The sequence below is a fragment of the Carya illinoinensis genome, chromosome 3, assembly GCF_018687715.1.
Source record: "Carya illinoinensis cultivar Pawnee chromosome 3, C.illinoinensisPawnee_v1, whole genome shotgun sequence".
In the NCBI taxonomy this organism is placed as follows: Eukaryota; Viridiplantae; Streptophyta; class Magnoliopsida; order Fagales; family Juglandaceae; genus Carya; species Carya illinoinensis.
Window position 1 is genome coordinate 42,887,719 of NC_056754.1, and position 72,089 is coordinate 42,959,807.

Genomic DNA, 72,089 nt, shown 5'->3' on the forward strand with positions numbered 1-72,089 from the left:
CCGTACACCCCTCGAAGCCTGGAAAAAACCTTTCGAACATCCATTCAACATGATAGAATAAAAAGGAGAAGAAATAGTGTTGAAGACTATATTCCTCCACTTTTTCGAGAAACCCAGTCTACGTAAAACCTCAAGAAGGAATTTCCAATTCACACGATCATACGCCTTTGCCATATCCAGCTTTAACATCACATTACCTCCTCTCACCTTCCTACTCAACCCTTGAACTAATTCTTGAGCCAAGGCCATATTATCAAAAATGTGACGCCCCCAAATCCCCACACACAGACACGGAGAAATTGAGACATCCGGATGATGACATCACGGGTCACCACTCTATCGACGTGTGCCAAGTGTGTGTAAGCAACGAATGTGCACGAGAAACACGCAGCGGATAGCAAAGTCAATAACTAAGTACCAGAATTTTTCTTGTTTAATACAAAGCTGTTCAAAAACATATAGAATAGAATATTACAAACACAAATATAATTTTAATTCAAATACAAAACATAAACTTCAACACCCCGGAGGAGCCGCATCCTCGGGCTCAGCCTCCTCCTCCTCATCCTCGATCTCTGCACCAAAATCTACGGTACCAAAAATGGTACCGCAGGTAAGTAAAATTCAAACACCATTAGATAAAAACATATAAAACTCAAACAATATGCATGAAAGGATGCCAATGCACAAAACCCATAAAATCATATTTTTCCACGCACGCCAAAAATCCCATTTGGCCCAAAAACATAACCTTTCCAAATATCACGCCAAAAGTCACATTTGGCCCATATCAAACTCAAACTATTAACCAATTATTCCGTATGCACCATGACCTCCCCTAGGGGTCATCCGCACACCCTGGCTCCAGTGCCACACCGCAGGTAACGACCACGCATGTGACACTAAACGAGCGATGCCTAGTTCCGCACCCCGCGCATTCGTAGCCAAGCATCCTCTAGCCCTTGCCAGCGAAGGGCCACGGAGTTGGTGCATAGAGCGATGCCCGGTTCCGCACCCGGCGTGTTCGTAGCCAAGCATCCCCTAGCCCCCGCTCCCGTCATTGTCCAGCGACAACTCATGGGACATCACTCAGTATATTACGCTCCCGAGTGACCAGAGGAGCTCCACCGTGATAATAACCCATCCCGGCTTGGGCTCATGAGACACACGCACTTGAAAATCCACTTACGCCAATAAAACAGGATTTTCTCAAATTAAATAAAATGCACGTGCATGCACCATGTAAATGCGATTTCAATGCACAAAACAATCAACCAACCATAAATCAATAAATCAAGCAACTCCGTCCTCCATCCATCCGACCCCCAAACTCCTCGGACTCAGTCCGGAATCAACCAACCAACAGATAATAATTATTGAATGAGCAAAATATATTTAAATCTAAAAGTAGAGTTTGGAAAATACTTATGGTGCTATATGGTATTTTTAGAAAGCTCGCGGCGTTGTAAATGACGGAAGGAAAGCAACGTAACAGTGAAATTTCACTGTGGCTGTGGGTTGTAAAATACCCACTTTTGAACGGGGACAAACCAAGGCTCGGGATTGATAGGGAATAGCCTAAGGATGTTTATGAAACTAGAGGAAGTGCAGTGGGTGAAGGAGGAAACGGCGGAGGAAGGGCCAAAATGCCCAAAACGGAAACTAGCTCGTGGGAACTGTTCCGGTGACTGTTAGAGGCCGGAAATGGGTGGGTTAGGACGGCAAGGAGTCGGTGATGAAGTGGTGAAAAGGTGGTGGCCGGAGGTAGAGCGACGGCGGCAGATCGGAGCAAAAACCGCTCGGCTTGAAGGTGGATTTCCGGCTAAACGGCGACTCCGTTGGTGGTGAAATTTTGTGGGGTGGTTCACCGGAGGGAGGGGAAAATTTTGGTGGGGGTGGTGTGCCACACGGTGGCCGGCGGCGGTGGTTCTGGGCAGATGAAGCTTCCAGCGTGAAGGGAGGAGAGAGAGAGAGACGAACGGGGGGGGTATCGCGCGAGAGGGGAGGGAAAAAGGAAGAGAAAAAAAAAGAAAAAAGAAAAAAGAAAGAAAACAGAAAAAAGAGAAAAAGAGAAAAGGGAAAAGAAAAGATGGAGGGAAAAAATGAGGTTCAATCCTCACTCCAGAAAACAAAACAGATCTGCCGAAAACAAGATTAAAACCCGTAAAATGACTAAATAAATTAAACATCGCATCAAATAAATTAAAAACCAATTTAAAACGTAATAATTTAAAATAAATAAATAAATATATTAATTAAATTAAAAACTACCCTTCAGTGAAAATACACGTAAAAGCAGGTCATCACATCCTCCCCCCTTAAAACAAATTTCGTCCTCGAAATTTGCAAGATCAACTAACCAACTTAAAACAAGCCACATAAAATCACATAAACCATCTGTGACCAAGATTAAGAAACGTACCGTCTTTACTCAAACAAGTATGGGTATTGTTCCCTCATGTCCGCTACTCGCTCCCAAGAGAAGTCTTGAGCTAACGGATCTCCTCATGCCACCTTAACCAAAGGTATATTCTTGGACCTCAACCGTTGCTCCTTCCAATCCATAATTTGCGACGGAACAACCTCATATGTGAGATCCAGTTGCAACTGAATACTCTCTGGATCGACAAAGCGTGGGTCTTGTTGTCCAAAGCTCTTCTTTAAGGACGATATGTGGAAGACATCATGAATATCTCCAAAATATTCTGGCAAGGCAACTCTATAGGCAACGGACCCTACCTTCTCTAGAATCTGAAAAGGGCCGACATACCTCTGATCCAGTTTCCTCTTCTTAACAAAACGCTTAACTCCTCTCATGAGAGAGACTTTGAGATAAACCCAATTACCTTCTTCAAAAGATAACTCTCTCCTCCTGGTATCAGCGTAGCTTTTCTGGCGACTCTGAGCTACCGCCATTTTATCCCTGATGATCCGAACTTGGCTTTGCATCTCTTGAATTATTTCGGGTCCAATTATCCTACTCTCCCCGACTTCATCCCAGCACAAGGGCAATCTGCACTTCCTCCCATAAAGAGCTTCATAGGGAGCCATCTAAATGGTCGCATGGAAGCTGTTATTATATGCAAACTCTATGAGCGGCAAATGGTTTTCCCAACTTCGTTGAAATTCCATGACACATGCTCGCAACATGTCTTAAAGGGTCTGAATGGTGCGCTCTGATTGGCTGTCTGTCTGTGAGTGGTAAGCAGTACTGATCTTCAACTTAGTACCCAAAGCTGCCTACAAACTCTTCCAGAACTGCAACGTGAACCTTGGGTCTCGATCCGACACTATACTCTTTGGTATGCCGTGCAGCCGCACTATTTCTTTCACGTACAAGCGTGTCAACTTACCCAAGGAATCGGTGTTATTAACAGGCAAGAAATGAGCACTCTTCGTTAACCGGTCAACAATCACCCAAACAGAATTTTTCCCACTAGGCGTTCTCAGCAAACCCACTACAAAGTCCATCGTGATATCATCCCATTTTCACTCAGGAATAGGGAGGGGTTGGAGCATACCTGCTGGTCTTTGATGCTCAGCCTTCACTTGACGGCATGTGTGGCATTTCTCAACATACAAGGCAATATCCCTCTTCATTCCATCCCACCAATAATTTTTCTTCAAGTCCCGGTACATCTTCGTACTGCCGGGATGAACTGAACAAGGGGCCGCATGAGCTTCTGCCATGATCCGCTCCTTGAATTCTGAATCTTTGGGGACCACTCTACGATCTCGGAACTGAAGTATTCCATCTTTATCCATACTATAGTGCAACAGCCCTCGAGATTTTTTGACTCTTTTCCTGATATTTAGCAGCCTCGGATCCTTCCTTTAAAGAGTCTTCAATTCTTCAAAATCAGTTACCTGAATATCAAGAACTGAAGATAAAATCTCTCATTGCTGTGAACTTTCAATAAGGAGCCTTCTCATCCCACAAAGCAAAGAATCCAATTTCGACGGCTCGGCTTCATCTTCCAAGTGCGATTTTCGGCTCGAAGCATCAGCAACTATATTAGCCTTCCCTGGATGGTACTTGATCTCACACTGGTAATCACTGATTAGCTCTAGCCATCGCCTCTGCCTCATGTTCAGATTTTTCTGGGAAAACAAGTGCTTCAAGCTCTTGTGATCGGTGTATACTTCACAAGCTTCCCCGTACAAAAAGTGCCGCCAGATCTTGAGAGCAAAAACAATCGCAGTCAATTCCAAATCGTGCGTCAGATAATTCTTCTCATGGTCCTTTAGCTGACGAGATGCATAAGCAACAATTCATCCTTCCTGCATAAGGACACAACCCAATCCAAATTTAGACGCATCGCTGAAGACTACGAATGGCTTATGCGGTTCTAGAAGCGCTAAAACTGGTGTCGTCGTCAACCTGCTCTTCAATTCTTGGAAGCTTCTCTCACACTTATGTGACCAAACAAATTCTGCATTCTTCCGAGTCAAAGCTATGAGAGGTCCGGATAGGCGAGCAAATCCCTCCACAAATCTTTGGTAATATCCAGCAAGTCCCAAGAAACTCCGGATCTCGCGCACTGTAGTCGGACGCGGCCATGACAAAATGGCTTCCACCTTACTAGGATCAACAGCCACTCCGTCTCGGGAAATCACATGCCCAAGAAATCTGACTTCCTCCAACCAGAATTCACACTTGCTGAGCTTGGCATACAACTGGTGTTCTCTCAATTTCCCAAGTACCAGATGAAGATGATATACATGCTCTTCGACATCTCGAGAATAAATCAGAATATCATCAATGAATACTACCACAAAGGAATCCAGATAAGGTCGAAATACTCGATTCATTAAATCCATAAAAGCAGCAGGGGCATTAGCTAACCCAAACGGCATCACCTTAAATTCATAATGCCCATATCTCGACCTGAAAGCAGTTTTGGGCACATCCTTGTCTTTGATCCTCAGCTGGTAGTATCCCAACCTCAAATCAATCTTCGAGAACACAGCTGCTCCTTGAAGCTGATCAAATAAATCATCTATCCGCGGGAGAGGATATTTATTTTTGATGGTCACCTTATTTAATTCCCGATAATCGATGCACATACGGAGGGTTCCATCTTTCTTTTTAACGAACAGCACTGGCGCACCCCACGACGAAGTACTAGGCTGAATAAATCCCTTATCTACCAGCTCTTGCAACTGAGTCTTCAACTCTTTTAATTCAGCCGGTGCCATGCGGTAAGGAGCTTTATGTACAGGAGCCGCTCCAGGTTCCAAGTCTATAACAAACTCCATTTCTCAAACAGGGGGTAGTCCAGGCAAGTCATCCACAAACACATCGGGAAATTCTTCCACAACTGGAATGTCTGCCAAAGTCTTCTTCTCAGACGGCGTAGACACCATCTGAACTAAGAATGCATCCGCTCCCCATGCAATCTCTCTTCTTGCTTGAATTGCCGATATAATTACCGGCTTTTCTTTTAACTTACTCTCCACAAATTCCAGACAATCACCATCTGGAAGCTGAAAGGTAATTACCCGACTTCTGCAATTAATACTCGCAGAATATCGTTATAGCCAATCCATCCCGAGAATGATATCAAAACCCAACAGCTTAAACACCACCAAATCAGCATCGAAGAACCTTCTATCAAAATTTAACGGGCATCCCAAAGCAACCTTGGAACACCACACCATTTCTCCATTGGGTAGAGCCACTACCAATGACTTCCAAAGGTTCCGTGACCAAATTACACATCCGCGCAAACGTGGAAGATACAAATGACTGTGACGCACCGGAATCAAACAAAGTGCAAGCATAAAACTCATACAAACGGACTCTCCCTGAACCAAACACATTAACCCATGAAATCCAAAAAACAAAGGAGAAACCAAATACACCAAAAATTAAATCCAACATAGAATTAAATTAAATCCATACCTATAATTACTCCAGCATCATGGGTCGCTGGCGTCTCATCATCCACATCTCCGGGTGTGACAGCATAAACCCAGGCTTGCACTGCATGTCTTGGATTTGTTCTTCCTCCATGTCTACCTCCACGGCTTCCTTGAACTCTGACGGGGCACTCACAAGCAATATGGCCCACTTGGCCGCATCGGTAACACTGGGGTCCACCACTCAGCCGACACTTGCCCTCATGAGCTCTATTACATGATCCACAAATTGGCACCCGTCCTCCCATACGAACACCTGAGGACGCTTGAGGTCAAGTTCCGGTTCGCTGAATAAATTTCTGAGGCGAACCCGAGCTGCTTCCTTCACCAGAAAAACTTCGCCTCTTATGACCCAGAGGGCAGCCCATACACAGATTATTCTCTCACTCTATAAGGGTGGCCACATCCACTAAGTCCTGAAAACTGGATATCCGGTGACTGACCATCATACGGCGTATATCATGGCATAGTCCCTCCTGGAAACGCTCAGCTCGCATCTCCTCTATGGCGATGAGGTAGGCAGCAAACCGCCCAAGTTCTATAAATTTTCGGACGTACTGTTCCATTGTCGTGCTCCCTTGAACCAAATTTGAGAACTCTCTTGCCTTTTGCTCCTTACAGAAGTGGGAAAGAAGCGATCGTTAAATTCTTTCTTGAAGCGCTGCCAGGTCACAGCGGCGAAAGATCCCAATTCTGATTCCAACATCACCCTCTTGGTATCCCACCAATCAGAAGAGGTGCCTTGCAACAGATAGCTGGCGTAGAGTACTTGTTACGCCTCGGTGCAACCACACACCTCAAAAGTTCTTTCCAAGTCCTTGATCCACTTTCCAGCTTGAAGTGGATCCTCTTCTCCAGTGAAGTGTGGAGTCCTATGCGCCAGAAAGCGCTCATAGGTGCATCCGGCTTGCACCATGCTACTTGATCCTCCCGGGTATAGCCAAGGCCCTCCCTGATGTGGCCAAGGACCTCCTGGTTGTGGCCAAAGCCCTCCTTGTTGTGGACAAGGCCCTCATTGTTGCGGCCAGGGACCCCCTTGTTGTGGCCAAGGTCCTCCTGGTTGTGGCCAAAGCCCTGTCTGTTGTGGCCTAAAATTCTGCTGCTTAAACTCCGTCATCTGCCGTATTGCTTGGGCTATGGAGTCATCTCTTGATGTATTGTCTCGTGGCTCCTGAGTAGATTTCCTTGGTCTCACCATTTTTCTTGCCACCACAACCTTGACCTCCTTTAAGAAAACAAAAACAAATAAAACCAACAACAAACAAAAACAAAAATCAAAGACCAACACCACATAACAAGAAACAAAAAGAAACTAGCTTGCAAAAACATAACTAAATAAATAAAAACAAGCAAACAAGCTCAAACAAATAAAACAAATCAAATAGCAACTTTACTTAACATAATTTCAAGTCTATTAATCTCCACCTCAACTCGACCAAAGACTTCCCTATTCCATTTTATCAGGACATGCTTCAATCTTTTTAATTTCCTACTAACCCTCACCATAGCACAACCCTCCACATATTCACCCCAACTCTGCTCCACCAAAGACAAAAACCCATCATGAGACCCCCACATACGTAAGAATCTAAATGGCTTCACAATAGAAATGTTCTTCTTAAACAAAATAAACAACATAGGAGCATGATCTGAACATGACCGAGAAAGATAACTGAAATTCGACCCCTCAAATAAATTAATAAACTGCATGTTATCCAAACGAGCCCAAATACGCCTTCCCCCATTCCGCCCATTACACCAAGAGAGTGTATTGCCACAAGAAGGAGGCTCTATTAAAGCACAACCATTAATCCAATCATTAAACTCAGCTTTAGCCCGAGGTGCCTTAAAAAGGCCCCCAATTTTTTCGCTATCCACGCGAATAATATTAAAATCACCCCCAATGAACCAAGGTTGCCCTTGCGGATCTTGTAACCTGAGATAATTCCATAACTCCAATCTTTTTTCCTGAAAACAACTAGCATACACGAACGAAGAGAATATTCGCCTTGACCCAAACACAAACCAACCCGAAATAGCTTGAACAGAACAAGCCGTCAACTGAAAATCCACCTCAGCCACCCAAAACAACCAAATCTTTCCCCCCACTTCAGCATTATTCACACAAGAGGGGAAACCCATCCATCTCGCCCAACGACTGCATTTATTTTTATTCAAAAAAGGCTCTAAAATAGCCACCACCAAAGGCCGGCTTTAATTTAAAATATGCCGAAGCAGAAACTTCGACGAAATAATACCCTTAATATTCCAAATCAATATAGACATTAGAAAACTCAAAGAAATTTTTTGGAATGTGTTCGCCGTTCCAACGCAACAATAGATTTTTCTTTTCTTAACCCCTTTACCTATTTTAGAGGTACATGCATGTCTGGATCTAAATTGAACATCTTGGCAGCCAGCTCATTTAATTCTTCATCTTGATCACCTTCCAACCCCGCTCGGCCAGATTCCCCTGGTTCCAGCCTTCCCGAAGTCAAAAAATCCCCATCTCTAGCCATACTCCCAAGTTCAAATTCTAAAGATTCATCTATCATTCTCAATATACTTCTCGGTCCTGAAATGGTAGAACTGTGCAGAGCCTCCGAACCTGAATCGGAATCATTGTCATCCTCCATATCACTCCATTTTGCAGGACTCCTATTCGGTGAGTGAATCGGCAAAACAATTTCCAGCTCCCCCGCCTGCTCCAACTCATTTTCCTGATTGCTTCCGTCTAAGCTCCTCTCAACCTGAGGCTTTGCAGCGATCTCAGACACCAGCTGCTGCACCTTCATCGTAACAAGAGCCAAGTCCTCAACCAATTCCTGCGACCCACAAAAGCAGTACCTGATTGAGGCATTTCACAAAAACTCCCCTGTTTTTCTGAAATCTGTACTGGTTCCGTCTGATGTAACTCATGAAACTGCTCTTCAACCCGATCGAACCCATTACCCAACGGAGAAATAAAAAAGATAGGAACTGTATCTTCAGCCTTCTCCTTTTGCCGTTCAAAGATTGTATCCAGAATCACCTGCTCCTAGCCTTCGAACACTCACCTTTCTCAACCTGCCTTGCATGCTAAATAGATTTTCTTCCGTTAGCAGCAACTTCCCTCCAAACAACCTTTCCAGAATTATTTTGGCCTCCCCCTCCCTGACCCTCCTTCTTCCTCGTGCTCACTCTATTCCGGTTACATCTCTCCTCCGTGTGCCCCTGTTTTCGACAGGAACAACAATAACTAGGGACTGATTCGTAGAATATTTCTTGAAAATGACTAGTCTCTCCATGTAAGGCACCCAACCAGAATGATTTCCGTAACGAACCAGCCACATTAACCTCCACACAAATACGAGCTGCTTCTGGGCGTGTTACACAAGCCGTTGCATTATCCCTCTTCAAAAACTTACCAATTCCATCACCAATGCTCCGTAAGATAGACTCCTGAAAAAAGTTTGGTGGAAGCCCAGGTAAAGATAGCCAAAACGGAACCCATGGTGAATCTTCTTCCTCAATAAAATCAGGAGACCAATGGAATATCCTATAAGGAACCCCCAGCAATTCAGAGTTTCCCCTAGCCATCACTGAAATAAAATCTTCCTCCATAACCAGCCGAATAAGGACATTACGTGGGTTCCTTAACTGCCCAATCACTGGAATGGCTTTCAGACCCCAACGATTTTGAATACTGCTTCTAATTTGATCCAACGACGGCCTTCGCCTTAGAAACTTCAAGACTACAGAAAACTGAAATGGTTCCGCTGAGCTCTGAACCTCTGCTTTTGAGAAAATGAAGTACATGTCTCCATCTAAGAATTTCGGCTCTCTATGTGGGATATTAACGCTCGGCAACATCTAAGGATTATTGCCCAGAACTTCCACAAACCGGCGTCGTGCTGGCTCCCAGCCCACCTTCCCATCCGAGGCCTTCTCATCTAGGCCAGACTTGCTCAAGCAACCATCCCCCACCTGCCCATCAACTGCCGTCGGAGGCATAGGGCCGGCGCCCTCACCACTTCGCACGAAACAGGTCCCCAAGTTTGAGAGAAAAGAAACCTAGTGCCACGTCATCAAACCTATTGAACATTACTTATTAAATATTAAAGGAAAGAAAATTAAATGGCGTCACATTAAGATCTCGACGCGCAAACTCTCTTCTTTAGTTCTATTGAACCTCCCTCCCTCCAGAACTGGAATGCGATATATGGCATTTATAGGTAGGGCATCCTAGAAATTCAACTAAGATTTTGTGGGTATTTTCGTATCATTTAAATAGGTTTTTTTATTATTATTTTTATTTATTTTACTATCAATAAATTTATAATAGCCTTCACCATTGATGCTATATATTATTTCCGGCGTCACAATATATACTTCTGTGCATTTATCAATTACCGGCATTTCATTGATCAATTTTCAACATTTGGTAAATGTCGCCAATGCTATATAATTATTACCTACATAACAATATAAACGCCGAAAAACTACTTATTTACCAGCATAAAATTAATCAATGGTTGGCATTTGTTCAAACGATATAAACGCCGACAAACTCAATACTTTATTGACGTAAACTCTATCAATTGTCGGCATTTTGTGAAACGCCGCTGATGCTATATATTATTACCGGTGGTATATTAAAAACACTGGCAAACACGGTTAATATAACGGCATATAATTAATAAATTATTGACATTTGTTTAAACGTTACCAAAAACATATATTATTACCGGCATAACAACATAAATGCCGGGAAACTACTAATTTCCTAGCACATAATCGCTATCTTGGCGGCGTTGTTATAAATGCCGCCAAAGCTATATATTATTCTTGGCGTAAAAATTTAAGCACCGGGAATCTCAATAATTTACCAGTGGAAACATTAAGCGCCGGTAAATTTATATATCTACCGGCGCATAAACAAATGCAGCGTATATAAACGCCGCCAATTTTGCCTTCTTTTTTTTGTAGTGGTCATGGTGCATTTGGTTAATAAAAATGGATTTTGAGTTAAGACTTGGATTTTTGAGCCATTTTCTGGAAAAATGGCGAGGAAAAGTTTTAAATGAAATATTTGGGCCATATGTAAATTTTGGCGTGAGTTGGAAAGGAATTATTTTTGGGAAAGATTATTTTTGGATCTCATGCATATGCATTTTGTTTATGCATATTATTGAGTTTTAATGTATTTTTATCTTGTGGGTATTTGGATTATTACTTACTTGCAATTCCGTAGACTTTGATGCAAATGTGGAGGAGGAGGCGGTTTTGCCGGAGGAGTGATCAGGGATCACTCGTGGATTATGATATATTTCCTCCTTTTGTTTATTCTTTTGATTTGTATTATATTTATGTTGGTTAATTGTAATATTTTTGACACGCTTGTTTTAAGCGAGTTTGTATTTAAAAAAAAATTTGGTACTTAGTTGAAAGACTTTTATTACCCGCTGTGTTACTTTTGTGTACACGTGTTGCATGTACACACACTTGGCACTCAGTGATGGGATGTGTGACCTGTGTTGTCATCTTCCCAACGCCTCAATTTCCACGTGTCCTTACGTGGGAGTTGGGGGCATCACAAAAGAGATGGAATGCCCTATATGCAAACAAGGTCCTGAAACAGTTGTTCATGTGCTCTAGATCTATGAAGCTGCTAGGGATGTGTGGAGCCAGGGCCATGTGAAGATTCAGAAGATGTCTGATCAAAGAAGTTCTTTTGTAGAGGTTTGGAGCCATATGATTAAGATTGTATAGGTTGAGGAACTAGATAAAATTGTCGTTACTGCTCAATTGGTCTAGTTTAGAAGGAACAACTTGATCCATGGGAAAGGCTTCTCCCATCCAGGTTCTCTTATCCAAACTAAGAGGAAGTCCATGTTTTCAAATAGAGTAATGAGAAGCAATAGATAAGCACTATGGGGGTGGAACAATCTGCTTGTTCTTGGAAATCCACCTAAGGGTAGCAATAAGCTGAATTGGGATGCTGCCATTGATCATGCAGTAAGTAGAATTAGAATAGGTGCTATAATTAGGGACTCTAATGGTAATGTGATTGGCACACTTAGAACCTCGCAATCTTTACTTGCTAATCCTTTCACTACAGAGTCTTATGCCCTGATGCTAGCTGCTAATTTTTGTCAAAACATGGGGATCTCAGATGTTATTATGGAAGTTGATGCTCTCCAAGTGGTTAGCAGACTTAAAAAGGTTTCACAAGACTGGAGTAAAGGAGGAATGCTTATTGATGATAGAAGAAATATTCTCAACTCCTTTGCAGTTTGGTCTGCCAACCATGTCAAAAGAGGGGCTAATAAAGCTGCCCATTGTTTTGTTTGAAATTCACTATTGGTATATGAAGACTTATACGAATTGGGAGAAATTCCTAATTGTATTTTTTCCACTGTTATCAGTGAGATGATATAAGTCTTTTGATGAGCAATAAACGAGTTGGTTTTTGGGGAAAAAAAAAAGAAAAAGAAAAAAAAAAGAAATTTGTATATTATCCAATATGACTTTGTTCTAAAGAAACTTCGAGTTTAAGTGCATACAAAAACTAGTTTATTCAGTAACAAATAGAAATTCAAAAAATTTCACATTTCACATTTCACAAGATTAGTTGTTCAAAAAATATGAAAGAAATGAAACCCTATGAATTTGTGTTGACCTATGTACTTTGGCCCCATCTAATTTTATCCCATAATATCGCAAGTGGAATTAGAAAGAGAGGCCACAATAGTGGAATTGCAAGAAACCCTAAAAATCTCAAACCCTAGGCAGCATTCAAAATTAAAATCAATTGAAAAAAAATCGCTTACAATGTCGCACCAGAAACTAATTTTCATATATAGTGGTGTTGGGTGGGCGACAGAGTTGCAAAGAGTCATGAAGCAGACTCACGACAAAAAGGAGAGAAATTGAGAGGGTTTGATTGGAGAGAGAAGAGGGACATGAAAGTGAGTGGGAGAAGAGGAGAAATCAATATGGGCCCGAACTGCATCAAAACGACATCATTTCGCTTACTGTTTCATTCAACTTCTTTAAAGAAAAGGTGTCATTTGCTGCTTAAAAAGTATGTTTTACTGCAGCTGTACTTTCTTTCCGGTGGGATGTGAAAATAGCCACATATTTTTAATTTTTTAATTTTTGCGGTGACCTTTTGTCGCTGTTACAAATATCACCTTAAAAGATATGGAATTCATGAATATTGCAGCGGGATTATAATCTCTGAAACTTGTTGCGACGATTATAAGCATTTACAACAACACTAGGAAGCCGCTAAAGCTTCCTTATGTAGCGAATAATTTTTGTGGCGAATATTTTCGCCGCAACAAATAACGATTTAAATTAACTTAACTAAGCTCTCTTTAGTCTTTTCTCTTCTTCTTCTTCTTCTTCTTCTTCTTCTTCTTCTTCTTCTTCTCTCTCTCTCTCTGCCAGTCCGATACTCTTTCTCTTCTTTGGCAGTTTTCTGCCGCCTCATCCCCTGCTTGTCACCTCCTCGCACTAATCCCATTCACTCTGTCTAGCCGATGAGTCGCTGCCCCACTGTTGCACAACCAATGTTTAGTAATCTCTCTCCTTCTTTGAATTTTGTTTTTAATGCTTTAAGACTTAAATCTCTTGTGGTGGCTGTTGAGATCTGAAGTTTGATTTTACATATGGTTGAGATTTTGAGTTTGAAATTTTTCATGGTTAAAAATTAGGGTTTATGGGTTCTGTTACAAGAAGAGGATTGGAGGTGAGTCGACTTGATTTTTATTAGAAAGGGTGAGAGAGATAGGGTAGATTGAAGACTTTTTCAAAAGGGCCAAGCTTTTTGCAAGCTCTTGGATACCTCCTTCGACAATGCCGAGATACAGGTACACACACTCCCTTCCTCTTTCTTCCTTTTCTCTTTTGCATTCTGATTTCAATTTGTTTTTGTGATTCAAACATGAGGATCTTACCAACTGGGGTGTGGACATGAAGATCTTGCAAACTGTAAGTGTTTGTACAAAAGAATCTCTTTGCACATTTTCTTTTTCATTGTATATATGGATTACTTTTGTGATAAAAAAATATTAATCCTACCTCAATTCTATGTCAAGAAGTGGATCGCTAGGGTAAAATGCATCCTTCACATTACTAGTAGAATAAAACTCGGACTACCGACACAAGTGAATAATGCACAACGCACATGGACTAACACTCACACAAACAACACAAAAAGCACATGGATAGTGCCAAGATTTTGGAAAGTTGAAAATTATACTATACTTTGGGCTTCTACTTAGCTTTTGCCTAAACTTTTATCCCCTGCCCAGGCATATTTTTGTATTCTAGTATTGTAGTCCGAGAAGCTCCACTATACATGCATATGGAATGGTCCCAATTAACCACAAATCTGGGGTGATTTATTGACTTACAACTCTAGGCATGTTGGAATAACCATTGGTGAAAACTGGTATATAGTTGGTGGAGGAGATAATAAAAGTGGTATGTAGAATTATATGCTTATTAAATATATACAATCTATGCCTACAATTTCTTATCTACGTTAGCATATTTAAGGATGCGTGACTATATGTCTTTGCAGGTTGCCCCAAGACTTTAGTGTTAAATATGTCTAAGCTAGTTTGGTCTGCATTGACGGGGTATTGGATATGCCTTGTTGAAGGGTTGCTTTGTGATACCTCGTATTTTAGTATAATTTTATTGAAAAATTATTTTAATTGATCTAAAATATTAAATCTTTTGTTCTAAATTATTGGATTTCTTGCTGGATTTATTTTATGATTTTTAAGTTGTAAAAATTATTTTGATGTGCTTTTTTAATATTAACTATTGTATTGCATTTAAAATACTCTTTATTTTAAATTAGTTTATTGTTTTTTATTTTATTAAGTCACTATGTTTAAATTATTTCATTTAATTCATCGTTTTAAAATTTATTTTCATTAGATCAATTTGACACCCTGAGTTGGAAAGGCTAAAACTCATTTCCTTTTCCTTCCTTTTTCTCTTTTCCCTTTTCTCTCTCTCTTTTTTTTTTCCTCCTTTCTTCCTTTTTCTTTCTTCCTCCCCTACCTTGTGTGACCCCCCTCTCATTCCTCTTCATGCGTCTCTCTCTCCAGCCAGCCTAGTCATCGTGTGCCGCCAGTTGCCACTGCCCACTCCACTACCTTCCCCTCACGCCGGCGACCTCACCCACGCCAGCCTTCTCTCCTCACGTTCTCCCTCTCCTCCCCGATAGTCGTGTGTAGCCAAATGGGTTGTGTAATATCTGCTCTACTGTGTGCCACCGTCTGGGGCCACAACCACCACAACTTCCCCTCTAATTAACCAGCCAACATCCTCCACCAATCTCAACCCCTAACTCGCCGCCATTTGCCCCCACGAAGACCGCCAAGCCACCCGGTTTTCTCAATTTCCCGCCACTATCGTACCACCATTGGCCACCATCTTTTCTCTACTTCACCACCAACCCTTCAGCTTCCCAGACCACCATTCCTCAACCCCAATCCGTCACCAATGAGGCCCAACCATCTCACTTTCCATTTTAGCCTTTTCAGCTTCCGACTACCATTTGTGTCGCTACCCATGGCCAACCACCATTTCCAGTAGCTTCACCAACACCCCTAAGCCCTACCCTAGCCTTCCCTATTCTACTTTTGATCCAGTTCAGATTTGGGTATTTTGATACCCACGGCCACAGTACATTTTGCACGGTTACGTTACTTTGAATCCACTTTTTGTAACTCATTAATCTTTTGAAAATTATTTTATAGTGCTGTAAGTATTTTCCAAACTTCCTTTAAGATTTAAATATATTTTTGCTTTAATAATAATTTGTGATTGGTTAGTTGTGCTGGACTGAGTCTGGGGAGTTAGGGGTCAGATGGATTTGAGAATGGAGTTATTTATGTTTAGATGATTTGAATTGTTGAGTATTTTGTGTCATGTCATTTGCACTGCATGGTGCATGCATATACATGTGTTGAAAATTGAAAACTGCGTTTTCATGAGTTAAATAGATTTTTGGATGTGTGTGTATCACGACACCAAGCTGAGATATGACATTATCTCGATGGAGCTTCTCTGGTCACTTATGAGTGAAAAATACTGAGTGATATCCCCTGAGTTGTCGCTGGGCGACAACAGGCTCAGACAATACGGTAATGCTATCGTGCCGACTCTGTGGTCCCTCGGCTGGTGGAGACTAGAGGATGTCTAGTCAGGGTACGCACCAGGCACGAAGCTAGGTATTGCTCATGTAGATGTCACATGCTTGGTCGTTACCTGTGGTATGGCATAGGAGCCAGAGTGTGCGGATGATCCCTAGGAGAGATCATGGTGCATACAATAAAATCAGAAACTGCTTTTGAAATTGGATATGGGCCATTTTCTGGAAAAATAGCGAGTTTTGGTTAAAGGATATTTGTGGGCCATTTTCTGGGTAAATGAGAGAAATTTATAAGTGGAATTTTGGACCATTTTCTAGAAAAATGGTGTATTCTTGTTTTAGATAATGGCGAGAAAATGTTTTAAAGGAAATATTGTGGGCCAAAAAATGAGATTTTTGGCATGCGTTGGAAAAAATGATTATTTTTGAGAAATGATTATTTTTGGGTCTCATGCATATGGCATCATGATCATACCCTTTGTTATTGGTTGAATGTATTTTTATCTTGTGGATTGTTTGGATTATTACTTACCCATGGTACCGTAGATTTTTTATGCAAATGTAGAGGAGGCTGAACTCGAGGAGGCGGCTCCGCCGGAGGATTGATTTGGTTCTCTTGATTATTTATTGGAAATTATTTTCCTATCTTTAAATTATGTATTTTGATTTTATGATGTTTTCAGAACTTGTAATATTTTGATACGCTTGTATTTAAGCGAGTTTGTATTTTAAAAGAAAATTCTGGTATTTAGTTGACTGACTTTTATTATCCGCTGCACTGTTTTATTGTACACGTGTTGCATGTACACACATTAGGCACTTGGCAATGGGATGTGTGACCCGTGTTGTCATTATCCTGATGCCTCGATTTTCACATGTCTGTACGTGAGAATTGGGGGCGTCACATGCTTTAACTATTTTTCTTATATTTTTGACAATGACACTACAACATATATGCTTTTTAGTGACGGATTAGAAATAGTAACGGTCTCCAAACCATCACTAAAATGCATTTTCAGTGATGATTTGTGGTAACTGCCACTAAATGTTGGGCAAGAATTTTTTAACGTTCGAACGTTTTAATTATTTTGTTTGCACGTCATCTTAACTTTTTTAGTTATAATGTTTGAACGTGATATCTACTTACATGCGAACGTAAAAAATTTTAGCGCCAAAGTTCAAACGTTAAAGTTGTAAAGTTCGAACGTTATATATTAAATTGTATAAATTAACCATAATATATATTTGTTTAATATTAAGGTTGCATAAGCTAATATTAAAGAAAATTGAGAGTAGAAATTAAGTTACAATGAATACATTAAATAATATTGTTCATTACATATGTCGAAAATAAAAAATAAAATATGATTAATTTTTACAAATGACATTCAGAACTGTTGGTTTACAAATGATCGAAACTCCTCAGTCAATGTGTCAACCTTATTGTTTAGCACATCTACATGATGTGCAAGATGTGCGACAGCTTGATCTATATGTGCAATTTTTCTATCGATCTGTCGGTCTATATGCGCCTTCATATATGTCATCACTGCATCAACCCAAGCAGGTCACACATCCCCCGCAGATGCAACCGCCGGTTGCTGACTACTACTCACAGACGGGCGAGCGACACCGACCCCAGACTCGGTCAAAGGAACAAGATCTGATATAGGACCAGACTGACACCGAGCTTAACCTCTCACTTGTCCAATGCTCTGATGGTGTGTGGTCATGTGGAAGGGGCTCATCTGGTTTAGCATCATCTCCTCCACCTGGAGTGGCACTCCTCAGGCTAGTAATAAGTGGCTGATGATGACTCCATACGGGAGATTGTCCATTCTAACATTGTTGGCCTCGTAACGGATCTGCTCAAATATAACGAGTGGCAAGTCAATGGGCTCTCCACATGCCAAGCAAATCAGGAATTGTGCGCGAGCCCGATTGAATGTGGTCTTATGTGCCACAGGGTCTACATTTGTTAAAACAAAAATTTGCAACATGCGAAAGAAAGGCAGCAGCTGATTCTGGTTGAAGGGTTCGACCTATCGAGCTTTGTGCGGTCTTTGCCAATGAGAATGTAGAAATCCTGATCCCGCTCGTCATCACCAACCTCAAGAGTAAGATCCTCGCCCTCTGGCCGATCTTCTTCATGACTGGGCATAGTGTCAAAAGGGCCTGTAGATGAAGCAGAAGTGGCTGGATCTGCCTCAAATGTGCCCGGAGCAAATGTAGCTACTGTGTCACCAGCTTGAGCAGTTGTTGCCTCAGGTAGTATACACGGAATCTGGAGTAAGTCGGCAATAACATCCACCGAGAACTCAAACTGTACATCGCGTACAGTGAAGGTATGGGAGGATGCATTGTTAGGCATGGTGGTCATCCTAATGTCAAACTCCCGAACCATTGAGCGGTAAATCTTTCCCCTCAATGTGCATATTGGGCCCCAGCCTCTCTTGATGAAGACATCTCTCAGCATCTTTCGCTCCTAGCTGAGCTCATCGACCTCATTAATAAGTATTTCTCGTGCACTCATAACTGTTTGTGCCCCCAGCCAAGCAATGTCTGGATTGCTCCATCCCTCCCTCGTTTCTTGGTTGTCATATAGTGAGTCATATCCTGAAAAAAAAAATACAAGAAAAAAATATTTAAAAGAATCATTAGAATTACATATATATATACACATATTACAACATATATGGATTATACACAAAAATTTCATATCATTATAAATTTATATAATTTTGATAGTAAATATAATAAACAATTCCACTTTTTTAATAATCAAAATAATAATAATAAGATGAAATAATATAAATTAAATTCAATGGAAATACGTTTGAACGTCAATCAATTGACGTTTGATCGATAAAATTAACATAATTAGAAATAGTTTACGTCTGAATGTACAATGATTGTACATTTGAATGTAAATTAAGGAATTTGAACGTAAGTCATTAACATTCGAACGATGATACTTAAATTGGTAGAATGAATTTACGTCCGATGTAAATTGAATGTAAATTCTATACACAAAAAATGAAAGTAATTAGATAAACATTCGAACGTAAATCAGATCCGAACGTCCTAATATTTATGTTCGGACGTTTCATCCAATGTCATCTTTAAACGTTCAATGAAAAATTGAATGAATCTGGTTGATCATGTTTGAACATTAAAATGTGACGTTCAGACATAATGAATTTCAAACGTCACATGTTTGGACATTTTTTCTAACTGAAGAAGACTAATGGTTTACGTTCAAAAGTTTTATCCAACGTACTCTCCAAACGTTGGATAAAAATGTTTGAATGTTAAAATTTACATTCGCATGTTACAACGTAATGTTCAAACGTAAAGAATTTATAACGTCACATGTTCGAACGTTTCATTGTAACGTTCAAACGTTACAAGACAGAGTGGCTGAGCATTTTTGAAAGCTTCAAAACGTGGGTTTCAGGGCAAAAACCAACTATAAAAATGATTTATAAGCTACAAAGAATGTTTCTACAGAGGTATTTTACCCATTTGCAACCAATGGAGGCCGGAAAATCAAGAAGAAAATCCATCCTATATGGTGGGTTTCGATTTTTTGAAACCCACCGATAAAATTGGAGAGAACTACTCTACGGGAAGGGCACATTACCTTTTTGTGATGGTTGCGGTGGGGTATGAGGGTGGTTGCGGCGGTGTGAGTGGCTAAGAGAACAACGTTCGGAGTGAATGAGGGAGAAATGAGGAGGAAACCCGTCGGGCATGACTTTATATACAGTTAACGTTTAAACGTTTACTGACATACGTTTGAACGTTATGTCAACATTCGAAAATATTATTGTATACGTTCAGACGTTAAAACAATACGTCCGAACGTTAAACAAATGACATTTGAATGTATTATACATTATATAATATATTAACTTATATAGATTATAATATATAATATATTATGTATTATAATAACTATAATATATATCTAATATATAATAGGTATATATTAATATATTGTATATATAATAGTACTAATATATAATAACTATAGTATAGTGTATATATATAATATTAAATATTATTAATATATAGATAATAACTATAGTATAGTATATATTATAGTCTATATATTATAACTATATTATAGTATATAATATAGTATATACAATATAGTATATATATACTATATTGTATAATATATATTATATATTATAGTAGTCTAATATAATATACTAATATAGTCTATATATAGTGTATATGTATATAATATAATCTAGTATATGTAATAGTACTAATATATATACTAGATTATATAGTATAAATTATAGTATATATATTATAATACATAATAACTTATATATAGTATATAATATATAATATAGTTTATTTTATATAGTATAAATGACTATATTGTAAATTATAGTTATTATAGTCTACTACTATAATATATATAATATATTATATATTATATATTTCAACTATATATATACATGATATATAATATACTATTAATATTGATTATTTTTTCATATAATATATCAAAATTGAGTTTACATGAAATTATATAATATCATATATAAAAATAATATATTTTTTCCCAATACATTCAAACGTAGTGTTATTACGTTCGAACGTTATATCAACTCCATGGACGGGATAATTATATATTCGAACGTATTGTAGAAAATTTGGGCGGGATACCTTAGCGTTCGAACGTTATATTATTTACATTAGCAGGAGAATTAAACGTTCGAACGTAATAAAACTTTCATGCACGGGAAAGCAGATTCATTCTGCTTTGATCCCGTGCGTGAAAGAGAGAGAGACAGAATTTTAGAGGGAGAGAGACAAAGAAGAGGATGGTTAGAGTGAGAGAGGGTTAGGTAGAGTGTTAGAGAGAGAGGTAGAGTGAGAGAGGGTTAGATTGAGTTAGGGAGAGAGATTTTATGTATATTTACATGATATTTGTCAATGTTTTTTATATGTATTTAACTAGCTAGTGTTGTGAATTTTTTAAAGGATTATTTGTTGTAGATTGTTGAAAACTTGTGATTTGTAAGAGGAGGATATTGTGAGCACAAGGTATATATACTAAACTCTATTGTTACATTTTGTTGTGATCTTATTGTGGATAAAAGTGAAATTTTTTATCTGTATAATGTGAATTGATTGGGGATCTTGATGATTTAGTTTAGGGTATAATATTGTGAGTTGAGTATTGAATTTTGATTGTATATATTGTGAATATGTTTTGAATTAGATATTATTGAATTATATATATATATATATATATTTATTTGTGATATGGATTGTGTTATACCATGAATTAAAATGAAAAATTGTTGTTATGTGTTTGGTTATTCTTAAAATTAATATGTTTTAGTTTTTTTGAAGCATATTATTTGTGAATTTACGTGTTTATTTGTGTAATATGTTGTGATTAAATAATATATATATTATAGTATATATATAGTGTGATTATTTGTTGTGCATAATCGATATTATATAATGGGAGGACTATATCAATATATTTATTATATTTGAATAATAACAATTATTATAAGTTATTTATAAAAAAGTAGCAACTAAAAATATTATTTACAAATAATAATATGGAAATTATACAATAACTTATATAATAAATAATTTATACTAAGTGTCAATTATAATAATAATTATATAGTAACAATTAAAATTTAAGTATTATCAATAAATAAGTATATAAATTGTATAATAACAATTAATAATATTGTTATTTATAAAAAATAACAACTAAAAATATAATTTACAAATAATAACAATTAAAATTATCTAATAACTTATTTAATAACAATTATATAATAATTATCATTTATAATAATAATTATATAATAACAATTAAAATTTAAGTGTTATCAATCCCTAAGTATATTATAATCTATTATATAGTATATTATACTATTTAAGAAATATATAAGTATCAACTATAATCAAATATATATAATAAAAATTATATAATAACAAAAACTTTCTATATAATAACAATATATAAAAATAATAATTTCTATATAATAACAATATATATAGGAAATACTTTCTATATATAATAACAACTATATACTAACAAAAATCACTACAAAAAAAGACAGATTTTCCGGCGTTGGTTATACGCCGGCAATCGTCCAAAAAAACGCCGCTAATTAATTCGCGGCGTTTTTCTAACGGCGTAACCGTCCGCCGGTAATGGAGGGTCGCTATTTTCATTGTTCCGGCGTTTGCGCAAACGCTGGTATTTGTAAATCTCATTAGTGGCGTTTGTATCGATTTAGCGGCATTTCGTGAAACGCCGCCACAATAATTAATATTAACAGCGTTTCTCGAAATGCCGCCACTTTATCGTTGCCATCTCTTGGCATATACTAGCGGCGTTAACATAAACGCCACTACTACTACATTACCGACGCATCAGTTAAATTGGCGGCATTTATTTAAATGCCACTAATAATACATTGGCGGCGGCACATTGAATTTGTTAACGGCGTTTATTCTACCGCCGCCACTTTTTTTAAATAGCGGCGTTACGATAAATGCCGCTACTAGTAATTTGCTGACTAATCATATAAATTGGTGGCATTTATTTAAATGCCCACTAATAGTATCTTGGCAGGGTCACATTGAATAATTTAATGGCGTTTAACTAAACGCCACCAATGACCTAATTTTCAGCGATTATCTAAACGCCGCCACAAGTAAACTACCCGCTCGTCATATAATGTGGCGGCATTTCTTTAAATGCCACTAATAATACTTTGGCAAATTTATTAATGGCGTTTATCTAAACAACGCTAATTATTAAAATAACGGCGTTAACATAAACGCCACCCGCATTACATTGCCAGCGCATCATATAAATTAACCGTGTTTATTTAAATGCCACTAATAGTACGTTGACGGCACATTGAATTTATTAACGGCGTTTATCTAAATGCAATCATGAGTTTGTTGCCACCACATTGCATAAATTAACAACGTAATGTAAAACGCCCCCACTAGTTCATTGCTGGCACATTTTTTAAATTAACGGTGTTATTATAAACGCTGCTACAAAAATGTTGCCAGCACATTGCATTAATTAACAACCTTTAGAACACACCAACAATATGATATACCATAATAAAAATATATAATAAATAAATTAATAATAAATATGATATAATGGATCATTATTCATATAATTAAAAAAAAGACACAAATCACATTACATGAAAGCTCTTCTTCGTGGATAATTATTTTACTTTACATTGTGTTTGTCGTTAGCTTTCCAACCATTTCTTTCATGGGTAGTTCTTCTTCTTCTACCAGACCAACCCAAAACAAGCAAAGGACACCAAGATTGATCCAATAACTCCACCAGCTGGAAGGTGAGAAGGCAATACATAAGAATTTCTCAAAGTGCGCCCATCATGAATTTGGAATTTTGAATGCTGTAATATAAAAAATTGCAATGCAACCATTAATATCTACCACATGAAAAGTGTAGTTGAGGTTAAAATATTTAGGACGAAGAATAATTTATACTTCTCAATATTTTAATATTCCACAAATTATGTTACAACCAAGCATAATGAACCGTTTGCCATTATATCATGTATACTATTGACTTCAAACAACTTTTTTGAGATATAATTAGTCTCACCATTGTATACGTCCCGCCAGTCCTTTGAAGAATCCTGTTTGACAGCCAAAACAAAACCAATATATATAAGCATATTTATGGTTCAAACTCCTGTAACTAATAAGCTAAAGTCGACAATCTCCTTAGAATAGCATGCATATAGGATAATCATGAAGAGAAACCATGAAGGATAATCATGAACAGCAACCATGATCTCCCATGGTAAAAGATTCATACAATTGTGTTCTGCATAGCTGATCAGAGACGAAATGCTTGTTTTAATGTAGAAAGAAGTCCTGGACTAGAAATTAAGCATGCATGTACTATGAGCGCTTCAGTTTCTGGAATCAAATAAGCCAAGAATGCAGATGAAGTACAAGTGAAACGAGAAAAGGTTGATTCATACTTGAAATGCAATTGGCATGTATTTGGCTTACCTGTTATCCAGTCAGGAAAAATTGATAAAAACCTCACTAAGCATCAGGTCAAGTATCATATGCTATGATACAACATGCACATGGGTTCCTAGCCCATTTCAGAGTTTTGGAAAATACATTTCTATTTAGTTTACATGTATACTTTCCACTAATAGCATATCGTAAACTTTCTTTTCTCCATGTGCAGTACTTGGAAAATTAAAAATGTAAATACCAGAAATGATATGAAAACAATCCAATGTAAACGATCTATTATCAATTCAATCATTGTTTATGTGACATCCAAGCTACTCATTACAATATTGTCATTTTTATTAAGTCCATTATTCTACCGTTCTTCACCATATTCCGTAAGGTGGCCTTCAATATAAACTATTCTTCGACAATAATTTCTTCAAAACACATTGTGAAGGCACTATTAGCCTTTGTAATCTAATGTATCTTAACCAATTTCTTTTAATAAACCACTGATCAAGGGGTGAGTAATCACTCACCCAATAATGTAAATATCTGCTGGCTCTTCTGTACAAGGCCAGTCATCAATCTCAAGATCTTCATTTGGAAGTTTTCCAGCAACATTCCAAGTCCCAATTGTCCACCCTACAGTAAATTAACTTTCGTTACAAAATTCCAATGAGAACCAAAATATTAATAGCTTTAGATGGTGTACACAGGTCAACCACAAACCTCACATCCTTTGTATTAATGTACTGTGCACGCAAAGTTTTAGATTTTCCTCTCCTGTGCCTTAACCGATAATCCGTGGAAGATGTACCTGGATGAGTGGAAAGCAAAACCACAGAGGAAATCTATCAGATGACAAGCTTTAAAAAAAAAAAAGGAAATCATGCTAAAATTTACTGAGCTAATTGAGTAAAATGTTACTTTGCCTCCACTCAGATCTCAGAAAGTATAAAGGAATTAGAAGACAATTACTTTAAATGCTTTAAATATAGTTTCTGTTTTGAACAAAGTTGATCTTTCTTCTACCTTTTCTCGCATATTTTTCCACAAACCACAAAATGTTTTGGATCCAAGGTCACATCAATGATATAGAAAAGCAAAACAGATTTTGACCATAATTGCTTCCAAATTAGAACAAATAATTTCTATGTTCAACTAAGAAACAAAACCAGGAACATTAAACAGATGAGAGATCCACAATATAATATAATCAAAATCTAAAGGAGCTGCACCACAAATGTTCTTAGAAGAAATAAGCACATATAAATGGCTAGAAGTTCCAGTAATATTAAATATGACAAGAAGTATGCATAAGTGTAAGCAGGAAATAGAACTTGAGAAAGCAGTCTCATCCTAATAGGATCTCACCCATAGAAATCAAAGTACTGGCTGAAGTTTGACCGGGCCGAGTGAAAGGGTTCCCCTGTGTCCTCTGAGCATGATCCTCAGGCACGTGCATTCTTTCATCTTTAAGAGAGCAAGCTGTACAAAATTTGAAGAAACAAGATCAAGCAAAGAAACAAAATGGATCAACATGTCATGATAAACATGCTAAAACATACCATCATCTTCACTTTCAGTTTCAGTGTCAACCTCATCTTCACTGAACTCATGCACCTTCGGCTTGATATTTAGCCACTTCTTCATCACAATGGAAGGCCAAAAGGCCTGCAATCAAATGTAATTGGCAAAACACATCTTCAAGAATCATATATATAATTTTGATACATAAAAATGGGTTAAAGAAAGACTTGTTTACATTAAAACATACCTTAGAGCATTTCCCTCGATTGGTTCTCATAGTCTCAAGATAAAAAAATTTCCACTTCAGGCCAGAATCACCAATATTTTGGACTTTCAACTGACAGGTCCTTGAATGTAGGAACAGTAGCAAGCTTGTAATCGCCAGTTAAATAAGAGGTATGTCAGGCATAACTTGATGACAGAGTCTAAGGGTAGGCTTATTTTGATGCCAAATAGAAGGAAGATTCATATCACGACCAAATAGAAATGACAGAAAAGGTATGGACATATCAAACAAACATCTTCAACCTCAACTTGCGAAAAAAAGAATACATAATGGTCCTTCCACCATGTTGCAATTTTCTAATACATAAACATAGATGCGTGATATTGTTGAAAATTCAATAACGACCCAGAATTGTTGAAAAGCCAAAATTTCATTTTCATGACAAAAAATCTGTTGTACTGAAACTCTTGGCACTGCGGCTATTTCTTTAATCAAGGCGGCTGGCATGATAGCCATTGACAGAAGAGTGAAAAGCAAAACATAATCTAATAAATAGGGACTCAAATATCCTTAACACTACAGCTAATTGCATCTAAGCATTGACTCACGGTGATCAAGCTCCTAGTCCACCACAGCTATCACCTGCCACAAATCTAGAATTCAGAAACTTTAGAGCCCACAATGTACCTCCAAAACAGAAACACTGACTAAGACTAGCAACTAAAAATAGAAATAGTACTTCATATATTAAATTGTAATAACAAAAAGTTCAGAATTGCAGTGACCCCACCGGACGGTGTTGACACTTAAAAATTAAGAGATCAAGTGAAATGGGATAATCAAGAAGTAGATTTAAGAAGAACAACATCAAGGACAACTGTAGATTATTAAATTTCCCAGTAGCTCATCCCCAGGATATGAATGAAACCTCGTGATGGTGAATTTCCCAAAGTTGAACGCTACAATGGTAGGCATGTATCATGTTCCTATTACCCCTTGCATGCCCACCTACCTTTGTTGATTGCACATGAAGTTTTTCTTTTACATATAGACATAGAGGATATATTCTTGGTACAGCTGACATGGTGAGATTTTTCGGATCTTTCTTTTGTTTCTTCAAGTCTGCAAAGTAGCTCATGTAAATTTGTCTATATTCAAAAGGGGTTTTTTTTTTTGGGGGGGGGGGGGGTTTCGAGGCAAGGGGGAAGATGAGGATAATGAATACGATGGTGCTGTAGAGATAAAAAAAGAGGTATGAATTAGAGTCATTTGACCACAATAGAAAATTAGAATGAGACAATGTCAATGACAAAAAGGATAAGCAGGATTATTATGCTTAAGATATTAGTAAGGTAGGAGTTGAAGGTCCCATCGCTATCAGCACAATTCATATAATTTTCTATAGCAATAGCAGTACCTTTATTTATTTCCCTCCTCATTTGACTTGACAAACATTTGGAAGGGAAAAAAAATACATATGTGATAACCTTATACGTTTGACAGGTAGTCAAAAGGGTGCTTTTTTTTTTTTAAAGCCCTAACAAACTCTTAAAGCAAAATATTTCACAACTCCAAATAGACAGTACGCCTTCATTGATGTTCTTTATAAAGCAATATATCCAGGCGTTCCCTCATTCATACAGAACTAGTGCTGGACATAGAGACCTTAGCAACTAAAACCCAAACTTTCTTGCTGTAACTACAGTTTGCTGAGACACCTTTCTCAGTTCCCAGTTCCTAGTTTCTACAGTACTCAAATCTGTATGGGTTCTGCAACCAGAACTAGCATCAGAGATACTACCCAGCTCTGCTTCCTCTACCCACTCAAATGCCATTTCAGCTAACTTTACCTCCTCTCCCTCAAAACCATGGCTTCAGGACAAAAACCCATCTCCACAAACCGTTCTCTCGACTTACGAACAAAGCACCCATGAAATCTGGAACTGTGCGAAGGGGAAACTACATGAAATAAGGAATTAAATTGCGAGAGAGAGAGAGAGAGAGAGAGAGAGAGAGAGAGAGAGAGAGAGAGAGAGAGAGAGAGAGAGAGAGAGAGAGAGAGAGAGGGAAAACTGCTTACCAGCGTGTGGAGTGGAAGACCATACAGTAATCTGGAAGCTTTCCAAATTCGCAGCATCCATAGATCACAGGGGCGGTAGTGTTAGATGTGTTGAAGATTCAATGATTTTAGTCTTTGTTCAGAGCGAAATGGCAGCGTATAAGAGGCGCTAATTGCATAACAGAGGGAAATTTAAATTTTCTGAAAATTTTGAGGCAGCATATGAGGCACCAGCTTAACTTTTCACTAGTTTTTATTTTGATAACAATATTTTAAAGGAAATTATAGAATATTCGAGCATGTACACCTTAAAGTAAAATTACCTTTTCTCCACCTCTATTTTCTAATTTTTTATTAATTTTAACTCTTTCAATATTCCAATCCTATCTATAATTGAAACGTTAATATAATATTTTTTCATATTATATATAATTATATTATATAATATATATAATAATAATATATTATTATATATTATATATAAGATAATGTTATTATAATGTTATGTTAATATTAAAAATATATATAATAATGTTATTATAATCTTAAACATGAATATTTAAGAGATCATATGCTTTAAATATATACATTAACTACATTTTATCGCTTAATAAACTCTCAAAATATTCATTTTGATAATTATATTAGTAAATTAGTAATACTAATTTATATTAGTATATAATGTATATTAATTATAATTTATACTTTACGGTCTTATAATAACACTTTAATACTATTAGTAATATACTTTAAGTCTATATAGAAATTATTATAGAAATCACTATAGTATTAGTTATACTACACTATATAGAGAAAAACTTCCCACCGGTCTATCTATTTCTCTCCAAATAACAGCCTCCCAACGAGAAAATGCCACGTATACGTCTCATTTTATCTCCACTATAACTGCACCACAGACTATTGTTGCACTACAAACATGCTTGACAAAAAAAGAAAAAGAAAGAAAGCACCCCACCAAGAAAGTATGATCCTTACCTTTTGTGCCCACTATCATTTCTATTACACGTGACGATCAGATGTAGAACATGAGGTGATCTAGTTCTAATTCTGGTTGGCATTATGATATTTTTATTGACCCTTGCAGAACTGCTGGATCAGTTAGTGTCCAGTGTTTCACAAACAAAGTGTGCTGGTGTCTTATACTTTAAGGTGATTATTGTCCTACGTATCGATTCTTGCAGTTTTGAAGCATGCACTTTTGCAGAGAACTCAAAAAATAAAAATAAAAGAAAGGAAGATATCAACTTGAAGGTACAACAAAAAAGGCCAAAACTGCTCATAAAAACAACATACAACCTAACCATGGGTAAAAGGCATCCTAACTTATACTCATAATTACAGACAACTAATTAATGTACCTTCTTTTCTATTTTTTGGCAGAAAACTGCGTAACAAAGAAGGCTCAAAGATACTAAAATGAAGCAAAACAGGGGTGGGTGACAGGTCTTAACATTATGGTGCAGCTGTGAAGGAACACAAGCCGGCATGGTACTTTATATTTCATTTTCATAATGGACTGCTGCCACCTGTCCCCGTCGAACATGTAGAGGGATTTTTCCCCATTCAGATCTGTCCAATATCCTTGCCAAAACACAAATATACGAAACAATCCAATAACTCCCAAGAGATGTAACGAAAAAAAATAGAAAAATATAGTTGCAAGTATAATTGTGTATTAATTTGTACATTAATCTGATGTGATTGATCAAAAAATAGATTTTATTAAAAACAATGTTAATTTAAATTTTAAGTATGAATGAATCAGTATTAGTACATAAATTAGTACGTGATTGTACTTATATATAACAAAACTAAAAAAAAAAATTACCCAAAATCCAAGAACCAGAACATAGAGTGCTCTGCCAGCAGGAAATTTGCCACCAAAAGCTGAGGAAATAATTTCTTTGAAAGGATAATGGGTAGCACACAAATGAAAGATGGCAGTCAAAGAAAAGCAAATTAAAGGATAAATGTGGTCATGGTATTGTGCACGTACATCATGTTGCACGGTATTTCTAACCTTATCTTCAATTCTCTTTAGGACAAATTTGGAGGTAGAGGTGAGAATTTTGAGTTTGAAATAAAAATTTAAAATTTTATGAGACTAAGGACATGAAGGAACCAGAATCGAGTTTGAATATGAGCGTTTGCAATTTTTCTTTTTCTTGTTTGTTTTGAGGAATTAGTAGAATCGGTCAAGTGGGGGGCTGCGAAAGGTATTGATTGAATGGAACGTGTAAAAAGTGAGAGCATTGAGGAGTTTTCTTCTTTACCTTCCCATGGGGAGTTTGGGTGCGGATGAGAGCTTGAGGAGAGAGCAATTGAGAGTTTCAAATTCAGCTTAGAGAGGCGTTGGAACTAGGTCTGGCGGTGGTTGAACTGGTCTGGCATCGGTGATGGAACTGGTTTGACAAATAGCAGAGGAATTTTGGACAATGGAACAAAGAGACAAATATGATAGGTGAAATCTTGAAATTATCGAGTGTGATAATCTTATATTCATTTGTGTAGAATTGCTGCGGTGAAACCTTGCCATTAAACATTTTCAGCCAAATTATCCTTCAAATATATATCCAAATGGGCCCACAGATTATGCATCACGTTCCCATCAAACATCTTCCCTATTAACACATCTAGGGCTGCCGAATGTTTTCACAACACATAGATTGTGCATCACATTCCCAAACAGCAATGCCTCCACACATCGCTTGATCATAACGCCGGCTGACCACATCGTGCTCTGTTTTTCACCCTCAAAACAGAGCACTTCAACAAATTTAACTTTTAAAGACAAAAAGTTTTAAGGACAAATTTATTTTCGTCTTTAAAAAGTCTTTTGAGACAAAATTTAAATTTCATTTCAAAAAATATTATGGTTGAAAATTTTATTCGAACAACCATTTTATTATTTGAACATTAATTTTAAAAGATGAAATATCCTTCCCTAATAAAATTTGCTGCGAAAAAAAAAGCGGGAATCCTTCCCTCCAAAAATAACACCGGAGAAATCAATTCTTATCCCACCCTTCTCCTTCTCTTTAATCTCCCACTCTCCGATCCCCATTCCCCCCTTCTCTCTCTCTCTCTCTCTCTCTCTCTCTCTCTCTCTCTCTCTCTCTCTCTCTCTCTCTCTCTCTCTCTCTCTCTCTCTCTCTCTCTCTCTCTCTCTCTCTCTCTCTCTCTCTATTGTCGATGCTCTAGGCACGGCCACCGTCGTCAACATTCGACCAACGACTACGGTAAGCTTTCGTTCTTTTCTCTCATCCTTCCATTCCGTTTTTCACTTTCTCTCTATTTGTCTCATCAAACTCTGTTATCGCTACTGATTTCGTGCACCACCATTGTCCTCCCTGTTCACCAAGTCACCTGCGGTAAGCTATCTTCTTTCTCTAATTTTATTCAGTTTGTCCCTCAAAATAGCAGTCACTGCTTTGCTTTTGTGAAGTATTTTGCATTATTGAGTTACAAAATTTTGGAGTTTAGGGGTGGAAATGAGAGGATTAGCTAAGTGATTGAGGTACTCAAAAGCTAAAATAGGAAAAGCTTAAATCTTGTGAGTTTATGTATCTCTTTCACATCATGAGTGGTTCCGTTCAACACCACCGTAACCTCCGTAAGAGTTAGATTTGGGGATTATTTTTCAGTTAGGTTTGATTGTCTCTCATTTAAAATATTGAAGTGCTATTATCACTTATGTCAATTTTAGTATGTTCGGTAGATTTTTTCTGTTTGGTTTCCATGAAAACAGAGGAGTTCAAATATATGATCTTTAAATTCAAATGGAAATAAGAGTTTGGATGCAGCTTTCTTGTAAGAGTTTGGATACAGTTTAGTATGTTCGGGTTTTTATGTTGTTTTCTTTTCTCTGAATTGATAAAATCAGGTGACCATTCAAATAGATGTATCAGTCATTTATGCCCAGTTAAGGTCTTTGATTTTGATCATACAAACTATAGAAGAGTTTATAAATATGGAGTTTCTTGAGTTCATAGTCTTTTTCCATAAATTGTTAGCCAATTGTTGTACTTGTCTCTAACTATTGAAAACTTAAATTGTTTTGCCAGCTTTATGGGTTTGCATATGCTGGCCTTTAGGTGTTATTGGAACAGTTAACTTCCTCTCTGTGGAAGAACCTTTCTTTATGATCTAGTATGGAACCTTCCTTTATGATCTAGATTGTTTTGGTAGTAGAAGGTATGTGCATTGATGAAGTCATTTCCACTACGGCTTTTACATACAATGGATTAAATATTTGTCAGTTCATGAAGTATAATATTGCAAGATGTGGAAATGATGTTCTTGCTTCTATTATCATGGACTGCGTAAAAGAAGAAAAATGAAAAAGATACATATTTATGCTTCCAAAGCATAATTGTGATTGAATATAAATATGTTTTCTATGTGTATGTGGCTTGGTCAATTTTTTTCCCTCAGGCTTTTTGGGTTTTTTTTTTTGGGGGGGGGGGGGTGGGTTGGGATCATGCCAATGCTCAAACTTTCAATCCTTCATCATGAAAGACCTCCTAAAAGCCTTACTCAGTACTGATGGGGAGCAAAAACTTGCACTCTAATAAGAGAAGCCACTCAATGACTGGGGAATAAGCTTCACATTGAATTTTTTTTTTTTTTTTTTGTTTTTGGAATTTGATCCTTGGCCAGTTCACAAAATAACACTCCATCGGAAAGGAAGCTATATGGAGAGAAAATGCTTCAACTTAATAAGAACGTGCAAACAACTCAAGAAAAGTTTTTTGTTTTGCAAATGGTTTTCATTTCAAGGTAACAAAGTAGATTTAGCATGCAAACTGCAGCTCCAATTAAAAATACACTTGCCTCATAGTTGTGATACATTTTTAAACATTGAGTGTTGTGCCATGGTCTAGTATGGTCCAATTTCTTTTGTTTCATCATTCAAATATTCAAGTTGATAACATGTGGATTTTTTGAACTTCTAAAAGCAAAGAGGGCCTTCACTGCAGCTTAGTCTTACCTGGCTTGTTGATGCCTTTTAGCACGCACCAGTATAATATGGCTTCACAAACTGGAGTTTTACTTAACTACATGCCTATGCTATGTTCAAAGTAACCTAGCTTGGACTTCTTTGTGTTAATTTCTATTTGCTTCTTGCCTGTTGATGCTTTTAAAGCTTTCTATTTTACCATAACCCTGAAAAGCCTTATGCATCATTTTTTCATGCAGGTCCCTGCAGACCATACTGATCAAGGGATTGCAACAGTTCCCCAGTCAGCTATGACACCAAACTAGATAATCAATGTTTCAGATGTGAGGAAACAAAACTTAGGCATAGCACTGGCTACCGCTTTTGACATTAGAGCTGCTGTTCCTGATCTGGATATGAGTAGCGAAGATTTGATTTTCTTTTTGGATTGTGGAATGCAAATATTTTCTTTTAGAAATTTTCAGGAACATCATGAATGGTACTTATGCTAGAAGTAGTTCCAGTAACAGAGTAGGAATAATTATGGTAACATTGGCTTCAAATTCATACAAGGTCTTTCGAGGTTATTAATGATTCAAGAATTTGTTTCCTTTATTTACTGTTATCTTTCAAGAACTTGGGCTGTATGTGGTTATATCCAAGCCAGTTCTCAAGTGTGTCAAGTGTTTTACAGTGTAAATAGTCAAAACTTGATTTTTGGTGCTGTAGGCCTTGGGGAAAAAGTAACCAAATTTACTTCTTCCTTTACTCCATACACAGATAAGAACAGTAGAGGTCAGCAACATTTCACCAGCTGTTTCTGAGAGAGAAATCAGAGAATTCTTTTCATCTTCTGGTGATATTCAATATGTTGAAATGCAAAGGTAAGTGCAATATAATTATATGTACATTAGAGTTATATGCAACGACTTTCTCAAAAAATTGATTGTACTTTTGCCAGGGAAACAGATGGGACCCGGCTTGCTTATGTTACATTCAAGGATTCACAGGGAGCAGATACAGCAGTACTACTGTCGGTATGTTTATCCAGGATGATGGCAGTTGATCTTCTAATTCTATATTTGTGCAGAAATTTTTTTAAGGCAATTATGTGAGGGAAGGCATGAGATATTTTATAACGAGTTCAACAACCCCTTACTGTTAAAAGCCAAATAGTGCAAATATCAAAACTCTGAAGATTATACCATTGGCTAATTTAAGTGTTAGTACCGTGTTATTCTCAGTCCGACATTATTTTGTCTGCTTAGGAAGTGCAATAGAGGCACTTCTCTTTTTATCAGGAGTGAGACTTAGGGCTTGTTTGGATACTTGGAGTAACTTAGAATTCTGTGAATTATAGTGAAATGGTCTGTGAATAGTAACAAAATGGTTTGAGTTAAAATGTTTTATTGGATTTTGAAATATGAGAGAGAAAAGTGGAATAAAATATTATAAACTTAAAAAAATTGTTTGAATATAATTTTTTAATATAATTTTTGTTTTGAAGTTTGACAAAGTAGTATTGTTTTGAAGTTTGTAAAAGTTGTAATGATTAGGTAATCAAATGATTAGATGATAAAGTTGAAGATTTGAAATTGAAAAGTGTTTTGTATTTAAGTGATGTTTCGGAAGGAAATTGTGAGAAGATTTGAGAATTTCTCATCTCATCTCAGTACCCAAACATGCCCATCTTAAGTGAATGTGGTTGCCACACTGCAAAGAAATCTTGGATGTGTCAACCATGGATGTCTTTCTTAACACTAATGCTTGTAGGATAGCATATGGACTTTATTCTTTTAATATGTATGTGATTATTCTCATTTGTTGACTCAGGGAGCTACAATAGCTGATTTTTCCGTGTCTATTACACTTGTTGAGAATTATAATCTACCCCCTGAAGCTATATCACTGAGACTGGTAAATCCCATAGCTTGTTCTCAGTTGTATCTTTATATCTGTTTATCATCAAGGAAGATCTTCACTCTAGAGCTACTCATGATATGTGAATGTAGTGGAATAGTGCTAACAGAGTGCGAGCTTGTTCTTTCATATGTTTTAATGCGTGTAATGGCTATTCATAGAATATCTGATTTCAAGAACACAAAATGCTTCTGCTTTCTGTTATTTCTTGCTTCTACTTTTTGGAACATGGAGTTTTTCCTTGTTTATTGGCTTCTTTTGTTGTCTCTTGAGAGGTCCATTTCAGAAGTAACATTGGAGCAAATGTCCAGTTTGTTTGGTTCCTTTTCAATCCTTCCTTCAAAGGGGGTAACTACAGGTATGAAAAAGAAGTTTGAACATATGATATGAAGTTTAATTAAAATTAAAATATCCCACTATGGATATATATATTTCAGTCAGACACATGCATATATCAATACCAAGACTTTCCTATAAATCAATCTGACCCTAATTAAAACTAACTAAACAACCTACTGAGAAACAACATCTATATATGGATATTTTCGGTATGGTGTGGAGCTTAGTGTCAGTACATATGCATAGTGGATTATTAAACTAAGTTCCATTATATATATGATCATGCCTTTTAACTGATTATAGATCCTGCCCTTCCCTTGGCATGTGGATTTTGTCGAAAACCTAACCCCATCTATCTTCTGCTCATATATATCCATGATCTATAAGATGTGATCTGCAGCTTAGTTCATTTTTCTTTTCTGTTTTTTGAAAAACTATGGTACCTTGCACAAATTCATGATGGTTGGCTTCAAATCTATACAAGAAGTCTGCTACATGAGATGACTCATCTAGTTAATGAAATATGTCATCTAAATTAAAAAGTGTAAACTGTTAGTTGTTCAATGAGTAGGACCTGAAAATGGTGTGTGTGTGTGAGAGAGAGAGATTACCATGATGTTCCGCCAACAGTTGTCAGGATTGAGCTTCGGTCATGTTCCTGTCGTCCATGGAGAACGTTGGCTGGGCCAAGCTGTGATAACTTCCTCATAGTTTAGCCTCATAGTTTGCTCTTGACTTTAGGAGTAATTTTTGCTGCATCTTCCCATCTCATTTAAGGTCAATTTCTGTACTGCAGTTTGCTTACTAGTCACTTTTATATATTTTTAGCAGAGATATTTTGAATTCTTTGTAGATTGGAGATTTGAGAATTCCATGACTGCAGCAAATCCAAATGAAGAGGACCCAAAACTTGAAGATTCCAGCTCTCCACCTAATGAAACCAAAGTCTACTGCCAAACCCGAGAGGACCATGATCAAAACAATGTCTCCAAAATCAAAATGATTCATATATTATAATTTTTTATTTTATAAAGCAATGTATAAATACAAAATAATGTAGTGAATTATATTGTGTTGAATATTGTATATATTTTCTTTTGCATGGATTTAGTTAAAATGGTAATTAGTTTCTAACTTTAGTTATTTTTTACATAAAGTTTTCTGTTTTGATATATTTTTATTATTATGCAAAAATTTAATAATATATAGGCTTTTCTATTTATTAAAAAAAGAAAAAGAAAAAAGAGAAAACCCGGGTTCAGTGCGAAACCCGGATTCCCGGTTTTAAAGAATTTGGATTCATCCGAGTTTCAACTCGGGTCATAACCCGGATTAGCCGGGCCGGACTGGACCCGGTCTAAGTTTGAAATTCAGTTTTCGGGTTGGGCATATCCGGGTACCTGGTCCGAAACTCGGATGAATAGTCTTACTATTCTATAGTTCTATTTAAACTCCCTCCTTTCAGAATTGGAATGCAATATATGGAATTTACCTGTAGGGCATTTCAGATATTCAACTAATTAAGATTTTGTAGATATTTTCATATCATTTAAATAAATTTTTATTATTATTTATTTTACTACCAATAAATTTATAATAGCTTTCATTACTGACGTTATATATTCTAATCGGCGTAACAATATAGACGCCGGTGCATTTATCAATTACCGGTGTTTCATTGATCAATTTTTGGCATTTTGTAAACGCTGCCAATACTATATAATTATTACCAGCGTAACACTATAAACGTTGGAAAACTACTTATGTACCAGCGTAAAATTAATCAATAGCCGGCATTTGTTCAAACGATATAAATGCCAAAAAATTCAACATTTTACCAATGCAAACTTTATTAATTGTCGGCGTTTTATGAAACGCCGTTGACGCTATATATTATCATCGGCGTAATATTATAAACGTCAGCAAACACGGTTAATATAACGACGTATAATCAATAAATTAGGGGCGTTTATTTAAACGCCACAAACAATCTATATTATTACCGACGTAACAATATAAATGCCAGGAAACTATTACTTTCTCGGCGCATAATTACTATATTGGCGGCGTTGTTATAAACGCCGCCAAAGCTATATATTAGTACCGGCGTAACAATTTAAATGCCGGGAATCTCAATAATTTACCGGCAGAAACATTAAGCGCCGGTAATTTTATATATCTACCGGCGCATAAACAAACGCCACGTATATAAACGCCGCCAATTTTGCCTTTTTTTGTAGTGAATATATAGTTTTTATTTATAATAACAATATCAAACAAAAAGTTGTGTTATTTTATTAAAGTAGAGAGAGATATTGTAAATATGCTCACAATCTTCCCGTCATGTAGAGAATGATTGAGAATTATCTTGAAAAAATATCTGTCATATTACTTGACTCTCAAAGTCTCTCTGGCCTTGAGAGTTGTCAAGGTCGGATAGTTTGTAACAATTAAGTAATTAGACATTCTTGTAAGACATGTTTTTTAAGGTTATTCTCAACCATTCTCTACATAAAAGATAGTGTGTAAATATATTCTTCTATCTAAGCTTTTGTTTAATAATATAACACATGGGAATATTTGTTTGACATTGTTAATTCAAACAACATGCACTAATTTGTTTGTAGTATTTTTTGTAAAATATTGTATGACATTGCATAAATAACCTTAGACCCGTTTGGGAATTAGCGTATATTTAAGTGTACACTAATTCCTGAATTGTCCAGTGTGGACAATTTGAGATTATATTATCTGTATTACACATTCTTGTTATTCCTACTGAACACATTTAGTATGAAGTTTTGGTGTCTTCCTTTCTTTTTCTCTAGGTATACTGTTCATAGGGTCAAAATGCCTCTATGTGAACATGTATACTTGGAGAATACGGGGAGGTGCTGTGGAAATTTCTATCGACGTGAAAAGTAGTAGAGTGACGAAACTTGCGTAAAATGAATAATATAATCTAGAATGGGATAGGACCAACTACCTTATCGAAAGAGTAGTTTGAATTGGAGCATGACATACACGTGTATTATAGTATACTACATGTTACTAATAGATAGATGGTTTTAAAAATGGATAAAAGTTGGATGCGTCTAGGCAATAGATTTGGAAAGGATTACATACCCTATGCACGTGGAGTAAGAACCTTCATTAATTTTGCAAGAGCCTCTGCTGATAGTCGTGGTTACATTAAGTATCCATGTTGAGATTGTAAAATTTTTTGTGTGAAAGTGTTGAATGAAGCTGAAAGTCATATATTTGTTAACGGTATGGATTTGGGATATACTCGATGGATATTGCATTGGTGAGCTGTATGCACAATCAGCGGATGGATTATTCTATCATCCGAATTATTTGCAGCACGTTGATGATGATTATGAGCGAGATGAGATAGAGAAGATGTTGAGTGACATTGGAGCTGGGATATTTATGGATGAGGTTGACGACAATGCCTCAAGTGGCTGAGTGACTGATTCTGAAAATTTTCCTGTAATGTGGGAAGATGCAAAGCGTGAACTTTATCCAGGCTGTACAAAACATTCCAAAATGTTGTTTATTGTGTGGTTGCTTCACATTAAGTCATTGTGTGGGATGTCAACCAAAGCAATAAACATGGTATTAGACTTATTTAACGAGATGCTTCCTGAAGGGTTTGCATTGTCAAAGAACTTTTATGAAGCGAAACAATTCTTTTTTTTTAATAAAAAAAAGTCAGAGCCCCATGTACAAGAGGGACCCCTACCCCAATATTATTAAAAACTCTCACTTATGGTGGAGGAATACCTTTATTACAAAAAAATCCCTAAAAGCATCATTTCTCTCTAATAAAAACCAATCCCAACCGATCCATGCGAATCAATCCGCTAAGTCGAGTACACTCAAAATCCAAACCAACAAAGTTTGTATTATCCCCCATTGTCCCCTTCTTTGCTAAAAAATCCGCTACCATATTAGCTTCACGAAACACATGTCTAAAACGTGCATTAATCTCCATTGAGATCTCCTTTATCTCCTCCCAAAAATTCCAAAGAAACCAAAGTCGGCAAATTCTGGAGGCAAGCCAACTCATGATAACCAAAGAATCTAACTTTACCAAAACATTATGAAGCCTTAAGTTTTTACAAATCCTCAAACTATCTAATAAAGCACAGCATTCAGCAACCGTATTTGTAGCAACCCTGTAATGGTGCACAAATCCAGCAATGCATTTACCTTTGTAGTCTTGAATAAAAGCCCCACCTCCCGCCTCTCTGGGATTTAATCGAGCCCCACCATCAACATTCAATTTTACCATTCCCCTTCTCGGCCACTCCCATTTCACAAAGGTCACTTGTATGTTTTTAATAGGAACAATCGGAATATTCAACCCCTTCATAACTAACAAATCAGTCTTCTTTATAGCCTGGAACTTATTCACGTTGCAGGAAATATTTTTAATCATAATTTTCACATGTTGAATAATACTCATTACCTGAAACAGAACCCCTTCCATCCTTGCCGAACACCTTGCTTTCCAAAGACACCAGGAAATTACAATAGGCATCACTCCATGGATCCAGCCTGCTGGATTTTGTTTTGCAGCTCTCCTCCACCTAAATGCCATCATCCCTCTCCAGTTTCTAATCTACGGCAACCTGATTTGACAAATATTAACAAAATATTTCCAAACCATTTGAGCATTCGGCCCTTCACACATTACGTGCTGCAAAGTTTCAATATTAGGCGTTATACAACAATGACATTTAGAAGCTAACGGGATGTCCAATCGCTGAATAACATCATCCGTCTGCACTAATCCTCTTTTAGCCCACCAACATAGAAATGACATTTTTTTTGGAATTTTATCAAGCCAAAGCCACTTCCTCCACTCACAAGTTACACCACGTTTTCTGCATATTTCTCAGGCTGATTTTATGATGCCCTCAAATCCCCATGCACGGATACGGGAAAATCGAGACGTCCGGGTGATGACATCACGGGTCACCACCCTAACGACGTGCCAAGTGTGTGTAAAAAAAACAACGAATGTGCACGAGAAATACGCAGTGGACAGCAAAGCCAATAACTAAGTACCAGAATTTTTCTTAATTTAATACAAAGCTGTTCAAAACATACATAATAAAATATTACAAAACACAAATATAGCTTTAAACCAAGCAACAAAGCTTAAACTTTAACTTCAGCACCCCGGCGAAGCCGCATCCTCGGGCTTAGCCTCCTCCTCCTCATCCTCAATCTCTACACCAAAATCTACGGTACCAAAAATGGTGCCACAGGTAAGTAAAATCTAAACACCACCAAATAAAAACATATAAAACTCAATCAATATGCATGAAAGGATGCCAATGCACAAAACCCATAAAATCATATTTTTTCCACGCACTCCAAAAATCCCATTTGGCCCAAAAGCATAACCTTTCCAAATATCATGTCAAAAGTCACATTTGGCCCATATCAAACTAAAACCATTAACCAATTAATCCGTATGCACCATGACCTCCCCTAGGGGTCATCGGCACACCTTGGCTCCAGTACCACACCACAGATAACGACCACGTATGTGACACCTAAACGAGCGATGCCCAGTTCCGCGCACCGCACGTTCATAGCGAAGCATCCTCTAGCCCTCGCTAGCGAAGGGCCACGGAGTCGGTGTGCAGAGCGATGCCCGGTTCCACGCCCGGCGCGTTGGTAGCCAAGCATCCTCTAGCCCCCGCTCCCGTCGTCGCCCAGCGACAACTCAGGGGACGTCACTCAGTTTATTACGCTCCCGAGTGACCAGAGGAGCTCCACCGGGGTAATACCCCATCCTGGCTTGGGCTCGTGAGACACACGCACTTGAAAATCCACTTACGCCAATAAAACAGGATTTTCTCAAATTAAATAAAACGCACGTGCATGCACCATATAAATGCAAATTCAATGCACAAAATGATCAATCAACTATAAATCAATAAATCAAGCAGCTCCGTTCTCCATCCATACGACCCCCGAACTCCTCGGACTCAGTTCGGAATCAGCCAACCAACAAAAAATAATTATTGAATGAACAAAATATATTTAAATCTAAAAGTAGGGTTTGGAAAATACTTACAGTGCTATATGGTATTTTTAGAAAGCTCGCGGAGTTGCAAACGGCGGAAGAAAAGCAACATAACAGTGAAATTTCACTATGGTCGTGGGTTGTAAAATACCCACTTTTGAACAGGGACAAACCAAAGCTCGAGATTGATAGGGAATGGTCTAAGGATGTTTATGAAGCTAAGGGAAGTGGAGTTTGGCCGTGGGTGGCGGCGAAAATGGTGGTTGAAGGGCTAAAATGCCCAAATCGGAAACTAGCTCGTGGGAGCTGTTCCGGCGACTGTTAGAGGCCGGAAATGGGTGGGTTAGGATGGCAAGGAGTCGATGATGAAGTGGTGAAAAGGTGGTGGCCGGAGGTGGAGCGACGGCGGCAGATCGGAGCAAAAACCGTGTGGCTTGATGGGCTTTTTCCGGCTAAAACGCGGCTCCGTTGGCGGTGGAAATTTGTGGGGTGGTTCACCGGAGGGAGGGGAAGAAAATGGTGGGGGTGGTGTGCTGCATGGTGGCCGGCGGTGGTGGGTCTGGGCAGCTGGTGTGTTCGGCGTGAAGGAGAGGAGAGAGAGAGAGAGAGAGAGAGAGAGAGAGAGAGAGAGAGAGAGAGAGAGACGGACGGGGGAGGGGTTCGCGCGGGAGAGAAAACCAGGGAGGAGAAAAAGAAAGAAAAAGAAGGAAAAAGAGAAAGAAGAAAAAAAGAAAAGAGAAAAAGAAAAGATGATGGAAAAGAAATGAGGTCCAGTCCTTACTCCGGAAACCAAAACAGATCTACCGAAAACGACATTAAAAACCGTAAAACGACTAAATAAATAAAACACAACATCAAATAAAATAAAAACCAATTTAAAACACAATAATTTAAAATAAATAAACCACTATATTAATTAAATTAAAAACAACCCTTCAGTGAAAATACACGTAAAAGCGGGTCATCACAGATTTTGTTGTAAACTTTCCCTCCAAAGAATTCTTCCATGCAATCACATCTGCCCTGTTCTTTGTCTTTATTCCAGCTTCACGGATCTGTTGTATTGCTTCCGCTAGAACTAAATCATGTAGAGCTTCAAAATCTGGCCCCCTCTCATACCATTGGTAAAAATTAAAATATCATCTGCATAAAGTAAATGAGAGATGAGATTACCTCCCCCTGGAGGATAAGGCTTAGTAAGCCCCAAACTGAATTTTTGATGCAACATGCGGTAGAGAAGTTCCTGCAACAAAATAAATAAATACGATGCCAAAGGATCACCTTGCCGTACTCCCCTCGAAGCCTGGAAAAAACCTTTCGAACAACCATTCAACATAATCGAATAATATGGAGAAGAAATAGCATTGAATACTATATTCCTCCAATTATCAGAGAATCCCAATCTACGTAAAACTTCGAGAAGAAATTTCTAATTCACACAATCATAAGCCTTTGCCATATCAATCTTTAGCATCACATTACCCCTCTCACCTTCCTATTCATCCCTTGAACCAATTCTTGTGCCAAGGCCATATTATCAAAAATACTCCGACCAGGGATGAACGCTGCCTAATCTTTAGAAATAATTTTATCAAGAATAGGAGCGAAACAAGTAACCATCATTTTTGTCATAATTTTGTAAACCACCGAACAAAGACTAATAGGCTGAAACTGACCAAACCCCACAGGTTCTTCTACCTTAGGAATCAACACCAAATATGTCGCACCAAAAAACTTAGAAAAAGGTTTACCTTCAAAAACTTCCCTTGCCATCTCTACAAGATCATCTTTCACAATGTCCCAAGATAAAGTAAAAAAGGAAGCTGAAATTCATCCGGCCTCGAACTACTGTCCAAAGGAATAGATCGAAGGGCCCTATATACTTCCTCTTCCAACGGAACCCTGCACAATGCCTCATTATCCTCTTCGGTAACAACTGGAAATAACAAATCCAGTTTCGGTTCCATAGTGCTGACTTGAGACCTAGAAAATAGCCCCTAAAAAAACTAGACAGCCTCCATATGCACTGCCTCTGCCGAATCCAAAATCCTTCCCTCGTCCAATACAATTTAACCACAGTTTTATTTTTTTTTTCTTTACCCTCATAGCAGCATGGAAAAACTTTGAGTTAGATTCCCCTTCAGCCAACCATTTTATACGAGATTTCTGACAAGCTAACATCTCCTCCTAATTAACCCATTGCAAATGAGTCTGTTTCGCATGCAACAACTCCTCTTCCACCTGATCTGAAAAATTTATGACTAACTCTTCCTCAAGGCATAGAATCCAGTCTTCAATTCTATGAATTTCCACCTCAACCCAACCAAAAACTTCTTTATTCCATTTCACCAACTCGCATTTTTACCTTTTTAATTTTTTATAAATCCGCACTGTAGCACAACCTTCTATAGGTTCCCCCCAACTCTGTCCTACCAACGGCATAAACCAATCATGGGATCCCCACATTCGTAGGAATCTAAACGGCTTCACTATTTTTTGATTTTTCTTAAACAATTGAAACAACATTGGAGAATGATCTGAGGATGATCGTGGAAGATAGCTATAATTCGACCCCTCAAATAAATTGATAAGCTGCATACTAACCAAGATACGATCCAGCCAAGCCCAAATAAGCCTCACACCATTCCGCCCATTACAGCAAGATAATTATTCCCTCGACTAGGAGAATCAATCAAAGCACAATCATTTATCCATCTATTAAAATTAGCTTTTGCCCAAAGAGCCTTAAAAACGCCCCCAATTTTTTCACTATCAACTCGAATAATATTAAAATCCCCCCCAAATCAGCCAAGGAAGCCCCTGAGGATCTTGTAGCCTGAGATAATCCCATAACTCCAATCTTTTATTCTGGAAATAGCTAGCATACACAAACGAAGTTAAAATGCACCTCGACCCAAACGAAAACCAACCAGAGATAGCTTGATCTGAAAAAGAAATAAGCTCAAACTCCAAGCCAGCCGCCCAAAACAACCAAAATTTCCCCCCCACTTCAGCATTATTCACAAAGGAGGGAAATCCCATCCATCTCGTCCAACGTCTACATTTATTCTCACCTAAAAAAGGCTCTAAAATAGCCACCACCAACAGTCGGCTTTTATTCAAAATATGCCAAAGACGAAACTTCGACGAAATAATACCCCTAATATTCCAAATCAAAATAGACATAAAAAAGTCAAATAAATTTTTTGGAACATATACGCCGTTCCAAAGCAACAATCGATTTCTCTTTTCTCAACCCCTTTACCTTTTTTAAAGGAACATGCGTGTCAAGATCCGAATCAAAGACTTTGGCAGCCAATTCATTCAATTTACCATCTTGTTCTCCTTCAGAATCCGCTTGACAAGATTCCCCTGTTTCCAAAACGTCTGAATTCAGAAATACATCTTCTCTAGCCAAACCACCGAGTTCAAATTCCAAAGTTTCATCAATCATCCGCAATAAACTTCTCGGACCAGCATCATTTGAATTCTGCAGTGACTCTGAATCTGACCCTGAAGAACCTTCATCCACCATATCACTCCATTTCGCTGGACTATTATCTTGTGAGTGAATCGGCAACACAATCTCCAAAACTCCATCCTTTCCCAACCCATTATCCCGACCATGACCCTCTGTGGAAACAACATCCTGAATTTCTAAGACTAATCCAGGTGCCACCTGCTGTGACCCATTCATAATTGGAGACACCTGCTGTGTCCCACTCAAATCTGTCCCCATCTGTTGCATTCCACTCAACTTATCTTGATCTTCCGATATCAGAACAGGTTCCACCTGCTGCATCTCACCTATCTCTTCTTCACAATGATCATAACTCACACCCAACTGAGAAATAAAGAAAATTGGCACTCTAGATCCAGTATTAACGACTTGGCGAGCTCTAGCATTTTCCAAAATCTTCTGTCGTCGAGACTTCGAATTCTCTCCTAATTCAAATTGCACGGTTTTCTTCCCATTTTTCCTATCATCATTCAAAACTTCCTTCCATTCAAACTTTCCAGATTTAGTATGTCCCCCTCCTCCCGAATCAACCTTTTTCTTCTTAATCTCACGTCCCCGATTACACCTCAGTTCCGTGTGCCCCTGTTTATGACAGGAGGCACAATAACTTGGAACTGTTTCGTAAAATATTTCCTGAAAGTGGCTAGATTCTCCATGAGGAGGACCCAACCAGAAAGAATTCCACAAAGGGCAGGAAATATTTACCTCAACAGAAATTCGAGCTGCTTCAGGCCATGTAACGCAAGCTATAGCGTTATCCCTCTTCAAATATTTTCCAAGACCATCCCCAATGCTCCGTAGAATTGATTCCTGAAAATAATTTGGTGGAAGCCCCAGTAAAGATAGCCACACCAGAACCCAAGGTGAATCATCTTCCTCAATGAACTCGGGAGACCAATGAAACAACCGAAATGGAACTCCAAGGACTTCAGAATTTCCTCTAGCGATCACTGAAATAAAATCCTCTTCCAACACCATCCTAACGAGAACATTTCATGGGTTTCTCAATTGCCCAATAACTGGTGATACCTTCAGCCCCCATTGATTCTGTATAAAACCCCTGATTTGATCCAGAGAAGGTCTTCAACACAGAAACTTTAACACGATAGAAAACCAAAAAGGTTCAGCCGAACTCTGTACCTCCACTTTTGAAAACACGAAATACATCTCACCATCTTGGAATTTTGGATCTCTATGAGGAATGTGAACGCTAGGCAGCAATTGAGGATTTGATCCCACCACTTCTACAAATTGACGTCCAGAAGGTTCCTTTCCAGCCTTCCCATCCGTAGGCTTCTCAAGCAAAACAGAGGAATGCTCGACCTCTCCCCCAACCTTCCCAAGAACAACCGGCGGCAGCATAGGGCCGGCACCCAACACCATGCGAAGACCACCCTAGAGCCCCAAGGTTGAGAGAAAAAAAAAAAAAAAAAAAACCTAACGCCACGTCACACCTTACTATCCTATGAAGCGAAATAGTTGAGAAAGGGATTAGGGTTTAAGTATAAGTCTATAGATGTATGCAAGAATGATTGTGTTTTTATTTTGAAATGAGAACAAGGAGAAACAAGCATGTCCTGCATGTGGAGAGCCGAGGTGGAATGGTAAGAAAAGCGTGCCGATTAAGGTCTTGCAATATTTCCCATTAAGACCTAGGTTGCAAAGATTATATATGTGTAAGAAAAGCCTTACTGACTCACTTGCGTGGCAATCTTTTGATAATCAGTATCCAGAGTTTGGGATAGAAGCTTGTAACGTGTGCCTGGGACTCGCAACCAATGGATTCAACCCATTTGGGAATATGAGTATAAGTTATAGCACTTGGCCTGTAGTGTAGGTTTCGTACAATCTTCTACCATGGAGGTGCATGAAGGCGCCTAACTTTTTGTTAACTTTACTTATCCCTGGCCTGAGATTACCTGGGAATGACATTGACGTATATATGCAGCCGTTGATTGAAGAGCTGAAAGAGTTATGGGAAACAGGCGTAAGAAGTTATGATGCATCCACGTCGACAACTTTTCAAATGCATGATGCGATAATGTGGACGATAAATGACTTTACGGCATATGAAAATCTTCCCAGCTGGAGTAGTAAAGGGAAGTTAGCATGTCCAGTGTGTAATAAAGAAACTACTAGTGAGTGGTTAAAATATTCTCAAAATTTGTGTTTCATGGGTCATCGACGTTAGCTACCAATAAATCATGCATGAAGAATAGAATCTGCTAAATTTGATGGGCGAGTAAAGGATAGAATTGCGCCAAATGAGTTGTCTGGGGAAGAGATACTGGAACAATTGGTACATGTGGCAGCGAACAATTTTGGCAAAGGTCGGGGAAAGAACAAGAGAAAACGAGGCGTAGCATAATTGAATTGGACAAAGTGTATTATTTTTTTTGACTGCCGTATTGGTCGTAGGAACGAGTGCAGATTATGATAATAGTGGAGATAGAGATGACACTCTGATTGTAGAGGCCTACCAGGAAGATGGAGAGGGTATTAACTTATTTGTTAACCTCGGTGCACTCGAGTTGCTCCCCTTATGTAGAGATGACGTCCCACTCGTCCATCTTGACCCGTCCGTATTAAATGATCATTCAATTCAAGAAAGTGAGAAAGAAGAAGAAGACAAAGAAGAATCTGGGAAGAAAGTGGATAAGGAGGACGAAGAAGAGGTTGATGACAATGAAGAAGATGTTATAGAGAGAGATTCTGAAACAAGCATGGAAACCCCTTGAGGACTCCTCACCTGATGAGTCCATTCCTGAAGATGAAGTCAACACTATAGAGAACGATGCACAGTCGACACCTACTAGTAAGGAAATGTCGTTGATAATTAATTATATAATTAATACTTTTGTCTCAGTAACTATATACCTTTAAAAATTATACTATTATCTATTAGCATCTGCTAGTCACAGTCATGGCTATACACGCGGCATCTCACTTGAGACAAACCGAAGGCACGGCAAACTGAAAGTTACAATTCCTGATAATTCCACTGGAGGAGTGGATGATAGTGCAGTAGCACCTTCCTCCTATATTGGCACAGTAGTCCGAGCTTATGCTCCATTTTATGTGCACTCTTGGCGAGATGTGCTGAATGAGATTAAAGAACACATTCAGAATTGTATTGCTGGTGATCAGTTTACTTTGACAGTTCATTTTTTTCACCTATATTAGTATATCATATTTTTGACTTAATTAATTTATAATTAGGATGAATTTGACATCGACTTTGGTCGTAGCTAGGATTTGAGAACTGTGAATGAGTTAATGGCTACACTATTCCAACGTCACAAGGGATGATGCCACAACCACTTCAAGAAGTTTGAGACGTTTGAAGAGGCTGCATAGTCCCCTTTCCAGTAGATGAAGTTAGACAACTAGAAAAAGTGTTGTGATCTTTTTTCATGCCCAGAATATCAGGTATTCTAGATTTATTTCCTTTAATTATTTACATTTATATTTTTTATTTATATTATATGTATATATATATATTACAATTAACATTCTTAATTAATTTTGTAGCACTTAAGTTCTACAAATGCACATAATAGATTCGCTCTGACTATTCACTATCACGCTGGTTCAAGATCATTCCATCGTCTTGCTGAAAAAATGGTAATTAACAAGCTATATAATGCATTTATTTTCCTGTTATTCTTTTATATAAGTACTAACACTACCTTTTTAAAATTGCTAATGTCGTTTTGTTAGAAATGTGATGATCCTGAAAACTTTTCTCTCGTTCATGTCTATGCTGCTGCTCACACTAATGATCATAGTGAGTGGATGGATCATGCCGCTGCAATTAATTATGTAAGCGGTGTTCATTTTGTTAAATAAATTATGCAACATGTGAATAGTTTATTTTTTATTTGTATCTCTTTTAATGCGTTACTTATTGTGTGTTTTGATCTTTCAAACTGCAGGGAAAAATGATGGAGATACAGTCAGCTTCCGGGGAATCCTCTCTTAGTGACATAGACATTTTCACACAAGTACTCGGGCCCAACTCTAGTATGGCAAGAGGTTTGGGACAATCTTTCAAGCATTCCGGTTCATCCTCCTCAACCTCATTGACTTCACAAATTAATAATCTTACCAAAGATTTAGAAGATGCACGACGTGAGAATGAGTATATGAGGTCCAGACAACAAGAATTAAAGTCCCTTTTAGAGCGACAGTCTCTTTTAGAGATGCGTTTGTAGGACCAACAAAGAGACCAGGAGAAAAGAATACGTAGTAAGGTCCAAGAGCAAGTGCAGTGGGAGATGATACTGCAAATGGAGCGTGTTATGTCATTGCAACAGAATCGTGGTGGATAAGGAAAGAAAAAGAAATGAATTTTATTAGTGTATTAAATTTTTAATATCTAATTTGAAAACAGTTACAAACATTGTTGGTTGTGAAATATGTTGGTATGTTTATTAATTGGATGAGTTTAGTTTTTCTGATATGTACGTTTGAATGTAAATAAAATACGTTTGAATATTATTTCACATTCGAACACACATTCGAACGTAACGACACAAAATTATAACAAAACATTCGAACGTTTTGTTATAATGTTTAAACGTTTAATGTTCCAAACCTCCGAACGTACTTCTTGCGTTCGAAATCTAGTTTCTTAACATTCGAATAAATGTCCAAACATTATGACACGTACGTTTGAACATTGGTGTGTTTACGTTGGAATCTAAATTTGAACATAACGTTCGGACGTATAAATGTTCAAACATAAATATGATACGTTTGAACTATAATCAATAAACATTACCTTCTCTCATTCGGATGTCAATTGGTCTAGTTTACGTTTGAACGTTATATTTTACGTTCGAATGTAAGTTTCTGTGATAGATTCTAATCATCACATAAAAGTAAACGTTTGAATGTTATTTCAAATGGCACATCACCAACCGTCACTAAAAATATTTTTAATAACGGTTGTACAGTAAATTATCACCAAATGTATTCTATGAAACACATTATGTGATGGTCGTGGTGACGGTTTATAACCATCACCTAATCTATTTCGTGACGTTTTGTTCATTTCTTGTGACAGTTTCATCTGTCACTAAATCTAATTTTTTTTGTAGTGTGGTCTTTTAACCCAATAATGAACAAATAGTAAAAGGGTGAGCCCTGGATTTAATCCTATGCACGAGTGTGAGTAACATTTACTAGTTAGAAAAATTACTTCTTGGGCATGGTATGAAGATTCTAATTTTTGTTCTTTTTTTTTTTATTGAGTTTGGGCATGCTCTGAAGATTCTAATTTCTTTCAACCTAGTGTTGCAATAGAGGAGTTTTTCTATGTAAAATTTGATATGCTGGGATGATGGGTAATGCGGCTTTGGATAAAGTATTAGAGAAAATGATTTGGCTACCTTAGAAAACCTACTAATTGAGAGTATTATGCATTTGTCTTAAATGTATTCATTAATATTTATATTTCATATGAGTTATAGGTAATTAAATCTTTTTAAAGGAAGATTTAATTTTGCCATGTTGTCTGTGCTGCTCTTTTTGTTCATGCTGGAACTGTTTGTAGGAAATGCAAGGTTCAAGAGATAGAAGAAAAGAATCGGCCAGCTAGAAATGATAAATGGGAAAGAAAGGGCAGGTAGTCATGGAAGTACAAAGCAGAGAGAAGGCACTGAAGTATCTTCGCCCTTTTTTATCAAGTTTTTCTCATCTGTGTATTTGAGTTGGTCTCTGTCTCAATAGCTCCAAACTCTAAGTTAGCACAACTTGTTGGTTAAGTTACACAACTTCTCCAAAATATGTATTTCCATGTACTTCAAAAACTCATAAATATGTTCAAGAATTTCTTTGATCTGGAATTTGGGATTGAATATATGGATTTTGAATCGCCATGTACTCCGATAAATCTACATTTTCTGATTATTCATTGTCAATTAGCCTCTTAACTATTAAAAGCTTGGAGTTTTATGTTCAGTTCTCTTGGCTGCAAATAGTATTCAATTCTCGTATGAATCTAGAAGTGTGTTGACTCTACCACTGAAGCTTTTAGGAAAAAAAAAAAAAAAAGACATCATTGCCTTTCAGTGTGTAAATGTAATTTCGCTAGTAATGATTAATTACAGCAACATTATCCTTAGGAAAAGATTTTTTTTTATATATATATATATTTTGTTGCATTCATTTTCGACCATATGGTAGGTTATTTGGGACAAACTCAATGGTCAGAAAAAACTGATTGATTGTAGTCACTAGATGAATGGCTGGGAAAAGTGGCAATTGGGACTAAAATTAAGGGACCAACCAATGATAATAACAAATGGCCACAACTAATTGATTGTTACCATTTTATAGACTATTTCCAGCCAAAACAGATGCAAGAAAAATCCAGATATGCTGTAGTGGATAGACATGGTTGAAAATAGGCTTTCTTCGCTGTTCAATCCAGTTAAAATTTGAGGGACTACTCCAGCTAGCTAGTCTCTGCTTTCATTATTTTCACTTGTCTAAATCTCTGCTTTCATTATCTTCAGTTGTTGGGTGGAGATATTCCCAACAAACTTTCAACTTAAAATCACTCCACTCATTTTCTTCAATGCTCAGGTAGTTGTCAACGGCAAGCCTCCCACCATAAAGTCCTCCAACTCCTAAACAAACTTTGAACACAGGTAATTAGGAACAATCATGATGAGCAAAAAGTACTAAAACAAACACCTTTGGTCGGCTACCTCTAAGTTCCTCCTCTAGTTACCAAGATCATGATTTCTAAAAGTAAGATAAGATGTGAAAAATGACGAATTACAGTTTTGACCAAATCTGATAGATTTCAAAATCTGAGATAAAGCCTGAAGGTAACAATCTTGTCTATTTTCAGCCACAAAGGTCAGATCTAAAAGAACTGGTGGTGGTGAGTTCAATGATCTGGCGCGTGTGGCTAGAGAGCTACCGAAAGGGGTGGCACATGAGGACCACTCAAGATAATTTTTGCAAAACCATCACTTTCTTCCTAACGATTCTCAGTTTGGGAGTCTGCTCGTGCCAGGCTTGTATCTTAGGAGTTTCCAGAAAGGTGTAGATCCATCTTTTTTAACCTTAAAATAATTAAAAATAAAACTAAGTAAAAGGAACTACGTTAATAGCTAGACAAAATATCTGGTTGGAAAAAGGAGAGGAAGGACACGGCGAAGGATGCTCCTCCTTCGGCAAAAATCAGATATGGAGCCTTGATTTTTTACCTATATAAGCAATTTTAATAATATATGTCATGTGGTGATAGGATTAAATTAGTACCATGTCATCCATATTTTTGGAGTAACTAATAATTTTCTGGAGTCTGAGGCAGAGTAAGGTTTTATAGTCCCCCGGCTGGTGCAGGGTGGTCCTGTCTCTCCCCTGAGAGCTTGGTGTTTTACTCTTATCAGGCTCTTGGCTGTTAACATCCCACGATGGAAGAAGAAGACCTTGCAAAGAGATGGGAAAGACTGAATCTGTCCTTGACAGAAAGTGAAGTGCTAAAAATTCCACCTGCTAGGTCTGAAAAGAATTTCTTACGTAGAAAACATTGTATAGTTGGGGGTGTCATGACTGAGAAAGGTATAAACAATGAAGCTTTCAGATCAACAATGTCGCAAGTCTGGAGATTGGAGGGATGGGTAAAGTTCAAAGAATTAGGAGAACATAAATTCCTAATCGAATTTCAACTTCTGGTTGATAAAGAAAAAGTGCTAGGAGGACGACCATGGTTCTTCGATAGAAATCTGGTGGCATTTTTAGAAATGGATGAGGATGATTCTTTAAATGCCACTAGATTTCAATTTGAACCATTCTGGGTCCAACTTCACGGATTGCCGTGGGGAGCAATGACTGAAGAAGTAGGGATTCATTTGGGTTCCTCGTTTGGCCATGTCATTAGAGTGGATGCTGACTCCGATGGGGTTGCATGGGGGAAATGCATGAGAGTAAGAGTTGCTGTCGACTTACACAAACCCCTTCTACGTGGAAAGTGGATGGAACTAAACAATAGAAAACACTGGATCTCTGTGAAGTATGAAAGGCTGTAGGCGTTCTGTTTTCAATGTGGCATTATTGCTCATAAAGGCAAAAACTACACACTATAGAGGGATCATTCACAAAGCATAGAGTCAAAGCCTCTGCAATTCGGACCATGGCTCAGGGCACAACCATTGAACTCTAAGATTTTCGATGCTAGACAATATGGGAGTACATTTGGTGGTAGGAACCAACAGCAAAGACAACAATCCGAAGATGTCAGGGGTAAGGATAAGGAAGCCAGCAGTGAAAAGGACATGAGGATAGAAGAAGTCATAGCCTCTGTGGAAGATCTTCAGAACCCAAGCTATCACGTTAAGGTAAACAGCTCTAAAAGGGGTAACCAAAATAAAGAGGATGCTATTCTTTCTATTTCTGGAAATTCTTCAAAGACAGAATCCCTAATTGCACCTATGAATGAGGTAAATAATGACAGTCCCCCATCCAATTTGCTGAAGTCCTCAGATAACATAATATATAGTGAAAATATTGTTTTGAATGCTGATGTTAGTGAATACCCAACGTATTTGGAAAGTGATATGAAACAAGATAATTCTAGTCTAATTGTGGATGTACCCAGCAATGTTGGGGTTATGACCAGACAGAGAGGGGCCACCTGGAAAAGAAAAGCAAGAGAGGTATTTCTTTCTAACACTATGGATACGGTTTTAAATAGCAAAGGCAACAGGAAAAGAAGCTTGACTGGACAATCAGAGTTACCTTTAAAAAATAAGAAGGCCAAAGGTAACAAAGACTTTGATGTTAATAGTGACATTATCAAACAGGTGGAGGCTGCTAGGCAGCCCCACCAACAGAAATGAAAGGCTTTAGTTGGAATTGTAGGGGGCTTGGGAACCCCCATACAATTCGAGAACTAAGCCTCTTGGTGAGGACAAAGTGGCCCGAGTTTATTTTTTTGATGGAAACAAAATGTGGTGGAAAGAGGGTGGAGGAGGTGAGGAGAAAACTGGGTTTTGACTACTGCTTTGTGGTAGATAGCAGAGGCCTAAGTGGAGGATTAGCATTCATGTGGAAAAACAGTATGGAGTTCAGTTTAGAAAACTACTCTCAAAGTCACATTTCGATGACCATGTCAAATCAGGAAAGTGCACAGCAGGTGTTGCTCACTGGATTCTATGGCTCTCCTGAAACAGCAAAAAGAGGGGACAGTTGGAAGCTATTGAAGATGCTTAGCCCTAAAGAGAACAAACCATGGCTATGCTTTGGAGACTTTAATGAGATCCTGTATCACCATGAAAAAGTAGGTGCAGCCAGTAGACCAAGCTCTCAAATGGAAGCTTTTAGAAGTACTGTGGAGTGGTGTGGCCTAAGTAACTTAGGCTATGAAGGCTCAAAATTCACCTGGTCCAATAATAGAGAGGGAGTTCAATTCACCAAAGAGAGGCTAGATAGAGTCATGGGAAACTTGTTGTGGACTAGTCTGTTTTTTGAATGTAGTGTCAGTGCACTAGCAGCTCAAACCTCGGACCACTGCCCATTAATGATCACTGCAAGAAGGAGAGTAAGATGGGGAACTGGTGCAGAGACAAAAAGAGAAAAGATTTTCAGATTTGAGGCAAGTTGGAACCTGCATGAGAATTGCAACAACATCATTAAATCCAATTGGTCAAACCAGGATACTCAGCAGGGTTTAAAGATCCATTCAGTCATGAGAAAGCTTAGGAGATGTAAGGACTCTCTAAAACAATGGAGTTCAAATCTAAGGAAAGAAAGGAGGGACATCCAGACTGATATGAATCTACTGTCCAGGTTGCAAGACTCGAACACTGGGTCAGATACAACAGCTATTAAGGCTCTAAAAAAGGTTATTGACAAAGCTCTAGAGGAAGAGAATTTGAAGTGGCAACAGAGGGCAAAACAGGCTTGGCTCAAAGATGGAGACAGAAACTCTAAATACTTCCACAAGTGTGCTAACCAGAGGAGGAAAAACAATGAAATCCAAAAAATCATAAAGGATGAGGGCATTGAAACCACTGATCCAAGAGAAATCTCGGCTTTATTTTCCCAGTATTTCCAAGACCTATTTACCTCATCTAGTCCAAGAGATGTGGATGTCTGTTTGAATCATGTCCATCACAGGGTTGATAGAGAGATGAATTCCAAGCTATCCAAACAGTATACAGTAGAAGAGATAAAGGCTGCTCTTTTTCAGATGAATCCTATGGGAGCTCCTAGCCCAGATGGTTTTCCAGCCTTATTTTACCAGTCTCATTGGGAAGTTGTAGGAGAGGATATCACTAAAGCAGTTCTGGAAATATTAAATGAAGGTGGTGAGATTTCTCCCATTAATAATACCTTCATTGTCTTAATTCCAAAAAGTAAGAATCCTAAGAAAGTACTGGATTATAGGCCTATCTCCCTCTGTAATGTCATCTACAAAGTGGTCTCAAAAGTTCTATCCAACAGGCTGAAGGAGATCCTTCCTCTCATCATTGCCCCTACACAGAGTGCTTTCATCCCCGAGAGAATGATCCTTGATAATGTCATTGTAGCCTTCGAAACTCTTCACTCAATGTCCACAAAAGGCAAAGGGCAGCAAGGCTATATGGCTATCAAGTTAGACATGAGCAAGGCCTATGATAGGGTGGAGTGGGAGTTCTTGAGGAAGGTCATGGAAAAAATGGGATTCAATAGCAGATGGATTAGTCTAATCATGCAATGTGTCTCTACTGTGTCCTATTCTATTCTTATTAATGGAAAGTCACTAGGCAGCTTCAATCCTTCTAGAGGCATTAGACAGGGAGATCCTCTTTCTCCCTACTTGTTTATTTTGGTGGCTGAGGTGTTAAGCTGTCTGTTAAACCATGCTGAAGAATCCAAAATGATTCACGGCTTTCCAATTGGCAGGGGGAAACTCAGCATCAACCATCTATTTTTTGCGGATGATAGCTTGCTATTCTGTCGAGCTAATGCAAGGGAGTGGTCCTCTATCCATTTTCTGTTAAACCTCTATGAGGAAGCATCTGGCCAGAAGCTAAACAAGACAAAAACCTCTATCTTTTTTAGCCCAAACACTAAAACAGCTACAAAAGAATACATCTTAAGCCTTGCAGGTACCAGATCTTCATCTTGCTATGAAAAGTACCTTGGCCTACCAGCTCTCATAGGTAGGTCCAAGAAGGCTTCCTTCAAGAGCATTATCGATAGAATCAAAGCAAGAGTAGGAAATTGGAAAAATAAGTTCCTCTCTCATGCAGGCAAGGAAATTCTTCTTAAGGCTGTGGTACAGACCCTCCCTACTTATTGCATGGGGGTTTTCAAAATGCCCAAAGCTTTGCTAAGTGATATTAACAGAATTATGCAACACTTCTGGTGGGGCCATCTACAAAATGAAAGAAAGGTGCACTGGGTGTCTTGGGGTCAGATGGGAAGATCGAAAGATGCAGGAGGGCTGGGATTTAGAGACCTTGAGGTTTTTAATTTGGCATTGCTGGCAAAACAAGGGTGGAGACTTGTTCAATACCCAAGCTCTCTAGTTGCTCAAGTCCTGAAAATGAAGTATCATCCACAACATGACTTCTTCCAAGCCAAAGTGGGAATTAGGCCTTCCTTCATATGGAGAAGCTTCTGTGCAGCAAAGGGACTGCTGAATAAAGGCTCATTGTGGCGTATTGGAAATGGTTCTAGAACTAGAATATGGAAGGATAGATGGCTGCCTCAACCTACTACATACATGGTCCAATCTCCAGTTCAGTTTCTCCAGGAGGATGATAAAGTGGAAAGGCTGATTAACAGTGAGACTAGGCAATGGGATAGAGGTTTGATCTCAGGTGTTTTTGATCCAGATACAGCTGCTATGATACTTAAAATTCCCATTAGCTCCTCGGGTATTGAAGATAAACTAATTTGGCTGGGCACCAAAGATGGTTCTTTCACTGTCAAAAGCGCTTATCATATGCAGAAAGAGGCTATCGAAATGCATAGAGGTCAATCATCAGGAGGGAAACAGATTCAGAGAAGCTGGACTGAATGCTGGAAGATGCAGGTCCCTAATACCACTAAAACTTTCCTATGGCGTGCATGTCTTGAGGCTCTTCCCACCATGCTCAACCTGTTTAAGAAGAAGATAGTGGACTCCCCTTTGTGCCCCATCTGCTGCAGAGAAGAGGAGACCACCATCCATGCTCTATGGAGCTGCAGTTCAGCCATGGATGTTTGGAGTCAAGGCCATATCTTTTTTCAAAAAAGCACTTTGAGGGAAGCCAGCTTCAAAGAGTTGTATGAACGACTCATTCTACAGTGCAAGAGGGATTTACTTGACATGTTTTCAATCATTGCTAGGAACATATGGTTAAGAAGGAACAAGTGGCTGTTTGAAGGGTCTTTCTTGCACCCAAACATTCTTCTGAGGCAAGCAACCCAGTCCCTAGAAGAGTTCAAGACAACTCAAGCTAGTAAGAAGGTTAAACCTCAAGTGGCCTCTACTCACCCCTCGAGATGGACCCCTCCTCCATCTAGTTGGGTAAAAATAAATTGGGATGCTGCTGTGAATGTGGATCAGGGTAGGGTTGGAATAGGTCTGGTGGCCCGAGACCATGAGGGTTCCACTTTGGCCACTAAGAAGCTCTTTGTTCCCTGCTTCGCTGAACCTGTGTTGGCTGAAGCCTTAGGAGCTTTTCATGCAGCTTCCATGGCAAGGGACTTGGGGTTGAGCTCGGTTATTCTGGAAGGAGATGCACTCCAGATTGTGGCAGGGATCAACAACCTTTCTGAAAGATGGGATAGAGTTGGCATGGTTTTGTTGGACACTAGGATGGTGTTGTCCAACTTGTTCCAGTGGAAGGTGGCTTTTGTTAGGAGGAGTGGCAACCAGTTTGCTCACTGTCTGGCTAGGGAATCTTTAGAGCTTGGTGAGAGTTCAAATGGGTTGGTCTTTAGACCTCTTTGTAATCATGTTCCATCTTTCCCTTGAAGGTGAATGAAAGTATGATATTATCAAAAAAAAAAAAACAAAGCTAATAATTTTCTGAGTAAATAATCCCTCTTTTGTTAGATAAAGGACGACAATACGTAGGCAAATTGTACGACGTTGCATTCCTATGCTCTAATAAATTTCTAGTTCTTTCATTTTTTGAAATGGATTCGATGCAAGCATCTTAATTTGGTTATTCAGCTCAGGAATCACAATAAATCCACTTTTCATGTGGGAAAAAAAGGTATATAGTAGGTTTGGTCGTTTTGTGATTATTGAAAAGTTTCAAAGTATAGTAACATCAATTTCCTTTGTAAAAATTTTATGTGAAGTTATTTTTACGTATTCTTTATGTATTTCATTAATATGATTAGTTGTATCTTTTTTTAATCTAAAATATTAATTTGACTAATCACTTTAATACAATATATAAAAATAATTTGATTTCACATGACACCTTTCTTTGTAGGTACAAGGAAAATAGACAAAAAAAAGTCATACATTATACCCACGTGGGCATTGAAAGGTGTATTCCAACCCAACATGGAGGTAGCTAGGACGAGTAGCGCCAGTCGACCTAATGGGGTTGAGAACTTGGTATCTCTAGCTGCCCTTCAACTTAAATGCCTCACTTCAAATCCCATTCCAACGTTCCAACATTCCAACATTTGTGCATATAAACCTTTATTTTCCAATTAACTTTTAGTACGGATAAGAGTTCAAAATAAGTAAAGAATTTGTTCAGACTAAGCTTAGTTTGGTAACGATATCTCACATCGTCTCAAACATCACTTAAATATAAACAATTTTCAATTTTAGACCCCACTGGGTTATCAAAAATCAAAATTTTTATCCCATCTCATCTCAACTCATCATTACAATTTTTTCAAATTCTCATACAAAATATAATAAATAATTTAACTTTTTCAAATTTCAATACAAAATTAATATTAAAAAATTAAATTATAACAATAATATTTTATTCATTAATATTCAAAACATCTCATCTCATCTGTATTACCAAATGGGACCTAAATTTTCAAATTTTTGATCTAATCATTACCTAATGATCTTTATAGCTTTTCCAAATTTTCAAACAAAATATAAAAAATAATTGAATTGTCTTAAATTCCAAAACAAAAAATTATATTCTAACAATATTTTAACTTTCTATTATTTTTATTCAACTTTTTCTCTTCATTTTCCTAAAATCCAATAAAACATTTTAATTCAAACATTTTTAATACTAATCAAAATTTTTTCATCTCATCTCATTCTCCAAATGAGGCCCTAAATAAACTATTTCATCTTTACATCATTTGAGTAATGATATTATTCATTACGAATTTTGTTAATTTTAATCATTTTTTTTTTCGTGATACATTTTAAATAAGTCTAGTTTGTTTTTAGAAACCATCTCATCTAATTCTTACTACTTTAATTCCTAAGCTCAAAAAAAAAAAAAATACAATAAGCAATTCAACTTTATCAATTTTCAAAATAAAAATCATATTAAAAAATTATATTCTAATAATATTTTATTAACTTTCATCTTATCTAACTTGTGTAACTAAATGAGACCTCTGTATCAATCAATTAAATATAAGTCACTTAATATGTGTCACGTATGAGATATGATAGAGAATAATAAATAAAAAAATAAATCACATATACTAAAATTTATTGGAAAATGGAAACTCAGATGGTTTGAATTTGAAATCCAATATAGATCTAAGAAGCCATGTGAAAGATATCGAAAAGATTGGGATGGTCCCTTCTTTTTTGTCTCTTTTATTTGAGTCATACTAGAGTAGAGTGTTAAATATTTTAACATGAACATTAATAATTGGATCTTTGATTTCATATGATCTATAATGATAAACAATAATAAATAAATGCGTACCTTTCTCTATCAGTTTGATGAAGAATTAGATCTGACTATGAGAGAATGATCACCCTAACAACTTCACCTCACAAGTGTCTCAAGATGGCAAAAGGCACTCTAATGTTGTAGGTGAGAACCCTTTAATCCCTCAGTGCTATTTATAGATTTCTGACCATCAAGAAATCTAAGAGTTTGTATCTGACTGTAATTAGAGATATAGAGTTTTAGTCTTATCTCTTAAGATTTTTCTTATCCCGTTATCACTCATCTTTTATCTGATAAATTTGAGCTATTTCAAATTCTATTAAGATGGGTGTGTGGGACATAGAGTTTAAATAAAACTCTTATATTCTCCCATTTGGCCCATACGCCCACAAAATAATATTTTTCGTTCATGGGTTTATTACAGGAAATTAACCATACTATGCAAATTCATTTCCTGAAACTTCCATAGCTCAAAGTACGTTACATGAGTTCTGTAATATCAATGTTAAATCAACTACTGATGCGAGTCATGGCTGTCCTTTGTTATATAATCAACAAATTCCCTTCCATGTACCACAACACCAGCAACCAATTTTACATGATTTTTAATTGGGATAATTAAGACTAATACCATAATGCCTTGGGTTCCAATTCATGTCTTTTGCAGACATTATCTTATCATCATTCTTCCAAACCATTCAATGTACAAAGAAATGGAAAGACAAGAAAATAGAAACAAAACAACCATAATAGATATCATTAAGTGTCCAAAATAAAATAAAACATCTACGAGCTCAATAACAAGTTTACATCATAAGACCCATTCTGTCAACATGCTCTTTAAACTGCTTCGCTACTAGACCCTTTGTTAATGGGTCTGCTATCATAGGCGTAGTATTAATATGTTTTATGGACACTGTCTGTTTCTGTACTTCCTCCTTGACACTTAAGTATTTGAGTTCCATGTGTTTAGCACCTTTAGAATACTTATCATTTTTGGAGAAAAATACTGCAGAGGAATTATCACAATAAATTCTCAGCAGCCTTTCTATAGAGTCAACAATTCCAAGCCCTAAGATAAAGTTTCTCAGCCATAAACCATGCACTGTGGCCTCAAAGCATGCCACAAACTCAGCCTTCATTGTTGATGAAGCAGTGATAGTTTGTTTCATACTTTTCCATGAGATCGCTCCACCGGCTAGTAGGAAAATATATCCAGAAGTAGATTTCCTACTATCAGAACAACTGGCAAAATCAGAGTCTGAGTATCCAGTTACCTCTAAGTTGTCAGTTCTCATAAAAGTAAGCTGGTAATCCTTAGTTCCTTGTAGATATCGCAATACCCTCTTTGTTGCTTTCCAATGAGACATCCCTGGGTTATTCTGGTAACGCCCAAGCATGCCAACTGCAAAACTAATGTCTGGCCTCGTGCAAATCTGTGCATATATCAAGATCCCCACAACCGAAGCATAGGGGATTTTTGCCATCTCTTTACGCTCCCACTCAGTTTTAGGACATTGTGATAGACTAAACTTATCACCTTTTGATATCGGAGTATCAAGTGATGAGCAACTTTTCATGCCAAATCTCTCAAGAACTCTTTCTATGTAATTTTTCTGAGACAATCCCAACAGTCATTGTTTTCGATCCCGGAGGATTTCAATTTCGATCACAAAGGATGCCTCACCCATATCTTTCATTTCAAAGTTCTTAAATAGAAAACCCTTGGTTTCATAAAGTAAGCCAAGATCACTACTAGCCAACAAGATATCATCAACATACAGGATCAAAAATATAAACTTTCCCACTGACCTTTAGGTATATACATCGATCAACGATGTTTTCTTTAAATCCAAAGGCAGTAATGGTATCATTGAACTTTAAGTACCATTGTCGGGAAGCTTGCTTAAGCCCATATATTGATTTCTTAAGCCTACATACTAGGTGATCTTTGCCCTTTTCTGAGTAGCCCTCTGGCTGCTCCATGTAGACCACTTCATCCAAATTTCCATTTAAAAAAGTTGTTTTCACATCCATCTAGTGTAACTCTAAATCAAAATGAGCCACGAATACCATAATCATTCTGAAGGAGTCATTTTTAGATACTGGAGAAAATGTCTCTTTGTAATCAATGCCTTCTTTTTGGGTGAAACCCTTAGTAACAAGTCTGGCCTTATGTCGTTCGACGTCGCCTTTAGAGTCGCGTTTGGTCTTTACTATTTACACCCGACTCTTTTACACGCTTTAGGCACCTCAACGAGATCCCAAACTTGATTTTGATCCATGGATTCCAACTCTTCTTTCATGGCATCGATCCATTTACTAGAATCACATCTCTCTATAGCTTGTGAAAACGTTAGTGGATCTTCACTTGTCCCAATGTCAAATTCAGATTCTTGAAGATATACCACATAGTCTGTTGAAATAGCAGGTCTCCGATCTCTCTGAGATCTGTGTAAGACTATCTGTTCTGGTAACTTTGAACTTGGTTCATCAGTGATATTATCATTCTGAGATGGGTGATCATTCTCTTGTTCCAATGTATCATTGTGATGATCAATTAGAGGAACCATTATCTTTTCTGATGATGTAGGTATGGGGACATCTACTCGTACTTCCTCAATGATCATATCTCTAGGTTCTATTTTTCCACTGATTTCGTCAAGTTCAATGAATTTGGCATTCCCTGTTTCCACTACTCTCGGACTGTGATTAGGACAATAAAACCTATACCCTTTGGATCTCTCTGGGTAGCTAATAAAGTACCCACTTACTATTCTGGGATCCAATTTCTTTTCATGTAGGTTGTAAAGTCTCGCTTCTGCTGGGCAACCCCAAACATGCATGTGTCTTAAACTTGGTGTCCTACTAGTCCATAGCTCGAAAGGAGTTTTTGGAAGTGACTTACTAGGAACCCGGTTTAAGATATAAGTTGTCGTCTTAATGGATTCACCCCACAATGCTTTGGGTAAGGTAGAATTGCTTACCATACTTCTGACCATATTCAATAAAGTCTGATTACGCCTTTCAGCAACACCGTTCTGCTCTGGCATCCCTGGCATCGTGTATTGTGCAACAATGCCATGTTGTTCAAGAATTTTGGTGAATGGGCCAGGGTTACGACCCAATTCGTCATACTTTCCATAGTATTCTCCACCTCGATCCGACCTGATGATTTTCACATTTCTATCTAACTGCCTTTCCACCTCCATGAGAAATACCTCAAGTACTGAAATAGCTTGAGATTTCTTATGTAATAGATAGATATATCCAAACTGTGAAAAATCATCTATAAAGGTGATAAAATACTTTTCTCCACCAAAACATTCAGTAGAGAATGGTCCACATATATCTGTGTGAATTATTTCAAGAAGCTCTTTACTTCTTGTGGCACCTTTCTTAGTATGTTTGGTTTACTTTCCTTTAATGTAATCCACACATACTTCAAGGTTAGTAAAATCTAAATGCGGAAGTATCCCTTCTTTTACTAATCTCTTTAGCCTTTCTTTGGAGATGTGCCCCAATCTCTTATGCCACAAGTCATAAGAATGTTCACTCATCATGTTTCTTTTAGTTCCAATACACATTTCATGGTTATGGGTATATGTATTATGAATAAATGTATTATCGAGACAAAGTCAATAAAGACCATCGGAAAGAAATCCAGAACCAATAAATAAAGAGTCTCTGAACAAATTGAAACTACCATTGTGAAATGAAAAGGAATAACCATCAGAGTCCAGTCTAGAAAGGGAAATTAAATTACACCTCATAGAAGGTACAAAAATAGTGTTATGAAAGTCTAAACAATGACCAGTACTCAAAACTAAACGAAAAGTCCCTATGACCAAAACTTCAACCTTATTCTCATTTCCCATAAAAATGAATCACTCACTGGGGCTTGGTGTTTGGCTAGTAAGGTATCCCTGCCTGTTTATAGAAACATGAATATTAGCACTTGAATCTAAACTCCAAGAATTAGTAGGAACATTTACAAGGTTTGATTCAAAATATACAAGGCCGGCAAGAGGCTTACCCTTCTTTTCAAACCAAGCCTTACGTTTCTGACACTAAGATTTCATATGTCTATTTTTTCCACACCAGTAGCATTTGGTACTACTATGTTGAACCTGATTAACATTTCCAAGCTCCTTTCCTCTTAGTGGTCCAATTCGTTTCTTTTTACTATAATGGTGCTTTTTCTTTCCAGCTTCTTTGGTCACAAAATTAGCATAGTAATGCCCTTGTTGTTTCAGTCTTACTTCCTCCTGAACTACCATACTTGCCAGCTCATTCACATTCCATTTATCCTTAATAGAATTATAATGCATCTGGAATGGACCATACTGAGGTGGCAATGAGTTAAGAACAAATTGAATAATAAAGGACTCCTCTACTTTCATTCCCAGGGTTTGTAATTTGGCGGCAATATTTGTCATTTCAAGGATATGCTCTTACATTCCTTTGGCTCCATCATATTTCATGATGGTAAGTCTAGCCATCAGTGTTCCTACTAAAGACTTATCTGCAGACTTAAATCTCTCCTCAGTATTTTTCAAAAAACTTTGGGCATCCTCAACACTAGGGAGAGAATTTTTAATATTTTCAGATATGATCATTTTCATGAACATTAGACTCAGCCTGTTTGATCTCTCCTACTATTTAAATGACTCTTTCTCATCCCTATTACTCTCTTCAGTGAGGGGTGGTGGTTTTGGACTTGTAAGGGATTAGTCCAGGTCAAGGATCCCTAAGGTGAATCCGACTTGTTCAACCCACTCAGAAAAATTAGAGTCATTCAAAACAGGAACTAATGAAGTTTGTGAATGTAATGATGTCGGTACATTTACTGCAAGAAAATATTCGTCACATAATGCTTTGAGTTAGACACTTATAAACAATAATCAGAATTTAAATAATTATGGATGAACTAGTAGTGTCATCGAAACCCTCCTTTGGGAGTAGATCTTAATACACAAAGTGTTCTTACCAATATTAAATTCTGTGGATGAACTAAGTGTATCATTAGAATTCTCCTTTGGGAGTAAACTCTGACATACAAATTGTTCCCTCCAACTCTTCTTTTGATGGATGAACTAGTAGTATCATCAAAACTCTCATTTGGGAGTAGATCTTGACACACAAAGTGTGCACTCCAACCTTAATTTGATAGGTGAACCAGTAGTATCATCAAGATTCTCCTTTAGGAGTAGATCTTGACACACAAACTTGTTCACTCTATCATATCCACCTTACTATGGAATTTAATGATTGTTCACCAAAATTGAAGAAAATCTTGTACCTTTGGGCAACCAAGTTTTTCTTTAATTTTGATGAAAATCACTTGTCTATATTGGATAAATAATTATATATAGCATGATAATAAGAGCCAATTCATACATGTATTTTATGTATGTAATAATAATATGCACATGACATTTAATAAAATTTAATACATGTATTTAACAATAATATCATGCATATAAAATTTAATAAAATTTAATACATGTATTTAACAATAATAACATGCATATAAATTTATCAATAATAAAATTTTCATACACGTAAATAACATTAATAACATGTATATAAAAAATAAATAAATAAATAAAATTCGGATATTTTTTCAAATAATATTAAAATAATAATATTTTAATCTGACCGGTCCGGGTCTGAACCGGACCGGTTCAGCAAACCCGACCGAGATCAAGTCAACTAGAAGTGTTGACTTGGGCGTGTTGACTTGGGCCGAAGCTATTGTAAAGGCCTGGTTGCTTCTTTTTTTTTTTTTTTTTTTTTTTTTTTTTTTGCTTTATTGGGCTGGGCCACCCATTGGCCCCGTTTGTTTTCTTTTATATTGGATTGTGTCAAGCCCTGTTGACCCACAACCCAAACAGAAAATCCTTAATAACATAAAACAGTTTATTATCATGCACTGGGCCGAAGCCCACAGCCAAAAGCCCACAACCTTAAGTCTATAACATAAAACCTTAAAGGAAAAACTCATCACTTTTCTTCCTTCATACTATGTTCAGCGTCGCATCCTTCATTATTCTGTACAGTGCTACAGCGCAGAAGCTTCCTTGCTTTTTGAATCAACGGTGGTCCTTGGCGGTGACTACAAGATGGCATGGAATCCCCAGCCTCCTGCCCCTGTCGAGGTCCACCTCTTCTCCACCTCTCTTTTTTTTTTTTTAATTATTATTATGGAAACACTGTGGCAGTGGGCTTTAGAGCCCTCTGTCACCGTAACAGAGACGCCGACGAGGAGGTTCTCAGCCTCCTCGCAGAACCAACCTTCCCTTCCTTTTTTTCTTTTTTTTTTTAATAACCAAACCCGAAAACAATATCATTCGGTTTCATCTCAAAACAGTTTATAGTTTCTAAAATTTGAAACAATTTCATATGCATAAATATACAAAAATTCACATATGCAATTTCACACATATATATATATATATATATATATTTCATATACAGATTATGAATATCAGTGTGATAATATTACACAAAATCAAAATTATAATTTTATGCATGTGTAGCGTTGATGCATAATATCGGTACAAAGCAGCATATATTTTTATCTTTCACAACCGAAAGAAATATTAATGTGATATATGGCATGTGTAATATTATCTCGAGATCATAAAAAATCTATAACCTAAAGTTCTGATACCACATGTTAAATATTTTAATATGAACATTAATAATCGGATCTTCGATTTCATATGATCTACAATGATAAACAATAATAAATAAATGCATACCTTTCTCCATCAGTTTGATGAAGAATTAGATCTGACTATGAGAGAAGGATCACCCTAACAACTTTGCCTCACAAGTGTCTCAAGATGGCAAAAGGCACTCTAATGTTGTAGGTGAGAACCCTTTAATCCCTCAGTGCTATTTATAGATTTCTGACTATCAAGAAATCTAAGAGTTTGTATCTGACTATAATTAGAGATATAAAATTTTAATCTTATCTTTTAAAATTTTTCTTATCCCGTTATCATTAATCTTTTATCTAATAAACTTGAGTTATTTCAAATTCTATTAAGATTGGTGTGTAGTTTAAATAAAACTATTACATAGAGAACCGAAACAATGAAATAACTAGTACGCTCAATGGATTCAGAGATCTGATGGAATGGTTTTAAATGAAAATTAAAAGTTGAATTAAATATTATTTTTTAATATTATTATTATTTTAAGATTTAAAAAAATTAAAATAGAATTAAAAAAAATGAATTATCTATTATATTTTATATAATAATTAAAAAAATTATAATAATTATATAAAATAAAATGCTCCTTAAATTTATACGAATTTTTGTCTTTCATGATGACATTAATCCCGAAAAGTAAAGAAAAAAATTAAAATATTTTTAATATCCAAATCGGTCCAAAAGGGTCACAAGCTTTTGTCTCCTAGGAAAGCCTAATTTTCAGCATATCTTAATTATGGGTTCCAAAAGATTAGATGATTTGCCCTGCATTTAGTACTCGATCACGAGCTCAATATTCAATTGAAATCTTTGCCAAACTGACGTCATAGCTTTACAGGGATATATATTAATTTCTTTTATTTTAGTAGGGGTGTGCATAAATCTTTATAAACCGGTTGACCCGATTGACCTGATCAGATCCACCCGATAACATTCGGGTTAAAATTGAAGCGGGTCATATGAAATGTTGTGCAGGCGAAACCGCAGTTGAAGCAAGCAACCCGTATCCCTCAAGTCAGATTCCCATCTCCTTCGTCTTCAACCCTAGCCCCCCTCCCTCTCTCTCTCAACTTCTCTCTCAGCAACGTGATCTCTCTTTCTCTCGCTCTCTCTCTCTCTCTCTCTCTCTCTCTCTCTCTCTCTCTCACAGACGATTGCGTGGGTCTCTCTCTCTCTCTCTTCGGTCGTAGCTCCAAGATCAGCTTCGGCGTGGGTCTCCAAGAAGGAGGTATGTGCCTTCTCTGCGTGTATCACTATGTTGTTTCTGTTAATAGATCGATTGACTACAAGTCTGCAATATTATTTTGCTTACGGATTTGAGGCATGTGGCTGATGATATTATGGTTGTACTGAAATGGGGTGGGTTTATGCTAGCTCTTTTGTCTTATAAGGATGTTAAATGGAATCTTATTTAGTATGGAGGAGTTATCTAGAGTTGGGGATTGTTGGGTTTTTTCAATCCATCTTATGGCTCATTGGGAATTTTTTTCATGCTATAGACAGATCTTGTCAAATATGCTGCTTTGGAAGGAGTAATGTTCTGTAGCAGTTAGTTTATCTTCTATTATTTGGCCATCTAGATAGGTATGGGTTGCGTAATCTTTAGTAGTGGCTGGAGATAAAACATACTAAATCTGATCAATTGACACTCTAAGAAGCAAGACTTGAATTTTTATTTTTTATTTTTTTAATAACTGCATTAAGCTTGAAAGTCGAAAATTGAAATGGATGTAAACTGATCTATAACTATAGGAGCTACACATATATTAGTTTTCCTTGAATAGATGGTATAAGACATATATAATTGTCACGACTAATATCTCACAACGTTAATTAAAAGAACTGGTACTGATCTAGTGTCAGAAAGCATCACTTATGGCCATAAATATTAAATATACTGGCTTCTTTGAGGGACAAATCATAAAAATGGAGGGAGCCACTTTTAGTTTAGTTGACTCTTTAGAAAACCAACTCACAAACAGATCGAAGACGGAATAAAGAAACAGCTATACAAAGCACAAATATTGGATTCCATCTAGATCAGTACTGATCAACATAAAAAGTTCAGCTATAAGTTGACGAGTTGCCTCAGCAGTGGCCATTTGGATCTCAAGGAAATTGTAATGAAATTCGTAATTAACAAAATAAAGAGAAGAACGTAAGATGTATGGAAGCAGAGAAAGAATGCTAGCTTGAGATGAAGAAAAAATGGTGAATGAGTGGTTTATATAGACGTGTAGAGGCCTCGAGTTGATGATAGAGAGAACAGGACGGTGGGGGACACTTGAAGAATCTTGGGATTTGACACCTCATTTCTCTGAATTCAAGGGTATTAGCATGTTTGGTAATCATGATACCAAATGTGGGAAATTACTGTCTGGTGGTTGATGTATGTTGAGAATTTTTCCTGGGTAATTTTATCTGTTTGTGTTGTAGTAATGTCAATTGGTTCATTTTGGGGTGAATAAAGCTTGTAATTTATGGTTATGTCCTTTGGTGTATAGATTATATATCTTTTGAGAAATGAAATAGTCACTGATTCACCTCCCCAAAAAATAACAATAATGCTTGCAAATATTTGGGTACCTGTATCATTAATCAGATAAATAATTATACAGAGATGAAATTTGTTGTTAAAAATATTTCTATTATGAGTTTGCAAATTTTATTTTTTTAGGCCTTTGTATATGATTGCTAAAACGTACAGCTTATATTTCATTGGGTAAATTATCTTGTCATTGATGGAGAGATATTTTTGTTTTGTTGGGTACATTTCAGAACATCAGAAAATTACATTTCAGAATACCATTTGTTTTGTTTTTCAATTGGTATTCTTATTTTCTCATACTTTTATTAGATGTCAGTTCGTACCATGGATTCCTTTAGAAGTGACACTCCTACAAATTTAAGAGACAATGAGATTTCTACTCCTTTAGCTTCAAACATTAATTTGTCTAGTAGTAGCAACACCATCCTCCCTCCCAAAAGGAAGGCAAGTAAGGACACATCAACAGTGTGGGAACACTTCACAAAAATAGATGGATGTTATTAAAAGATCCAATAACTATTGATCTTCGTGCCTCGCTGGACAATGTTGAAAGTTTTGAGGTAGAATCAGGTAATGAACATATTTCTTTCTTCCATATTTTTCATAATGTTTATTTTTATATAATTTAATAATCTTATTTTCTTTTCTTCTCTTTTTTTTTTTTCAGAATTTGATCCCCAATCGAGCTTTATTTATGTTGATGATGAGTGACTCAAGCCTTATGGTCTACACATTCTATTTTGTTTATTGTTTATGTTATAGATGGCCTATGGGATGGAATGTAGTGGATAGATGAATGGATTTGTGAGAAAGGCTGGATATTCATGTTTATTTCCAGTTCATGAATTTATTTAAAAGGGTTGGAATATTTTTTATGGATCATAATATATATCGACATTCATGTTTATTTTTTATTGTTTATGTTATAAATGACCTATGGAAATGGAATGTAATGTAGTTGATGATGGCGTGGGATGTAATGTTTATTGAGAAAAGGGCTGGAAACGGGATTTGATGGCCTATGGAATATAATGTTTATTGAGAAAGGGGCTGGAAATGGGAGTATTATTATTATTATTAAAAAAAACAAATGCAGATTTAACCCGACCCGAATGATTCGGGTCGGGTCATCATGTGATGGTACTGGGTTGCAGGCCATAACGGGTCGGGCCAAATTTTTGATTGGGCGGGCTGTTGTTCAGGCCTATATTTTACCCAGTTTCTTTGCATATGATCATGAGCTGTAAACTCTAGCACGATTTCCAAACTCCGAGAAAATGTACTATATATATTTTGGTAGGCTGGAATCTAGCATGCTTACTGATCTGCAGATAGGCACGAGTTTATTAATTTAATTGACAAAAATCTCTCTAATTCTTTACCATCCATAGGGTGACGCCAAGTTCACATGCCGTAGATCCAGGACAACGATTTTGAATGGACTCTACGACTTTAAATCAAAAGATTTTATATATAACATAATTTACCCATACAACTAGGCCTGAACAACAGCTCGCCCAATCAAAAATTTAACCTGACCCGTTATGGCCTGCAATCCAGTACCATCACATGATGACCCGATCCGAGTCATTCGGGTCGGGTTAAATATGCATTTTTTTAAAAATAATAATAATACTCCCATTTCTAGCTCCTTTTTCAAAAAATTTATAATATTATTGCAAAAAATATATTTAATTACTAAATAAAAAAATCAATTTGAAACACTTTTTAAATCTGAATTCATTATTCTAAAAGAAATAATACTGAATTATTTATTTATTTATATTTTAGCAGAGAATTCTTATCCATGCACACGTGTGGAGCGACAAGGATAGTACTACTACCCCACCAAGAGCGTAGAACGATAAAAAAATTTTATTTGAATTTTATTTTTCTTATATTTTTAATCCGTTTGAATATTTAAAGAGAATTTACAATATTAATAAAAAAAAAAAAAGTACTAAAATAAGTATTTTAAAAAACACTTTGGGACCGACAACAAGCGAAAGCATTTTTCTGTATTTTCGCGACAAATATAGCGATTCAGCAGTTCCATACCTGTAGCAAAGACAAGGACATCTGGTGATTGATTATTGTCACGCTTTTATCAGGCGGTGAAGATATGGACAGGATCATGTCACGTGGTGTTGGGGCCTCCAATGTTGCATCAGTGTGACAGTTCTGTTGTTATCAATGCTAGACGGTCCTACTTCTGGAGAGAGTCTCGAAACTCTCATCGACCAGTTAAATTTTTTTTTAAATATATAAAAAATTTTGAAAAATTAGAAACAGAAATTCATTAAAAAATATTTATTTAATTATTCAGTAAAATAAATTTAAATAAAAATAAAATAAAAACCCGCAATCGGTGATATGTGGGAAAAGCAATTTCCATTAATTACCATATCTGTGGAGCCGATCGCAGATATCAGCTAGCCACATATATATATATATATATATATATATTGTTATAAACCATCTTGTATTGTATGATCATATTTAGCCGTCGTAATTGACCAAGTTATAATCGTCAATTAAGACTTTTGTAACCCTATATATATGGGTGTATCTAAGTTCATTTGATATGAATCAATAACAGAACTTCTCTCTAAATTCTCTCTCTATGTTTGAAACTCTCTCTCTATTTTGATTGATTTACAACACGTTATCAGCACGATTCTCGTGTTCTTCCTCGCCTCTCCAAACTTCATCTTCTTCCTCTGTCTCCAGAATATTTAGCCCATCTCTAAAGGCCAGTTTTTTTTATTTTTTTCCTGCAAGGCACGCCAGTTTCCATGGCCATGTTCTTCGAGAGCTCGTCTCTGGACTTCACAAAATCACCAATATGATGCTGTCCATGGTACTCGGTTCAAAGATCGATGAGCACTGATCCGAAATCTTTCGGGAAATAGATGCCAAAATCCACCGCAAATTCCTTGATCACTAACAGCACATAAAACCAACTCGGCCTCGGACCGAAAATTCTTTCCAGCAGAGAGCATCGAAGCAAGCAATGGATTCCCTCCACTCCACGGTTTTGGCTTTCTTGATTTACTACAGAGTCTCTTTTATCTTCCAAGATCTGTCAACCAGAGCCATGCCAGGGCTAGTACCATGGCTTCTTGTGTTCGATTTTGAGCTCCTCCTCTCTTTTATATGGCTTCTCGGCGACGTCGAAGCAGCGGAGTCCTTGAGGTTGGAGGTCATCGAATCGTACATTTCAACCTACCGGTCTGATGACCAGGATCTTAAAGGAGAGGC

The 72,089-nt window shown here is 37.2% G+C and overlaps 5 protein-coding genes and 1 long non-coding RNA gene across 6 annotated transcripts; 1 reads left to right on the forward strand and 5 right to left on the reverse strand.

Annotated features, from left to right (window-relative positions):
- Positions 1-8,288: 8,288 nt before the first annotated feature.
- LOC122304820 lies at positions 8,289-9,720 on the reverse strand. The gene is made up of 2 exons (XM_043117084.1): positions 9,046-9,720; positions 8,289-8,747 (listed from the first exon to the last, which is right to left on the reverse strand). Exons 1-2 carry the CDS (start codon positions 9,718-9,720, stop codon positions 8,289-8,291), a joined length of 1,134 nt encoding a protein of 377 aa, XP_042973018.1.
- A 13,509-nt stretch (positions 9,721-23,229) lies between these two features.
- On the reverse strand, positions 23,230-23,776 carry LOC122303571. The gene is made up of 2 exons (XR_006240765.1): positions 23,742-23,776; positions 23,230-23,459 (listed from the first exon to the last, which is right to left on the reverse strand). It is a non-coding gene; the product is annotated as an uncharacterized LOC122303571 (long non-coding RNA).
- A 47-nt stretch (positions 23,777-23,823) lies between these two features.
- On the reverse strand, positions 23,824-28,108 carry LOC122304821 (type I inositol polyphosphate 5-phosphatase 2-like). The gene is made up of 7 exons (XM_043117085.1): positions 27,952-28,108; positions 25,893-26,016; positions 25,684-25,789; positions 25,490-25,603; positions 24,828-24,932; positions 24,652-24,757; positions 23,824-23,974 (listed from the first exon to the last, which is right to left on the reverse strand). The coding sequence occupies exons 1-7, from the start codon at positions 27,972-27,974 to the stop codon at positions 23,824-23,826; spliced, it is 729 nt and encodes a 242-aa protein (XP_042973019.1). The 5' UTR covers positions 27,975-28,108.
- Positions 28,109-33,150: 5,042 nt separating this feature from the next.
- Positions 33,151-35,200, forward strand: LOC122304822. The gene is made up of 3 exons (XM_043117086.1): positions 33,151-33,774; positions 33,852-33,927; positions 34,724-35,200. Exons 1-3 carry the CDS (start codon positions 33,767-33,769, stop codon positions 35,198-35,200), a joined length of 561 nt encoding a protein of 186 aa, XP_042973020.1. The 5' UTR covers positions 33,151-33,766.
- A 3,763-nt stretch (positions 35,201-38,963) lies between these two features.
- Positions 38,964-39,755, reverse strand: LOC122304823. The gene has a single exon (XM_043117087.1). The coding sequence runs from the start codon at positions 39,753-39,755 to the stop codon at positions 38,964-38,966; it is 792 nt and encodes a 263-aa protein (XP_042973021.1).
- A 20,606-nt stretch (positions 39,756-60,361) lies between these two features.
- LOC122304824 (secreted RxLR effector protein 161-like) lies at positions 60,362-61,042 on the reverse strand. The gene has a single exon (XM_043117089.1). It carries the CDS (start codon positions 61,040-61,042, stop codon positions 60,362-60,364), a length of 681 nt encoding a protein of 226 aa, XP_042973023.1.
- Between the last annotated feature and the right edge of the window lie 11,047 nt (positions 61,043-72,089).

What these genes read in the sequence shown, in the direction of transcription:
- LOC122304822 (XM_043117086.1), top strand. An exon ending in ATACAGCAGTACTACTGTCG is followed by an intron (nt 33,928 to 34,723) that starts GTATGTTTATCC and finishes TTGTTGACTCAG; the next exon opens with GGAGCTACAATAGCTGATTT.
- LOC122304820 (XM_043117084.1), bottom strand. Translation starts at nt 9,720, where the DNA reads ATGTACTTCATTTTCTCAAAAGCAGAGGTTCAGAGCTCAGCGGAACCA. An exon ending in GCCAAAATAATTCTGGAAAG is followed by an intron (nt 8,748 to 9,045) that starts GTTGTTTGGAGG and finishes TGTGGGTCGCAG; the next exon opens with GAATTGGTTGAGGACTTGGC.
- LOC122304821 (XM_043117085.1), bottom strand. Translation starts at nt 27,974, where the DNA reads ATGGTCTTCCACTCCACACGCTG. An exon ending in GTCTTCCACTCCACACGCTG is followed by an intron (nt 26,017 to 27,951) that starts GTAAGCAGTTTT and finishes GGCGATTACAAG; the next exon opens with CTTGCTACTGTTCCTACATT. An exon ending in CAGTACTTTGATTTCTATGG is followed by an intron (nt 24,933 to 25,489) that starts GTGAGATCCTAT and finishes CCACTCATCCAG; the next exon opens with GTACATCTTCCACGGATTAT.
- LOC122304824 (XM_043117089.1), bottom strand. Translation starts at nt 61,042, where the DNA reads ATGGCAAAAATCCCCTATGCTTCGGTTGTGGGGATCTTGATATATGCA.
- LOC122304823 (XM_043117087.1), bottom strand. Translation starts at nt 39,755, where the DNA reads ATGGCATTTAGGTGGAGGAGAGCTGCAAAACAAAATCCAGCAGGCTGG.